This window comes from Salvelinus sp. IW2-2015, linkage group LG1 (genome assembly GCF_002910315.2).
Source record: "Salvelinus sp. IW2-2015 linkage group LG1, ASM291031v2, whole genome shotgun sequence".
Classification (NCBI taxonomy): domain Eukaryota; kingdom Metazoa; phylum Chordata; class Actinopteri; order Salmoniformes; family Salmonidae; genus Salvelinus; species Salvelinus sp. IW2-2015.
This window is the reverse complement of record NC_036838.1, coordinates 27,743,009-27,815,097: the sequence shown is the minus strand read 5'-3', so window position 1 is coordinate 27,815,097 and position 72,089 is coordinate 27,743,009. Positions and strand designations below refer to the sequence as shown.

General features: G+C 40.9%; 2 protein-coding genes and 1 pseudogene across 2 annotated transcripts in view; all 3 read right to left on the bottom strand.

Moving 5' to 3' along the window:
• Nucleotides 1-3,033, bottom strand: part of LOC111963368 (sodium- and chloride-dependent GABA transporter 2-like) — a 4,763-nt gene extending 1,730 nt beyond the window's left edge. The window contains exons 1-3 of the mRNA XM_070446825.1: nt 2,962-3,033; nt 2,679-2,816; nt 2,234-2,336 (exon numbers count right to left, since the gene is read on the bottom strand). Of these exons, the coding sequence (XP_070302926.1) occupies nt 2,234-2,336; nt 2,679-2,816; nt 2,962-3,033 (313 nt within the window). The remainder of the gene's footprint in view (nt 1-2,233; nt 2,337-2,678; nt 2,817-2,961) is intronic.
• A 14,687-nt stretch (nt 3,034-17,720) lies between these two features.
• LOC111963940 (sodium- and chloride-dependent GABA transporter 2-like) lies at nt 17,721-52,367 on the bottom strand (annotated as a pseudogene).
• A 7,084-nt stretch (nt 52,368-59,451) lies between these two features.
• Nucleotides 59,452-70,267, bottom strand: LOC111967578 (synaptoporin). Its single transcript, XM_023992744.1, has 5 exons — nt 70,091-70,267; nt 68,064-68,188; nt 63,802-64,000; nt 62,963-63,154; nt 59,452-60,595 (listed from the first exon to the last, which is right to left on the bottom strand). Exons 1-5 carry the CDS (start codon nt 70,112-70,114, stop codon nt 60,215-60,217), a joined length of 921 nt encoding a protein of 306 aa, XP_023848512.1. The 5' UTR covers nt 70,115-70,267; the 3' UTR covers nt 59,452-60,214.
• Between the last annotated feature and the right edge of the window lie 1,822 nt (nt 70,268-72,089).

Genomic DNA, 72,089 nt, shown 5'->3' with positions numbered 1-72,089 from the left:
TAATCCAGTGTTCATGTCTGTACGCTACCCGTCTTTCTTGTTTTGTTCTATGTTGATTTAGTTATTAAATTCACTCCCTGAACTTGCTTCCAGACTCCCAGCGTACATGTTACAACCAGAACCTGTGATGTGAATAATCAAGGACTCAGGACTATAAGGTTCTACCTGCAAAATGTATAGTTTTGAGATAATGAGTATTTTTAAGTACCAGATCTCAGAACTGTTTTGTGATGTCCTCCTATTTTCAAGTATATCACCTTACTTACATACAATTATTTGTTATTGACAACCCAGCATTGTGTGATTGGATTGCATGTAGAACCTTATAGCACCAAGAACAAAGGTGTTTGCGTAAATATAACTTTTTTTCATTTTTTTCATTGTAAATTTACTTTTTCAAAAACCTGACTTCTCACACGTAAAGGACCACCTAAAGAGCAACTCTATGTAAAATTCTCATTTTTGACCAACATGTCAGAACCTTATAATCCCAAAGTAACGAGATGTCGTTTCACATCAATGTCCAAAGTGGCAATGTGTGCCAGAGGAACAACTTGGATAATGCCATAAACACCTTGAACAGAAACATCCTGAGGGAAGCTGACCTGCAATTAGGGTTTCTGTGATTGATTATCTGTGATTGATAGAATGGGGCCAAGCAGGGTCTTTTACAGCTCCTTGTTATCAGGGATCGTTGGGACGTTCCTACTCCATTGAAGTTGACATTTAAAATGGTTAAGGTTAGGGTTTAAGGTAGGGACATCCCAAGGATTCCTGGTAGCACTAATTTTACTATTATGTTTTCATAACACCTACAATGATAGTGGTAACACTTAATAATAACTTACATGAAAATGCTTTCATGAATGTTTGTAATATAATACAAGGTTTAGATATTAGAGAGAAGGCGCCGACCGAGATGGCCGCCTCGCTTCGCGTTCCTTGGAAAATATGCAGTATTTTGTTTTTTTATGTGTTATTTCTTACATCGGTACCCCAGGTAATCTTAGGTTTCATTACATACAGTCGGGAGGAACTACTGAATATACGATTAACGTCAACTCACCATCGTTATAACCAGGAATATGACTTTCCCGAAACGGATCCAGTGTTTTGCCTTCCACCCAATACAATGGATCTGATCCCAGCCGGGGACCCTATGCGACGCCGTAAAAGGGGCAAACGTAGCGGTCTCTTGGTCAGGCTTCGGAGCGGGCACATCGCGCTCCACTCCCTAGCATACTACTCGCCAATGTCCAGTCTCTTGACAAAGGTTGATGAAATCCGAGCACGGGTAGCATTCCAGAGAGACATCAGGGATTGCAACGTGCTCTGCTTCACGGAAACATGGCTAACTCAAGAGACGCTAACGGAGTCGGTGCAGCCAGCGGTTTCTTCATGCATCGCGCCGACAGAAACAAACATCTTTCTGGTAAGAAGAGGGGCGGGGGTTAGCCTTATGATTAACGAGACGTGTGTGATCATCATAACAACACACAGGAACTCAAGTCATTCTGTTCACCTGATCTAGAACTCCTCACAATCAAATGTCGACCGCATTATCTACCAAGGGAATTCTCTTGATCAAATCACAGCCGTATATATTCCCCCAAGCAGACACATCGTGGCCCTGAACGAACTTTATCTGACTCTTTGTAAACTGGAAACCACACACCCTGAGGCTGCATTCATCGTAGCTGGGATTTTAACAAGGCTAATCTAAAAACAAAACTCCCTAAATTCTATCAGCATATCGATTGTGCTACCAGGGCTGGAAAAACCTAGATCATTGTTATACTAATTTCCGCGACGCATATAAGGCCCTCCCCGCCCCCCTTTCGGAAAAGCTGACCACCGACTCCATTTTGTTGATTCCAGCCTACAAACAAGAACTAAAACAACAAGCTCCCGCGCTCAGGTCTGTTCAACGCTGGTCCGACCAATCTGATTCCACGCTTCAAGACTGATTTGATTTGATAGCTGGATAAACTAACTTACCTAGCAAAACTATAACATGGTAGCTGACATGGGCTAATTGGGTGACTGTCAGTGACTGACATAACAAGAGGAAAACTGCGGATGCACTACCACGTTCAAAATGTCACATTGTGTATTCTACTATCTTAACTAACAGTAAGTTGAGACCCGACTGACATCGAACAAAAGTGTTGCGCGGCCCTAAGCGGCTGCTTATACCTAGAAACGGCACTGGGAGTAGGCCGGGCTAACTCACCATAAACCCAGCTGATACACACTGACTGTAGTATAGCGAAGAGAAGCAGAGTCATCCCACTGCAGGCATAGTAATCAAACAGCTGGAAGATATACAGGCCTCCCTGCAAATAGAGGAGGGGTAGAAAGAGAAAGAAAGTATAAGGTCTTACTGAGCACAACAATAAGACTATAATCTACCTCCAGAGTCTACAAAACACTCAGACAATGATCGTAGGTGTGTCCAGCAGCCCAATCGCTTACGGAATAAGTGGAATCAACCAACAATTCTGCGGAACGAGGAGGTATGTTGAAACACAGGGATATGTTGAAACAGATCACTTGGGAGGTAGATTATTGATCATATATCTCGTTACTGTCATGATTGATCTAATAACGATGGCCTTGAAATTATATATTTTATACCCTATATCCTTATAGAATGGTGACTTCAAATGACCTCTCACCTCTGTGACCATGACCAGGCCGATGAAGAAGCTACCCGCACTGATGATGATGAGGAGGATTTTACGCCGATGGCCAACCAGGAAGAAGGGGGGATTCATGTCTGAGATGGCTGTCACCAAAGCCTCCAGAGCTACAAACTGAAGGAGAGATGATGGGGAAGTTCAGTGGAAACTCTGTTCTTTGAAATACTAGCTACTCCTTCACAGTTTCACATCCATTAGTTTAGTGATGGTTGTAGCATCTATTGTAGGTTATTGTACCTTCAGGGCCACTCTAACACACCTCACTGTCTAACCCCAGTAGGATTATCATGATGAAGAAGAAGATGGCCCAAAGCTGGGGTAATGGCATCATGGCTACGGCACGAGGGTATGCGATGAATGCCAGGCCAGGACCTGTATGCAGCAACACAGGTAAACTCATTACTGAAATCTCAAGGGCAGAGGGAATAGTTAGATCCTTGAAATGCTAAGACACCTGTCTTGTAACAAAGCAGAACTTACAAGGGTTTGTTAATTTGTTTGTTTGTGCATTTGTTAATTTCATATCTCACTGCTGCAACACTTGACACCTGATTTGGCCACGGTTGAGATGTCTGTCCCTTATTCATAAGCCATGAAGCCCAGAACAGAGAAGATTGCAAAACCGGCCACAAAGCTGGTTCCACTGTTCAAAAGGCACAGGTACACACAGTCCCTAAAAAGAGATTCACTTCCCTGTTAGTCACAACACGAAGGCATCCAAATGACCTACAATATGGAGATCATCAAACTTTCCAGATACCCTACCATTTCTGCAACCAAACCTCCAAAGAATTATGTGCACAGGGGACGTTTTTGCAGGCAAGAGAAAACATTCTGCCAACACATTTTACCTAGCAAGGCACATTTACTGTTTGTGTACATAATTCTTCCACTCACTTGTAACAGTTGTTGTCACACCTGTGAGACACACCAGAGAGAGACGCAATAGCCTTCATAGTTTCACAATTCTGATACACTAGTCTCATCCCAGGGTGTTAGAGGCGAATTCAAATGGTACCTATTTTGACCTTGTATAGTGGCAAGAAAAAGTAAGTGAACCCTTTGGAATTACCTGGATTTCTGCATAAATTGATCATAAAATTTGATCTGATCTAAGTCACAACAATAGACAAACATAGTGTGCTTAAACTAATGACACTCAAATTATTGTATTTTTCTTGTCTATATTGAAAACATAATTTAAACATTCACAGTGTAGGTTGTAAAAAGCATAGGAGGAGGAAGAGATTTTACATACAAACATGGAGATAAAAAAGGCTTCTTCTGAGAAATATATGTGAGATATTGTCACGCCCTGACCATAGAGAGCTGTTTATTCTCTATGTTGGTTGGGGCGTGATAGTGACTAGGGTGGGTCATCTAGGTGATTAATGGTTTATGTTGGCCTGGTATGCTTCCCAATCAGAGACAGCTGTTTATCGTTGTCTCTGATTGGGGATCATATTTAGGCAGCCATTTCCCTTTTGTGTTTTGTGGGATCTTGTCTACAGATAGTTGCCTGTGTGCACACCAGTAGCTTCACGTTTCGTTCGTTCAGTATTTTGCTGTTTTTGTTCGGTATTAATTTAAATAAAACGGAATGTACACCTACCACGCTGCACCTTTGTCCAATCCTTACGACGATCTTGACACATATATTATATCCAATCACATTCTCAACCTAAAACATAAAAAAACATTTAACTGTGTTTCTTTTTGATGTGGATTAGACTCCTTTCAAATTCAACAGCCCTGATTAATAGGTTATGGTGCCATTCCAACAAGACAGACATTTGTGAATGTTGGAAGACAGGACAATTGTCCTGAATGCACGTGTCATGTCACAGGAAAGACTGTCACTTACTCTATCATGTAATAGCTCATGATTTGGTGTGAGCCTGTGTAATACTGTTGATGTTTAATCCAAGCTTCATCCAATAACTTGAATGAAATGTCTTGATACTTTAATCCCTTTTCATTTTTGTTAAATCAGGTCAGAAACAGACCAGTCATCCAACAAGCAATCTAAAATGTATCCTGATATTGTTTCAAACTGGTGAAGCAGAGATTAAAATCATGGTTGATTGACTTTTACAAATACAATAGCGCAATATAATTTACAGAAGGAAAAGCCTGCATGTACTGTGCATATACTGTACATATTATGGCTAATTGTCTGGCCCTATATGTCACCCTCAACCAGCACATTCTTGACAAAGGCTCCAGACAGAAACCTTGAGTTTATGTGCGGAATACCAATTTAAATCATATTAACATTTCTTTGGATTACAATGCTACTTTCTCAAATTTGGATTTTGCAGCTAGGAGTTTTCTTGAGTACATACAACGAACAGACAAAGTTTAGTGTACAGTCCCCCCTTTAATGTTTAATACATTTGCAAAAATGTCTAAATACCTGTTTGCTTCGTCATTATGGGGTATTGTGTGTAGATTGATGAAGATTTTTTAACATTTAATACATTTTAGAATTAAGCTGTAATGTAACAAAATGTGGAAAATGGGAAGGCATCTGAATACTTTCCTAATGCAGTGTGCATACGCATGCTTCGCGTTATAAATCAGACCCCTCCTGAAACTATGTGTGCGTGAGCGAGTATTAAAACTCAGCCAGAAAAGAAAAACATCATTCACCTTTAATTTTCATAATAACGCCCTCATTTGCTGTACACTTTGGAAGTATTGGAATTATGCCAAGGCACCCACTGGGCACAAACTGCTTAAATCAGCTTGAATAATTAAAAAAAGAATAATGGGCAAAATATTGTACAATCCAGGTGTGCAAAGCTCTTAGAGTTACCCAGAAAGACTCACAGCTGTAATCGCTGCCAAAGGTGATTCTAACATGTATTGACTCTAACATGGGTGTGACTACTCATGTAAATGAGATATTTGTGTATTTCATTTTCAATATATTTTCAAACATTTCCCAATATTTTTTATCACTTTCTCATAATGTGGTTTTGTGTGTAGATGGGTGAGATTATTATTTACTCCATCTTGAATTCAGGCTGTAATACAACAAAATGTGGAATAAGTCAAGGGGTATGAATACCTTCTGAAGGCACTGTATTTGGCCTTGCGTTTTTTGTCCTGCTGAAAGGTGGATTTGTCTCCCAGTGTCTGATGGAAAGCAGACTGAACCAGGTTTTCCTCTAGGACTTTGTCTGTGCTTAGCTCTTTTCCATTTATTTTCATCCTAAAAAAACTCCTTAATCCTTGTTGATGACAAGCATACACATAACACGATGCAGCCACCACCAAGCTTGAAAATATGAAGAGTGGTACTCAGTTATGCGTTGCATTGGATTTGCACCAAACATATCGCTTTGTATTCACGACATATAGTTAATTTCTTTGCCACATTTTTTGCAGTTTATTTTAGTGCCTTATTGTTTTGGAATATTTTTGTTCAGTACAGACTGTGTTATTTTCACTCTGTAATTTGGTTAGGATTGTGGAGTAACTACAATGTTGTTGATTTTATTTAACTTAACTAGGCAATATTGTTGATCTTCCTCAGTTTTCTCCTATCTATGGAAATAAAAGCGAAGTCATAACACCATAGTTGTATTATATATTCACTACAAGTCATATTTTACCTGTTGTAACTCGTGTATTATTTTTTACTGCAGAACCCATAAGTACTCTGGTGGAGGTAATGTATAATATCTTCAACCAGAAATAAGGGTTGTTATACTCAGGCACTAAGCTCTCAGCTCTCTTCCCTTCTGGCCTGAAATGACAAATAAAAAAAGGGTCCAAATGTCATATTTTATCATTTAACATATGAATGCAGAAGGCAGTATTACAAAGTACAACTTGTCACTCATCACAGTCACACTGAGAGATCTCATAGTACCACATGCTGTAGGCATGTTGTACGACCCGATAACTGGCACACTTTTAATAGGCACTCTGTCTTACCTTACTCACAACGACAAACTTGTCAAGCTTCCTCATATTTGAATTGCAAGGAGCACAGAATATATATTTTAATTCATTTATTTTACCTTTGTTTAACCTTTCACGGCTACTAACCCCGGATCCGGGAGCACCCCCCACCCCCCACACACTGATTAGCATAGATAGCATAGCTTCACAAGTAGATAGTAGCATCTAAATATCATTAAATCACAAGTCAAGACACCAGATGAAAGATACAGATCTTGTAATAAAGCCACCATTTCAGATTTTTAAAATGTTTTACAGGGAGACAAAATATGTAATCTATTAGCTAAACACGTTAGCAAAATACACCACTATTCTAACTCCATCAGTTTCTTACTCCTTCAGGTGCTATCACCAATTCGGCTCAACTAAGATATTGATAGCCAATAACCTATAAAAAAAACCATCAGATGACAGTCTGATAACATATTCATGGTATAGGATAGTTTTTGTTAGAAAAAGTGCATATTTCAGGTAGAAATCACAGTTTACAATTGCACCGACCATCACAAATCCACTAGAATTACTAATAGAGCAACGTGTATGACCAATTTACTCATCATAAAACATTTCATAAAAATAGACAAAGCATAGCAATGGAAAGACCCAGTTCTTGTGATTTCAGACCATATTTCAGATTTTCTAAGCGTTTTTCAGCGAAAACACAATAAATCGATAAGTTAGCATACTACATGTTCCAACGTTACCAGAGCATCGATTCCAGCCAAAGAGCGCTATAACGTAATCACGCCAAAAGATATTAATTTTTTCACTAACCTTCTCAGAATTCTTCCGATGACACTCCTGTAACATCATTTTACAACATACATATACAGTTTGTTCGAAAGGTGCATATTTAGCCATACAAACCGTGGTTACACAATAAAAATACTAGGAAATCAAGCCTCAATATGTCTGACGTCATCTATCAGAGTGATCTAGTTTAATTGAAAGCTAATCATATACTTGACTAAAAAATACAGGGTAGACAGGAATCGAAAGACAAATTAGTTCTTAATGCAACCGCTGATTTACATTTTTAAAATTATCCTTACTTTTCAATACAGGGTTCGCCAGGTGAAGCTATACCAAACAAAATGGCGAAATGTGCGTTTAAAATTTTCGACAGAAACACGGTTTATCATATTAAATATTGCTTACTTTGAGCTGATCTTCCATCATATTCTTGGGCAATGTATCCTTTCTATGTTATAAACGTCTTTTGGTCGATAGATGTCCTCTGTCCTTCGAAATGTCCACCACCAACGACGACCTCCCAAAATGTGTCCAAATTTCAGAGTGCACGACAAATAAATTCCTCAGAATCGCACTAAACGGATATAAATTGCTATAAAACGGTTCAAATTCACTACATTATGATGTTTTTAACAACTATAACGACTGAAAACATGACCGGAGAAATATTGCTGGTTAGAAAACGACTTGGAACGAGACAGGTCCGATGGCCTTCACGCTTGAGGCGCACGTTGAGAAAGGGCGGTCTCTGTACATTTTGGTCATTTATAATGGCTGTGAACGTCCCATCGATTTCATTGAAAACGTGATGACGTACAGACACCCAGAGGAAGACGTAGGCAGTGTCGGTTTCTTCATAGCATTCACTGTGGCCTTATAAACAGACCCCAGATCAGAGGTAAAAATTTCTGAAATCTGAACCCTGTCATGAAAAGTGCTGTAGAAATTGTTCTGTACCACTCAGAGACAAAATTTCAACTCCTATAGAAACTATGACTGTTTTCTATCAAATAATAACAATAATATGCATATTGTACGATCAAGAATTTAGCACGAGGCAGTTTAATTTGGAGACACAAATATGCTAATGCGGAACAGCACCCCCTATAGTTGCAAGAAGTTAACCTTTACTTATACCCATCCCGGATCCGGGAGCATCCTCATCAAAAAAGCTGACTAGCATAGCCTAGCCTAACGGGACAGGGATATCATATAATATAATTTCATGAAATCACAAGTCCAATACAGCAAATGAAAGAAACACATCTTGTGAATCCAGCCATCATTTCCGATTTTTTATGTTTTACAGCGAAAACACAATATGTATTTATATTAGCTAACCACAATAGCCAAACACACAACGGCATATTTTCACCATGTTTCCACCGCATAGGTAGCCTTCACAAAACCCACAAATAGAGATAAATGAAGATCACTAACCTAGAACAACTTCATCAGATGACAGTCTTATAACATCATGTTATACAATACATTTATGTTTTGTTCGAAAATGTGCATATTATAGCTACAAATCCTGGTTTTACATTGTAGCCACCATCACAAATAGCACCAAAGCAGCCAGAATAATTACAGAGAGCAACGTCAAATACATAACTACTCATCATAAAACTTTATGAAAAATACATGGTGTATAGCAAATGAAAGATAAACATCTTGTGAATCCACAATATTTCCGATTTTTTAAGTGTTTTACAGCGAAAACACAATATAGAATTATATTAGCTCATCACAATAGCCAAACACACAAAGCTATTTTCCACCGCCAGCATAGATTTCACAAAAACAGAAATATAGATACAATTAATCACTAACCTTTGGACAACTTCATCAGATGACAGTCTTATAACATCATGTTATACAATACATTTATGTTTTGTTCGAAAATGTGCATATTTAGAGCTGCAAATCGTGGTTATACATTGTGAATACGTAGCAACGATTCACCAGAATGTCCAGAGATATTTTGGACACTCACCTAATCTGACCAAAGAACTCATCATAAACTTTACATAAAAATACTTGTTGTATGGCAAATGAAAGATACACTGGTTCTAAATGCAACCGCTGTGTTAGATTTTTTAAAATAACTTCACCACAACATACAGCATGCGTTATTGTGAGACAGCGCTCACCAACACGGCGGAGAATAGGACTCAACATATTACACAGAAATACYAAATAACATCATAAATGTTGTCTTACTTTTGCTGTTCTTCCATCAGAATGTTGTGCAAGGAGTCCTTGGTCCAGAATAAATCGTTGTTTGGTTTTAGAATGTCCTTTTCTTCTGTCGAATTAGCAACTTTGGCTAGCCATGTGGCGCGAACATGCCCATCTTCTCTTGGCGCAAAGAACGGAAAATTCCAAAAGTCCCAATAAACGTTGAATAAACTGATCAAACTCGGTTGACAAATCRTACTTTATGATGTTTTTCTCATATGTATCAAATAAAATCAGAGCCGGAGATATTCGCCGTGTATACCGAACGCTCTTCAGAAGACAATGTCGAGGTRCCCCGCGCGCCSTCGAKAACAAACAAAAMYSCMGACCTMRCACTCCAAAAGCTCTTATTCGGCCTCAGATCAAGCTAGACACCCCATTCAACCTTCCACTGCCTGTTGACATCTAGTGGAAGGCGTATGAAGTGCATACATATCGATAAATAAAAGCCAGTTGAATAGGCAGGCCCTGAAACAGAGCCTCGTTTTCAGATTTTTCACTTCCTGTATGGAAGTTTGCTGCCAAATGAGTTCTGTTTTACTCACAGATATAATTCAAACAGTTTTAGAAACTTCAGAGTGTTTTCTATCCAATAGTAATAATAATATGCATATTGTATGATCTAGAACCGAGTACGAGGCCGTTTAATTTGGGCATGATTTTTTCCAATGTGAAAACAGCGCCCCCCTATTAGGCCAGTTGAGAACAAGTTCTCATTTACAACTGCAACCTGGCCAAGATAAAGCAAAGCCGTGCGACAAAGAACAACACAGAGTTACACATAAACAAACATACAGTCAATAACACAATAGAAAAATCTACGTACAGTGTGTGCAAATGTAGAAGAGTAGGGAGGTAGGCAATAAATAGGCCACAGAGGCGAAAATAATTACAATTTATCATTAATACTGGAGTGATAGATGTGCAGATGATGTGCAAGTAGAGATACTGGGTGCAAAATAGCCAGAGGGTAAGTAATAATATGAGGATGAGGTAGTCGGTTGTGCTATTTACAGAATGGCTGTGTACAGGTACAGTGATCGGTAAGCTGCTCTGACAGCTGATGCTTAAAGTTAGAGAGGGAGATATAAGACTCTAGCTTCAGAGATTTTTGCAATTCGTTCCAGTCAGTGGCAGCAGAGAACTGGAAGGAAAGGCAGCCAAAGGAAGTTTTGGCTTTGGAGTTGACCAGTGCAATTTACCTGCTGGAGCGCGTGCTACGGGTGGATGTAGGCTATGGTGACCAGTGAGCTGAGATAAGGTGGGGCTTTACCTAGCAAAGACTTATAGATGACCTGGAGCCAGTGGGTTTGGCGACTGAGGGACAGCCTGCTGCTCGCAATGGTGAGTAGTACTATCTTTGGGTCTTCGATGATAAAACGGATGGCACTGTGATAGACTACATCCAGTTCGCTGAGTAAAGTTTCGCTATTTTGTAAATTACATTGCCGAAGTCAAGGATCGGTAGGATATTCAGTTTTACAAGGGTATGTTTGGTGGCATGAGTGAAGGAGGCTTTGTTGTGAAATAGGAAGCCGATTCTAGATTTAACTTTGGATTGGAGATGCTTAATGTGACTCTGGAAGGAGAGTTTACAGTCTAACCAGACACCTAGGTATTTGTAGTTGTCCACATATTCTAAGACGGAACCGCCCAGAGTAGTGATGCTAGTCGTGCGGGAGGGTGCGGGCAGTAATCTGTTGAAGAGCATGCACTTAGTTTTACTAGCATTTAAAAGTGGTTGGAGGCCACGGAAAGAGTGTTATGAAGTTGAAGCTCGTTTGGAGGTTTGTTATCACAGTGTCCATAGAAGGGCCAGATGTATACAGAATGGTGTCGTCTGCGTAGAGGTGGAACAGAGAATCACCAGCAGCAAGAGCGACATCATTGATATACAGAGAAAAGAGTCGGCCCGAGAATTGAACCCTGTGGCACCCCAATAGAGACTGCCAGAGGTCCGGACAACAGGCCCCCCCGATTTGACACACTGAACTCTGTCTGAGAAGTAGTTGGTGAACCAGGCGAGGCAGTCATTTGAGAAGCCAAGGCTATTGAGTCTGCCGATAAGAATATGGTGATTGACAAAGTCGAAAGCCTTGGCCATGTCGATGCACAGTACTGTCTTTTATCGATGGGGGTTATGATATCGTTTGGGACCCTTGAGCGTGACTGAGGTGCACCCATGACCAGCTCGGAAACCAGATTGCAAAATGGAGAAGTTACGGTGAGATTCGAAATGGTGATATGTTTATTATTAACTTGGCTTTCGAAGATTTTAGAAAGGCAGGGCAGGATGGATATAGGTCTGTAACAGTTTGGGTCTAGAGTGTCTCCCCCTTTGAAGAGGGGGATGACCGAGGCAGCTTTCCAGTCTTTGGCGATCTCAGATGATACGAAAGAGAGGTTGAATAGACTAGTAATAGGGGTTGCAACAATTTCGGCAGATCATTTTATAGAAGGGTCCCGATTGTCTAGCCCAGCTGATTTGTAGGGATCCAGATTTTGCAGTTCAGCTGTTTGGATTCTGGGTGAAGGAGAAGSGGGGGGGGGGGGGGGAGTTGCTGCAGGGGGTGCTGAGATGTTTTTGAATTAGTGCTACAGGAAGCTGTTTTTTCTGTTTGAAAAAGCTTTTTTCTTTTGAAAAATAGCTTTCCTAACTGACTGAGTATATTGGTTCCTGACTTCCCTGAAAAGTTGCATAGGGGGCTATTTGATGCTAATGCAGGACGCCACATGATGTTTTTGTGCTGGTCAAGGGCAGTCAAGTCTGGGGTGAACCAAGGGCTATATCTGTTCTAAGTTCTACATTTTTTGAATGGGGCGTGCTTTTTTAAGATGGAGAGGAAAGCACTTTTGAAGAGCTACCAGTCATCCTCTACTGACGGGATGATGTCAATACCCTTCCAGGATACACAGGCCAGGTTGATTAGAAAGGCCTGCTCACTGAAGTGTTTTAGCCTTTCAGTGATACCCATCCCGGATCCGGGAGCATCCTCATCAAAAAAGCTGACTAGCATAGCCTAGCCTAACGGGACAGGGATATCATATAATATAATTTTCATGAAATCACAAGTCCAATACAGCAAATGAAAGATAAACACCTTGTGAATCCAGCCATCATTTCCGATTTTTAAAATGTTTCACAGCGAAAACACAATATGTATTTCTATTAGCTAACCACAATAGCCAAAGACTCAACCGCATATTTTCACCATGTTTCTACCGCATAGGTAGCTATCACAAAACCGACCAAATAGAGATATAATTAGTCACTAACCAAGAAACAACTTCATTAGATGACAGTCTTATAACATGTTATACAATACATTAATGTTTTGTTCGAAAGATGTGCATATTTGAGGTATAAATCATAGTTTTACATTGCAGCTACTGTTAGGGTTCGTTCCTTACATCCTTCTTTGTCAATCATTGGTTCATTGGTGAAATTAGCATTATGACAATATCTTTAATTAAATAATTCAAAAACCTTTATTAATGCAATTGCAGACAGAAGTTGACAAACAGGAACATAGCACGCATGTTTCTGAGTAAGTTCTGCCCCCACCAAAAGGTCTCCAGTGGTTTTATTAATTAAACCCTAAGTTGCGCCCTGGTGACGTCACTACCTATATCATCATCCTCTACTCCTGGGACCAAAACCATGCCTACAAAGCTGTATAAACAGGGCCCTTATTGTTAGCTAAACACTTAGCAGTAAATGTCCCCTTCCCCCAAAGTTGACCCATTGTGGAATGTTTACCTAGTCTTATCTCCTTCACTCCCCTGCAGAGTTCTGTCTAAGGGCCTCTTTATAATGAGGCAGAGAGAGAGAGAGAGAGAACTAAAATACAAATGTAGAACAATACTAAACTTCTACAATGAATATATATATTGTTAATCAGTAGTCTAAAACCCTATAAATGTAAGGAGGGAGGGGTCTTTTAACCCCTCCCCTTCTATTAATATAACATAAGCATAATCAATTATTCTAATACACCAAACATTTGTACAGCCCCAATCATGACCCCTAGGTAAATCCTAACACTACCTTCACAAATAGCACCGAAGCAGCCAGAATAATTACAGAGAGCAACGTGAAATACATAAATACTCATCATAAAACATTTATGAAAAATACATGGTGTACAGCAAATGAAAGATAAACATTTTGTGAATCCAGCCAATATTTCAGATTTTTTAAGTGTTTTACAGCGAAAACACAATATAGAATTATATTAGCTTACCACAATAGCCAAACACACAACCGCATTTATTCACCACAAAAGGTAGCTATCGCAAAAACCAGCAAAAGATATAAAATTAATCACTAACCTTGACCAACTTCATCAGATGACAGTCTTATAACATCAGGTTATACAATACACTTATGTTTTGTTCGAAAATGTGCATATTTAGAGCTGCAAACCGTGGTTATACATTGTGAATATGTAGCATCAATTCACCAGAATGTCCGGAGCTATTTTGGACACTCACCTAATCTGACCAAAGAACTCATAAACTTTACATAAAAATACTTGTTGTATGGCAAATGAAAGATACACTGGTTCTTAATGCAACCGCCGTGTTAGATTTAAAAAAATAACTTTACCATAACAAACAGCTTGCGTTATTGCGAGACAGCGCTCGCCAAAACGGCAGAGAATAGGTATCAACATTTTACACAGAAATACGAAATAACATCATAAATTGTTCTTACTTTTGCTGAGCTTCCATCAGAATCTTGTACAAGGAGTCCTTGGTCCAGAATAAATTGTTGTTTGGTTTTAGAATGTCCTTTTCTTCTGTCGAATTCGCGCCAACAATGCTAGCCAAGGTTGATAACATTCGCACCCTCTCTTGACGCAAAGAATGGAAAACTCCAAAAGTCCCAATAAACGTTGAATAAACTGATAAAACTCGGTTGAAAAAAACTACTTTACGATGTTATTATCACATGTATCAAATAAAATCAGAGCCGGAGATATTCGCCGTGTAAACCGAAAGCTTTTCAGAAGCTAATGTCGAGCTCCGCCTCGCGCTTTGGTAGACAAAGGAAATTCCAAAAGCTCTTGTTCGACCTCAGATCAAGCTAGATACCCCATTCCACCTTCCACTGCCTGTTGACATCTAGTGGAAGGCGTATGAAGTGCATGTATATCAATAAATATAATCCAATTGAATAGGCAGGCCCTGAAACAGAGCCCCATTTTCAGAATTTTCACTTCCTATCTGGAAGTTTGCTGCCAAATTAGTTCTGTTTTACCCACAGATATAATTCAAACAGTTTTAGAAACTTGAGAGTTTTCTATCCAATAGTAATAATAATATGCATATTGTATGATCTAGAATAGAGTACGAGGCCGTTTAAATTGGGCACGATTTTTTCCAAAGTGAAAATAGCGCCCCCCTATTGACAAGAAGCTTTAGGGAACATTTGACAGTGATGGGGTGGTCGTTTGACCGCGGACCCATTACGCACGTAGGCATTGAGGCAGTGATAGTTGAGATCCTGGTTAAAGAGAGCAGAGGTGTATTTAGAGGGCAAGTTGGTCAGAATGATATCTAAGAGGGTGCCCATGGTTACAGATTTAGGGTTGTACCTGGTAGGTTCCTTGATCATTTGTGTGAGATTGAGGGCATCTAGTTAAGATTGTAGGATGGCCGGGGTGTTAATTACAATTGACCATATGCGATCAATTCACATATGGTCTCCCCAGCACAGCTGGGGGCTGAAGGGGGTCTATAGCAAGCGGCAACGGTGAGTGACTTGTTTCTGGAAAGGTGGATTTTTAAAGTAGAAGCTCTGCAAGCTATCTCTGCAGTAGATTTCAACTCCGCCCCCTTTGGCAGTTCTATCTTGTCGCAAAATGTTATAGTTAGGGATGGAAATGTCAGGATTTTTGGTGGCCTTCCTAAGCCAGGATTCAGACACGGCTAGGACATCCGGGTTGGCGGAGTGTGCTAAAGCATTGAATTAAACAAACTTAGGGAGAAGGCTTCTAATGTTAACATGCATGAAACCAATGCTTTTACGGGTACAGAAGTCAACAAATGACAGCAGCTGGGGAATGGGAGTGATGCTGGGAGTTGCAAGGCCTGGGTTAACCTCTACATAACCAGAGGAACAGAGGAGGAGTAGGATAAGAGTGCGGCTAAAGGCTGAAAGAACTGGTCATCTATTGCGTTCGGAACAGAGAGTAAATGGAGCAGGTTTCTGGGTGCGGAAGAATAGATTCAAGGCATAATGTACAGACAAGGGAATGGTAGGATGTGAGTACATTGGAGGTAAGCCTAGGCATTGAGTGACGATGAGAGAGGTTTTGTCTCTAGAGGCACCATTTAAGCCAGGTGAGGTCACTGCATGTGTGGGCGTTGGAACATGAGGGCTAGCTAAGGCATATTGAGCAGGGCTGGAGGCTCTACAGTGAAATAAGACAAAATTTAATCACAAAAACAGCAATTGACAAGGCATATTGATGTTAGGGAGAGGCATGTGTAGTCAAGTGATCATAGGGTCCAGCGAGTAGCTAGGTAAGCTGGTGGCACGGCGATTCAGACAGCAAGCAGGCCGGTGCTAGCTGCAGGCTAGCAGATGGCCCTCAAGGGGACATCGCAACGAGAGAGCCTATTTAAACCCCCTCGAACGGTTACATCGGCAGATAAGTCGTGATGGATCGGCGGGGCTCCGTTGTCGGCAGCAAAGGGTTCAGGCCAATTGGCAAAAGAGGTATTAAAGCCCAGGAATTATCTGATGGATATCAGTTTTGTTCTGTTCTTCTTTATTTACTGTAATGCAATAACATAACAGGGCAACAAGGGACCCTTTCAAAGGCTTGTTATGTTAACTTCGGCATTATACCTTGTCAGTCTCTCCCTGGATTGGCTACTCTTTGAAATTTCAAATCAGTATTAAAAAAGGTAGGAAACAATGGGCCAGTTTCCCAGACACAGATTACGCCTAACCCAGGACGTAATTCATTAATTATAATTCAACTTCTTCATCCAGAAAACCTGAATGACCCAGGACTCAATCTGCATTGCATAAATTCATCATTGCAGAGTGATTGAGATTTAAAGGCAATGTTCCTGCTTTAGTGGAGACTGCATTCACTGTAAACGCTGTATATGTCGGTCCAATCGGAAATTACCTTGAGATTTATCGCAGAATCTGTAACGCTTCAGATTTACAGATTGAATAGAGCTCCTAGTCTTTAAACTCAGTGGAGTTTAGAACCAGAGTCTAACATATGTTAGAACTAGTATTACAACTTGCTGAAGCACTAAGGATGATAGCCTGACATGTGGAGTGACACAACCAATCATTGGACCTCAATGTCAAATACTAGTGGAATACGTCATATGCAGCTGGGGAATTGTGTAAAATTATCACGAGAACAACAATAATATATCAAAATCTTGAAACACTATTATCACCCTAACCTGCTACATTGAGGGTCATAATGGTATCTATGAATGATAAAACACAAACTGTCATCAGGGATAGTGGAGCTGGAGCTGCCACTGCCTTTGCTCAGCAATCATCAGAGCCATTTGTACACTGTAATACAGACCATAAAAAGTCATTAAAGGATGAATATAGATATTGTACAAACTGTCTAAAGCTACGAGTATTCATTTTTTATATCAGGCTAAATTCACCTCAGACACAATTGCGGGTGGGGTGTGCTCTGTGTCGGTTTAGCCTGAACTAATGATAACTGTTGTTAACTACTGGTCTTATCTGTAACTCATAGAAGGGCATGGTTCCTGTATTAGTCTTCAGCTCGGCTATAGAACACTGTCTGTACCCTCTGGGGAAAACGTATTTACAGTCAGTGGAATGACGATGTCTCTGTTCAATTACCTCAGAGTAGGAGTGCTTATCTAGGTTCAGTTAGCCTTTTCTATGATCCTAGATCAGCACTTCTACTCTAGGACGCTTTATGAATACGGGCCCAGGTCTTAGATTAATGTCCGAATATCGGAAGAGATTTCTGCATCGAATTACACTTTTTATTTATAGTACTCCAAAGAATGGGTGGGAAAATGAGATAAGGTTTGATGATTTTATTGATATTGGCATCAAATCCTATCAGTGTTTTACAGTGTTTCTACTATATATGCATCTACACAATCCCTTCTCGTTAACCATCGATATATTTTCACAAATGTCATACTTCAAAGTCTTAAGAAATTACAGTAGAAAAACTATATAAGATTATTAAACCCACCTAAATCAAAGATAAAATGTATCTTTAAAAAAACTGTTTGTTCACTTGTATATACAGACTCACTTAACCAACCGGGACTAATAGCAGGAATGTCATGTTTTTGTTTCCACCATGTTGTGTGACAGGTGTTTGATCCATGCATCCATTACTCTGCCATGACCACAGTCCTGGTTAATTAAACTGCAAAGGTCCATATTTTGTGCCGGACCTTACTCAATATGTTTTCTCCTCATTCTGACATGAGTCAGCAAGATTGACCTGTAATTCTATTAATTCTAGGTAGGGTTTTCTGGGCCAAACAGAATGACCGCATCACTTTTTTCACACCAAGACTTCCCAGAACCAGTGCTTCTACGTCTCATCAGCACTACATACAGGAAATAGTATGTGTTTTGGAAACACTTGCCCACATCGCCCTCCCAAGAAAAAGGCATGGGGTGGATTATGTTCTGTACTGTACTTTTCTAAGCCACTCAGACCAAGTGAAGGGTCACATAAGTCTCTGTTACACAACAGGAAGTATTTGTATTGTTTATGTCAGGACCTTGAGTGACTGGCTGGACCTGCTTATCTCAAGTCCTATAGGGATGGTGGCTGAGAGAGGGGGCCAGTGTCTCTACAGGGGGCCAGTGTCTCTGTCTAGGAGGTTGTGGCCCCAGGCTGGTATCTCCATGTCCCCCAGGGGTCTGTCCTGCTCTGACTGCTTGGCCAGGAGGGATTTCTTCTGGGCCTTGGTCATGGGGAGATCCTTTGACGGTGTGGTGAGGATGAACAGTCTCTGAGGAATCAATAAAGAGGACAGAGGAGCATTTCAAAGATAGACCACCAAAGAAATGAGACATACAATAACTGGTGATGTTTGCAGAACGTCTTCTTTTCTTAGTTGGTAGAAGAAACAACATCATCAGTGTGTATTGGGGAGTAAATGGGGTTTGGGTTATGGTTCTGATCATTCGATAAATAGATACATAGCTATCGATAACAACACAAGTGGTACCTGCCACCTTTTAAAAGATCTGAAGTTTGTAATTGATAGTGTGAAATTAACCATAACCTCTCATGACCATTGCTCCATCTTTGGAGGATGTACTCAAAGACTTAGCCTCTATCGTCGACCTACGTACCTAGCTATAACTAGGCTACCTATGATATGTTGCTTGATTTTTTGTTGCTTTTGGACCACTTTGAGATGCTTTTCTGTTTTGAAACTCCAGTGCTTGACTTGGGCTGAGACAGTTGCCGGTAATCATGTTTGGTACCGGTACTGTTTACATTTAGGTGCATGAGCTTCACAATACTTTTGAGCTAATATTGTAAAAGAGGAACAGGAGCTCAAGCTGTTAAACATTTTAGGTGCCGGTACTCAGCTCCAGAGAGCTCCTGCCCAAGTCAAGCAATGTGAAACTCTACAGAAACATAAAAAATGATGTCCCTATTTACCTGTCGCAGTGTACCAGGAGTGACGCTCACGATGTACACCATCCATAGAGGAACCATGAGGGTGGAGGAGAGAGTGAACCACCAGCCAACGGCAGAACCCCACCAAGGATACTGAAAGGTGTTGTTGAACTTCAGCGGAGTAAACTTTATCAAGGAGAAGACAAATGTAACCTAGAACAAAAGATATGGATGGAGATTGTATAATAAACACACATTTTCCGATAGCTTTGTACTAATTATAACATATTAGGGTAACAGTGACGGTTGAGACAGAGATGAACAAGATACAGTTAATTAAGAACAAGGTTATTGTTTCTCCAGTACATTTAGGTCAGGCTTCTGGTGAAGCATTTATAATGGTCTAATATAAAGCATGAGCTGGCACACACCTAATATGTTCCTTCTGTTGATGATGCTTATCATGCATTATAGTTGAAACAAAAGATGACATGTAACAAACATTTTATGAAATTGGAAACAATTAAATATACAGCACCAGTCAACATTTTCTACACACCTAATCATTCAAGGTCTTTTCTTTCTTTTTGCCGTTGTCTACATTGTAGAATAACAGTGAAGACATAAAAAACTATGAAATAACACATGAATTCAAGTAGTAACCAAAAAAGTGTTAAACAAATCTAAATATATATTTTTGGGATTCTTCAAAGTAGCCATTTGCCTTGATGACAGCTTTGCACACTCTTGGCATTCTCTCAACCAGCTTCTTGAGGTACAGTAGTCACCTGGAATGCATTTAAATTAAAAGGTGTGCCTTGTTAAAAGTTAATATGTGTAATTAATGCGTTTGAGCCAATCAGTTGTGTTGTGACAAGGTAGGGGGAGTTATACAGAACATAGCCCTATTTTGTGTTCCAAGATGGCATAGTAGTCAGACGTCCTTTGTCCTCGTCTTATCGTGTCCTGTGTATATATATATATTTACATATTTTCTTCGCATATCTTTTTATATATTTTTTTCTTCTAAAAACTCAACTTCAAAACACTCTCCTGCAACCCGCCTCATCAATAAAATAAAAAAAGTATTATTCACCTCAAATCTGAAATCCACAACAGAAGCTAGCCAGAAGTTAGCCAGAAGTATTCAGCTAACCACGGTTGGCGGTCATCAGCTATCCTTTAGGTCGAAAAGCTATCGCCAGTTTTGTACAACGCGACTCAGACCAGAGCATACGTACCTATTTTCTCTACATATACCCGGATTTCTACCGCAAGCTCTGGACATTTACACCTGGATCTTGCAGCTAGCTAGCTGCTATCCAAGTGACTATTGGCTAACGTCGGTCCCAGAGCAAACATCAATTATTCCGGAGCTAGCCAGCTGAAGAGTTCCATCAGCCACTCCTGGGCTATAATCACCTATTTTACTGCCGATGCGGAGCCCCCACCGGGCCTTCACGACTGGACTACCGACGTTATCTGCCCGAGGGAGTTATCCAACTGGCCCCTCCGTCGCGACGTAACCTGAATGCCCATCTGCGGCCTGCTAATCGTTAGCTGCTGTCGGCTGCTATCTGAATAGGTCTATCGGACAATTTTCTTTGGCCACTATAACTATAACTATTTTGCCAATTGGATTGGTCCCCTCTACCACATGGAACCCCACTAATCTACCGACGGAAACGCACAAGGTGGCTAAAAACAGACCTCCATCCTCTGCCAGCTTGCTACCCATGGCCTGGCTAGCTGTCTGAATCGCCGTGACCCCAACCAACCTCACTACTCACTGGACCCTTATGATCACTCGGCTACGAATGCCTCTCCTTGATGTCAATATGCCTTGTCCATTGCTGTTCTGGTTAGTGTTTATTGGCTCATTTCACTGTAGAGCCTCTAGCCCTGCTCACTGTACCTTATCCAAACTTTCAGTTCCACCACCCACACATGCGAAGACATCACCTGGTTTCAATGATGTTTCTAGAGATAATATCTCTCTCATCATCACTCAATGCCTAGGTTTACCTCCACTGTATTCACATCCTACCATACCTTTGTCTGTACATTATACCTTGAAGCTATTTTATCGCCCCCAGAAACCTGCTCCTTTTACTCTCTGTTCCAGACGTCCTAGACGACCAATTATCATAGCTTTTAGCCGTATCCTTATCTGACTCCTCCTCTGTTCCTCTGGTGTTGTAGAGGTGAATCCAGGCCCTGCAGTGCCTAGCTCCACTCCTATTCCCCAGGCGCTCTCTTTTGATGACTTCTGTAACCGTAATAGCCTTGGTTTCATGCATGTTAACATTAGAAGCCTCCTCCCTAAGTTTGTTTTATTCACTGCCAACCCAGATGTCCTAGCCGTGTCTGAATCCTGGCTTAGGAAGACCACCAAAAACTCTGAAATCTCCATCCCTAACTACAACACTTTCAGACAAGATAGAACGGCCAAAGGGGGCGGTATTGCAATCTACTGCAGAGATAGCCTGCAGAGTTCTGTCCTACTATCCAGGTCTGTACCCAAACAATTTGAACTTCTTTAAAAAAAAATCCACCTCTCTAAAAACAGTCTCCCACCATTGCCGCCTGCTATAGACCACCCTCTGCCCCCAGCTGTGCTCTGGACACCATATGTGAACTGATTGCCCCCCATCTATCTTCAGAGCTCGTGCTGCTAGGTGACCTAAACTGGGACATCTCTGGGATAGGTGGCAGTATTTTCACGTCCGGATGAAAAGCGTGTCCAAAGTAAACTGCCTGCTACTCAGGCCCAGAACCTAAGATATGCATATAATTAGTAGATTTGGATAGAAAACACTCTGAAGTTTATAAAACTGTTTGAATCATGTCTGTGAGTATAACAGAACTTATTTGGCAGGCGAAACCCCAAGGACAAACCATTCAGACTTTTTCTTTGAGGTCACTCAATGGTTTTCATTGGGAATCCAGATTTCTGCCTCATTGCCTGCATCCGTAATGGGTCAGCGGTCAAACAACCTCCACTCATCACTGTCAAACGCTCCCTGAAACATTTCAGCGAGCAGGACTTTCTAATCGACCTGGCCCAGGTATCCTGGAAGGATATTGACCTCATCCCATCAGTAGAGGATGCCTGGTAATTTAAGAAAATGCCTTCCTCACCATCTTAAATAAGCATGCCCCATTCAAGAAATGTATAACCAGGAACAGATATAGCCCTTGGTTCTCTCCAGACCTGACTGCCATTAACTTCTTATGGCTGGGGGCAGAATTGAGTAGCTTGGATGAATAAGGTGCCCAGAGTAAACTGCCTGCTACTCATGCCCAGTTGCTAATATATGCATAGTATTAGTATATTTGGATAAGAAACACTCGGAAGTTTCTAAAACTGTATGAATGATGTCTGTGAGTATAACATAACTCATATGGCAGGCAAAAACCTGAGAAAAAACCAACCAGGAAGTGGAAATCTGAGTTTTGTAGGTTTACAACTCATTGCCTATCGAAGATACAGTGGGATATTGGTCATATTGCACTTCCTAAGGCTTCCACTAGATGTCAACAGTCTTTAGAACCTTGTTTGATGCTTCTACTGTGAAGGAGGGGGGAATGAGGGCTGAATGAGTCAGGGGTCTGGCAGAGGGCCACGAGCGCACTCATGTGAGAGTTAGTTCTGTTCCATTGCATTTCTGAAGACAAAGGAATTTTCCGGTTGGAACATTATTGAAGATTTATGTTAAAAACATCTTAAAGATTGATTCTCTACTTCGTTTGACATGTTTCTACGAACTGTAATATGACTTTTCGTCTGAACTTTTGCATGTACTTGCCCGCGCGTCGTGAGTTTGGATTGTGTACTGAACGCGCGAACAAAAAGGAGGTATTTGGACATAAATTATGGACTTTATGGAACAATCAAACATTTATTGTGGAACTGGGATTCCTGGGAGTGCATTCTGATGAAGATCATCAAAGGTAAGTGAATATTTATAATGCTATTCTGACATCTGTTGACTCCACAACATGGCGGATATCTTTATGGTTGTTTTGGGCTCTGAGCGCTGTACTCAGATTATAGCATGGTGTGCTTTTTCCATAAAGTTAAAAAAAAATCTGACATAGCGGTTGCATTAAGGAGAAGTTGATCTAAAGTTCCATGCATAACACTTGTATTTTCATCAACATTTATGATGAGTATTGATGTGGCTCTCTGCAAAATCACCAGATGTTATGAAGCAAAACATTACTGAACGTAACGCGCCAATGTAAACTGAGATTTTTGGATATAAATATGAACTTTATCGAACAAAACATACATGTATTGTGTAACATGAAGTCCTATGAGTGTCATCTGATGAAGATCATCAAAGGTTAGTGATTAATTTTATCTCTATTTCTGCTTTTTGTTACTCCTCTCTTTGGCTGGAAAATGGCTGTGTTTTTCTGTGAATAGGTGCTGACCTAACATAATGATATGTTGTGCTTTCGTCGTAAAGCCTTTTTGAAATCGGACACTGTGGTGGGATTAACAACAAGTTTATCTTTAAAATGGTGTAAAATACATGTATGTCTGAGGAATTTTAATTATGAGATTTCTGTTGTTTTGAATTTGGCGCCCTGCACTTTCACTGGCTGTTGTCATATCGATCCCGTTAACGAGATCGCAGCCATAAGAAGTTTAACCAACACAAAAACATCCTTTGACGTTCTGCATTAGCATCGAACAGCCCCCGTGATATGTAACTTTACAGGGAAGTTAGAAACCAATATACACAGGCAGTTAGAGATGCCAAGGCTAGCTTTTTCAAACAGAAATTTGCTTCCTGCAACACAAACTCAAAAAAGTTCTGGGACACTGTAAAGTCCATGGAGAATAAGAGCACCTCCTCCCAGCTGCCCACTGCACTGAGGATAGGAAACTCTGTCACCACAGATAAATCTACTATAATTGAGAATTTCAATAAGCACTTTTCTACGGCTGGCCATGCTTTCCACCTGGCTACCCCTACCCCGGTCAACAGCACTGCACCCCCCACAGCAACTCGCCCAAGCCTTCCCCATTTCTCCTTCTCCCAAATCCTGTCAGCTGATGTTCTGAAAGAGCTGCAAAATCTGGACCCCTACAAATCAGCTGGGCTAGACAATCTGGACCCTTTCTTTCTAAAATTATCTGCCAAAATTGTTGCAACCCCTATTACTAACCTGTTCAACCTCTCTTTCGTGTCGTCTAAGATTCCTAAAGGGACACTCTTGACCCAAACTGCTACAGACCTACAGTATATCTATCTTAGCCTTTCTAAGGTCAGATTACCGACCATTTTGAATCCCACCGCACCTTCTCCGCTATGCAATCTGGTTTCAGAGCTGGTCATGGGTGCACCTCAGCCACGCTCAAGGTCCTAAACGATATCTTAACCGCCATCGATAAGAAACAATACTGTGCAGCCGTATTCATTGACCTGGCCAAGGCTTTCGACTCTGTCAATCACCACATCCTCATCGGCAGACTCGATAGCCTTGGTTTCTCAAATGATTGCCTTGCCTGGTTCACCCGATAGAGTTCAGTGTGTCAAATCGGAGGGCCTGTTGTCCGGGCCTCTGGCAGTCTCTATGGGGGTGCCACAGGGTTAAATTCTTGGGCCGACTCTCTTCTCTGTATACATCAATGATGTCGCTCTTGCTGCTGGTGAGTCTCTGATCCACCTCTACGCAGACGACACCATTCTGTATACTTCTGGCCCTTCTTTGAACACTGTGTTAACAACCCTCCAGACGAGCTTCAATGCCATACAACTCTCCTTCCGTGGCCTCCAACTGCTCTTAAATACAAGTGAAACTAAATGCATGCTCTTCAACCGATCGCTGCATGCACCTGCCCGCCCGTCCAGCATCACTACTCTGGACGGTTCTGACGGTTCCAGACTCACATCAAACATCTCCAATCCAAAAGTTAAATCTAGAATTGGCTTCCTATTTCGCAACCAAGCATCCTTCACTCATGCTGCCAAATATACCCTCGTAAAACTGACAATCCAATCCTCGAATTGGGCGATGTAATTTACAAAATAGCCTCCAATACCCTACTCAATAAATTGGATGCAGTCTATCACAGTGCCATCCGTTTTGTCACCACAGCCCCATATACTACCCACCACTGCAACCTGTACGCTCTCGTTGGCTGGCCCTCGCTTCATACTCGTCGCCAAACCCACTGGCTCCAGGTCATCTACAAGACCCTGCTAGGTAAAGTCCCCCCTTATCTCAGCTCGCTGGTCACCATAGCAGCACCCACCTGTAGCACACGCTCCAGCAGGTATATCTCTCAGGTCACCCCTAAGCCAATTCCTCCTTTGGCCGCCTCTCCTTCCAGTTCTCTGCTGCCAATGACTGGAACGAACTACAAAAATCTCTGAAACTGGAAACACTTATCTCCCTCACTAGCTTTAAGCACCAGCTGTCAGAGCAGCTCACAGATTACTGCACCTGTACATAGCCAATCTATAATTTAGCCCAAACAACTACCTCTTCCCCTACTGTATTTATTTATTTATTTTTCTCCTTTGCACCCCGATATTTCTATTTCTACTTTGCACATTCTTCCACTGCAAATCTACCATTCCAGTGTTTTACTTGCTATATTGTATTTAATTCGCCATCTTGGCCTTTTTTGCCTTTACCTCCCTTATCTCACCTCATTTGCTCACATTGTATATATACTTATTTTTCTACTGTATTATTGACTGTATGTTTGTTTTACTCCATGTGTAACTCTGTGTTGTTGTATGTGTCGAACCGCTTTGCTTTAACTTGGCCAGGTCGCAATTGTAAATGAGAACTTATTCTCAACTTGCCTACCTGGTTAAATAAAGGTGAAATAAAATAAATAAAACAATTTGGTAAAGACCAGGTCCATACGATAGCAAGAACAGCTCAAATAAGCAAAGAGAAATGACAGTCGATCATTACTTTAACTTCATAAGGGTAGGGGGCAGCATTCGGAATTTTGGATGAAATGCATGCCCAAATTAAACTTCTGCTTCTCGGGCCCAGAAGATATGTTATGCATATAGCTGGTAGATTTGGATAGAAAACACTCTAAAGTTTCCAAAATAGTGTCTGTGAGTATAACATAACTGATTTGGCAGGCGAAAACCTGAGAAAAATCCATTCAGGAAGTCTTTTTTTGGGGGGTTTTGTAGTTTTCTATTCAATGCCATTACAGTATCCATTGACTTAGGACTCCGATTGCAGTTCCCATGCCTTCCACTAGATGTCAACAGTCTTTAGAAATAGTTTCAGGCTTGTATTCTGAAAAATGAGGGAATAAGAGCATTCGGAATGATTGGACCCTAAAGTGTCGCAGGGCTTTTTCATGCGCGCGACAGAGAGATAGCAATTCTTGTTTACCTTTTAAATTGACGACGTTATTGTCCGGTTGAAATATTATAGATTATTTAGGCTAAAAACAACCTGAGGATTGAATATAAACAATGTTTGACATGTTTCTATAAACTTTACGGATACAATTTGGATTTTTTTGTCTTCCTGTTTTGACTGCGTTTGAGCCTCTGGATTACTGAAGAAAACGCGCAAACAAAACGGAGGTTTTTGTATATAAAGAGACTTTATCGAACAAAAGGAACATTTATTGAGTAAATGAATGTCTGCTGAGTGCAAGCATATGAAGATCATCAAAGGTAAGGGATTAATTTTATCTCTATTTCTGACTCTGTTCTACTTGGCTGGTTACTGTTTGTAATGATTTGTCTAGTGGGCTATGTTCTCAAATAATCGTAAGGTGTGCTTTCGCCGTAAAGCATTTTTTAAATCGGACACCGTGGTTGGATTCACAAGAAGTTAATCTTTAAACCTATGTAAAATATTTTGTTTTCTGAATTTTTATAATGAGTATTTCTGTATTTGAATTTGGCGCCCAGCAGTTTCACTGGCTGTTAGGTGGGACACTAACGTCCCACATACCCAAGAGAGGTTAAGACATGAAGATCAGACAATGCAGAACATTTCAAGAACTTTGATAGTTTCTTCGAGTGCAGTTGCAAAAAAGTGCTATGATGAAACTGGCTCTCATGAGGACCTCCACAGGAAAGGAAGGCCCAGAGTTACCACTGCTGCAGAGGTCAAGTTCATTAGAGTTAACTGCAATAAATGCTTCATAAAAATAAATGCTTCATAGAGTTCAATTAACCTTTTGTCAATATGGGGGCGCTGTTTTCACTTTGTAAAAAATCGTTCCCAAATTAAACTGCCTCGTACTCAATTCTTGCTCGTACAATATGCATATTATTWTTACTATTGGATAGAAAACACTCTCTAGTTTCTAAAACTGTTTGAATTATATCTGTGAGTAAAACAGAACTCATTTTGCAGCAAACTTCCTGTCAGGAAGTGAGAAATCTGAAATCGAGGGCTCTGTTCCAGGGTCAGTTTATTAATTTCCATGGAATCTATGGGTCTACATGCACTGCATACGCCTTCCACTGGATGTCAGTAGGCAGTGAGAGTTGGAATGGGGTGTCTAGCTAGATCTGAGGCCGAACAAGACGTCTTGGAACGGAAGGTCTGGTCTTTTCACCGTTCGTCTTGGCGCGAGACAGACCTCAGGATTGCGTTCTGAAAAGCTGTCGTTATAGGCGTTAGATATATCCGGCTCTGATTTTATTCGATATATGTGTTAACTTGTTATGGCTGCAGGGGGCGTATTGAAAAACTGGAAAATATGTGCAAATTTTCAAACGGCCTCTTAATCAATTTTTGCTCTTACAATATGCATATTATTATTACTATTGGATAGAAAACAGTCTCTAGTTTCTAAAACCGTTTTAATTATTTCTCTAAGTGGAACAGATCTATTTTTACAGCCCATTTCCTATCCGGAAGTGAGATTTCCAAAATCGATGTCGCTCTTCAAGCCCTTGTCTATAAAAGGGCATGTCACTTAGGACTGTAGAAACACGTCATACGCCTTCCTCTGGGTGTCATGCGGAAGTGAGAGCAGAAATGACTTGATTATCTCGTCCAGGGATTGAACACAACCTCTTGGAGTGAGGTGTGCGCACTTTTTTTTTTTTTCTGGGCGCGAAGTAGGACCTGGACTCGGCTCCTGGAAAACACTCTGTAAAGGTGAATATGATCTCTGGCTTCGATTTTATTTGATACATGTCACAATATCATCCTAAAGTATGTTATTTCAATATAGTTTAATTATATTATTGAAATGTATTCTGGACTTTAGACGTGATGCGACGCAAGAATTCTTTCAAGATGGAGAGGTTAGCGTCGCACTGCCAGTGTGCTTGCTAATTCAAGAGGGAAATTGTTCGTTCTGGATCGAAATAAAGACATTTCTGAACAAAMGACCCCTTGGAGAACATTCTGATGGAAGATCAACAAAGATAAGGACCCAATTTGGGATGCTTTTTCATATATCTGTCGAACTGTGCTATGCTACCGTTTGCCTTGAGTCAATGCTGTTGTGATGTTAGCTATTGTAGTAAGCTAATATGACGATATATTGTGTTTTCGCTGTAAAACACTTCAAAAATCGGAAATATTGGCTCTATTCACAAGATCTTTCTCTTTCATTAGCTATCCACCATATATTTCTCTGAAATGTTTTATGATGTGTAATTAGTAGTTGACGTTGGTGTCTATATTTTCTCTGGCTACTCCCGTGCGATTTCTGACTGTAGCTATGATGGTAGCAGTAATGTAAAACTGATTTATAGCTAAAATATGCACATTTTTTGAACAAAACATAGATTTATTGTGTAACATGTTATAGGACTGTCATCTGAGGTAGTTTTTTCTAGGTTATTTAGGTTGGTTCTAGGTTAGTTAGGTTGGCTTGTGCATGCTACTTGCATCCTACTTGTGCTGTGAAAAATGTCTGTCCTCCTTTTTATTTTGGTGGTGAGCTAACATAAATATATGTGGTGTTTTCTCTGTAAAACATTAAAAAAATCGGACATGTTGGCTGGATTGACAAGATGTTATCTTTCAAATGCTGTATTGGACTTGTTAATGTGTGAAAGTTAAATATTTAAAAAAAATAGATTTTGAATTTCGCGCCCTGCACTTGAGCTGGATGTTGTCATAGGTGTACCGGCGTCGGGCTGCAGCCATAACAGGTTAAAAACATCATAAACTAGTTATATTTAAACCGACTTATAGCAGTTTATATCAGTTGATTGCGATTTTCTGGAATTTCTTTGTCTTGCGTTATGGTGCGTTGGACACTGCTGCGCCACATGGCTAGCGTTGGCTGCTAATTCTACAGATGAAGAGGGCATTCTACAACCAAACAACGATTATTCTGGACAAAGGACAACTGTACAAGATTCTGATGGAAGCTCATCAAATAGTAGAACCATTTATGATATTATTTCGTATTTCTGTCGAAAAATGTTTAGACTATATTCCGCCCAGATTTCGGGCGCTGTTTCGCTATAACGTAAGCTGTATGTCGTAATAAGGTTATTTAAAACAAATCTAACACACGGGTTGCATTAAGAACTAGTGTATCTTTCATTTGCTGTCCAACCTGTATTTTTTAGTAAAGTATATGATTAGTTATTTGATTAGATGATGTGAGTGTCAGAAATATATCCGGATTATTTTGGGCAGTTTGGCTAGTATTCACATTGTTCAACCACGAATTGTACCGCTAAATATGCACATTTTCGAACAAACCATATATGTATTGTGTAATATGATGTTATAGGACTGTCATCCGATGAAGTTTGAGAAGGTTAGTGAAAAAAATGTATATCTTTTGCTGGTTTATTCGCTATCGCTAACGTGCATGAATCAATGCTGTTGTGTGGTTGGCTATTGTAGTAAGCTAATATAATGCTATATTGTGTTTTCCCTGTAAAACATTTTAAAAATCGGAAATGATGGCTGGATTCACAAGATGTGTATCTTTCATCTGGTGTCTTGGACTTGTGATTTCATGATATTTAGACGCTAGTATTTACTTGTGGCGCTATGCTAGGCTATGCTAGTCAGCTTTTTTACTGATGAGGGTGCTCCCGGATCCGGGATGGTGACTCGTGAGAAGTTAACAGACACATCTCAACATCAACTGTTCAGAGGAGACTGCGTGAATCAGGCCTTCATGGTCAAATTGCTGCAAGGAAACCAATACTAAAGGACACCAATATTAAGAAGAGACTTGATTGGGCCAAGAAACACGAGTAATGGACATTAGACCAGTGGAAATCTGTCCTTTGGTCTGATGAGTCCAAGTTTGAGATTTTTGTTTCCAACCGCTGTGTCTTTGTGAGATGCAGAGTAGGTGAATGGATGATCTCCGCATGTGTGGTTCCCACCATGAAGCATGGAGAAGGAGGTGTGATGGTGTGGGGGGGGGGCTTGGAAAAGCATTCCTCATGAAGCTGGTTGAGAGAATGCCTAGAGTGTGCAAAGCTGTCATCAAGGCAACGGGTGGTTACTTTGAAGAATCTAAGATCAAAAATATATTTAGATTTGTTTTACACTTTTTTGGTTACTACATGATTCCATGTGTTTTTTCATAGTTGAGATGTCTTCACTATTATTCTACAACGTAGAAAATAGTAAAAATAAAGAAAAACCCTTGAATGAGTAGGTGTGTCAAAACTTTTGTTTGTTACTGTATATGTGAAACTAAATTAAACAGTAATGTATGTTAATGTTAATCCTATGCTAGTGCTAATGATAACAACAGCCTAATATATTCAATATGGTGTAAACTATTATCTTCTAAATATTTCACTCAATTCATTCTAATCAACCTAATAATTATGACACACCCCTCTCTAGTCATTTGTTTGCACTAATTGCACTGTTTTGTCTACATAACCTGGTTCAAGCATTCATGACATTACCCTGAAGAAGGCACAGTGATGCCGATAGGTTGGTGATTTACCCAATAAATTACGGTGAGTTTATACATAGAGTGTGTGACTCTCTTTAAAAAAAATATATAAGCATTTATAATAAACAAAGTTAGGATTAACTACTTTACATAGGTTACACATAGGCATCCATTTGATTTCTATTTCTCTGTATTGCCAACTAAACTTTTGGTTTTCTGTAAATCACTTGTGTTACTGTGACATCAACGTCATGTTTACTATAACTACAATTGGAAAAATAACAAATGAATATGCTGTTGACAGTGGGGTGTCAAGAAATAAAACTTACAGTGCAGATGACTGGAGTGAAATACTTTAAACAGTACTTAATGATGGGTAATGGTCGATAACCGATCATGTCTTCCATATTATCGTACAGACGGTCTGCACCTGTGGAGTAAACATATCAACAGGGACTCAAAATAACAGCAGTCAATAAAAGGGTTTGGTCAGTTGGTCTGTCAAATACCCAGTTGGTCTGTCTGATACCCAGTTGGTCTGTCAAATACCCAGGTAAACATTCTAAAACCACTAAGTGACAGACAGGTTTAAACAATTGCAGATTACAAAACCTGGAAAGCAGCTCTAACCAGGGTTTCCCAAACTCGGTCCTGGGCCCCCAACAGCTGATTCAAATAACCAACTCATCATCAAGCTTTTATTATTTGATTCAGTTGTGTAGTGTTATGGCAAAAAACAAAACATCGGTGAGTATACGTGACAGTACCCCCTCCCAGAACGCGCGGCTTCAGTCGCAGGACGCTGACCAAAGGGACGATCCCATGGACCAGGAGCGGACCGATCGTCTCTGCTGAGACACGGGAACCTGTCGAGCCGGCTGAGTTATGGGAGCCTGCCGAACCTTCCGAATCTTGTGAACCCAGCAGTTCACTGGTCACGATGGCTACACCCACCCGTAGCACGCGCTCCAGCAGGTGTATCTCACTGATCATCCCTAAAGCCAAAACCTCATTTGGACGCCTTTCCTTCCAGTTCTCTGCTGCCTGCGACTGGAACGAATTGCAAAAATCTCTGAAGTTGGAGACTTTTATCTCCCTCAACAACTTTAAAAATCTGCTATCCGAGCAGCTAACCGATCGCTGCAGCTGTACATAGTCCATCTTAAACCCACCACCCAATTACCTACCTCACCCCATACTGCTTTTATTTATTTACTTTTCTGCTCTTTTGCACACCAGTATCTCTTCTTGCACATGATCATCTGATGACCTTTAACACTCCAGTGTTAATCTGCTAAATTGTAATTATTCGATTTATTGCCTACCTCATGCCTTTTGCACACATTGTATATAGATTCTCTTTTTTTTCTACCATGTTATTGACTTGTTTATTGTTTACTCCATGTGTAACTCTGTGTTGTTGTCTGTTCACACTGCTATGCTTTATCTTGGCCAGGTCGCAGTTGCAAATGAGAACTTGTTCTCAACTAGCCTACCTGGTTAAATAAAGGTGAAATAAAAAAATAAAAAAATTGTGTGATTGGATTGCATATAGAACCTTATAGCACCAAGTTAAAAGGTGTTTGCATAGATAGAACTTCCAATTTTTCATTTTGTCATTGTAAATGGACTTTTTCAAAAATCTGACACATCTCACACGTAAAGGACCACCTAAAGAGCAACTCTATGTGAATAACACATTTTTGACCAACATGTCAGAACCTTATAATCCCAAAGTAACGAGGTGTCGTTTCACATCAATGTCCAAAGTGGCAATGTCTGCCAGAGGAACAACTTGGATAATGCCATAAACACCTTGAACAGAAACATCCTGAGGGAAGCTGACCTGCAATTAGGGTTTCTGTGATTGATTATCTGTGATTGATGGAATGGGGGCATGCAGGGTCTTTTACAGCTCCTTGTTATCAGGGATCCTTAGGAAGTTCCTACTCCATTGAAGTTGACATTTAAAATGGTTAAGGTCAGGGTAAGGGTAAGGGAGGGATTAAGGTTAGGGTTTAAGGTATGGACGTCCCAAGGATCCCTGATAGCCCCGACCATATTTTACTATTATCTTTTCATAACACCTACAATGATAGTGGTAACACTTAATAATAACTTACAAGAAAATGCCTTCATAAATGTTTGTAATATAATACAAGGTTTAGATAGCTGGATAGACTAACTTACCCAGCAAACTATAACATGGTAGCTGACATGGGCTAATTGAATGATTGACATTGACTGACATAACAAGAGGAAAACTGCGGATGCACTACCACGTTTCAAAATGTCACATTGTGTATTCTACTATGTTAACTAACAGTAAGTTGAGACCCCGACTGACATCGAACAAAAGTGGTTGCGGGCCCTAAGCGACACTGGGAGTAGGCCGGGCTAACTCACCATAAACCCAGCTGATACACACTGACTGTAGTATAGCGAAGAGAAGCAGAGTCATCCCACTGCAGGCATAGTAATCAAACAGCTGGAAGATATACAGGCCTCCCTGCAAATAGAGGGGTAGAAAGAGAAAGAAAGTATAAGGTCTTACTGAGCACAACAATAAGACTATAATCTARCTCCAGAGTCTACAAAACACTCAGACAATGATCGTAGGTGTGTCCAGCASSSKAATCGCTTACGGAARAAGTGGAATCAACCAACAATTKTGCGGAACGAGGAGGTATGTTGAAACACAGGGATATGTTGAAACAGATCACTTGGGAGGTAGATTATTGATCATATATCTCGTTACTGTCATGATTGATCTAATAACGATGGCCTTGAAATTATATATTGTATATCCTATATCCTTATAGAATGGTGACTTCAAATGACCTCTCACCTCTGTGACCATGACCAGGCCGATGAAGAAGCTACCCGCACTGATGATGATGAGGAGGATTTTACGCCGATGGCCAACCAGGAAGAAGGAGGGATTCATGTCTGAGATAGCTGTCATCAAAGACTCCAGAGCTACAAACTGAAGGAGAGATGATGGGGAAGGTCAGTGGAAACTCTGTTCTTTGAAATACTAGCTACTCCTTCACAGTTTCACATCCATTAGTTTAGTGATGATTGTAGCATCTATCGTAGGTTATGTAATTATCCTTCACTAAGGAAATATTCCGTAGACCTTCAGGACCACTCTAACACACCTCACTGTCTAACCCCAGTAGGATTATCATGATGAAGAATAAGATGGCCCAAAGCTGGGGTAATGGCATCATGGCCACGGCACGAGGGTAGGCGATGAATGCGAGGCCAGGACCTGTATGCAGCAACACAGGTAAACCCATTACTGAACTCTCAGAGGCAGAGGGAATAGTTAGATCCCTGAAATGCTAAGACACCTGTCTTGTAACAAACCAGAACTTACAATGGTATGTTAATTTGTTTGTTTGTGCATTTGTAAATTTGTTTATTCATTCATTCATTCATTCATTCATTCGTATCTCACTTACCTGATTCGGCCACGGTTGAGATGTCTGTCCCTTGTTCATGAGCCATGAAGCCCAGAACAGAGAAGATCGCAAAACCGGCCACAAAGCTGGTTCCACTGTTCAACAGACACAGGTACACACAGTCCCTAAAAAGAGATTCACTTCCCTGTTAGTCACAACACGAAGGCATCCAAATGACCTACAATATGGAGATCATCAAACTTTCCAGATGCCCTACCATTTCTGCAACCCAACCTCCAAAGAATTATGTGCACAGGGGACGTTTTTGCAGGCAAGAAAAAACGTTCTGCCAACACATTTTATCTTGCAAGGCACATTTACTGTTTGTGTACATAATTCTTCCACTCACTTGTAACAGTTGTTGTTATATTTGTTGTAGCTGCCAAGAGCAGTCAGGCAGCCGAGGCAGATAGCATAGGAAAATAAGATTTGTGTTCCAGCATCCATCCACACCTGTGAGACACACCAGAGAGAGACACAATAGTCTTCATAGTTTCACAATTACGATACACTAGTCTCATCCCAGGGTATTAGAGGTTAATTCAAATGGTTACTATTTTGACCTTGTACATTTGCAAGAAAAAGTAAGTGAACCCTTTGGAATTACCTGGATTTCTGCATAAATTGGTCATCATTTTTTATCTGATCTTCATCTAATTCACAACAATAGACAAACATAGTGTGCTTAAATTAATAACACACAAATTATTGTATTTTTCTTGTCTATATTGAAAACATAATTTAAACATTCACAGTGTAGGTTGGAAAAAGTATATGAACCCCTAGGCTAATGACTTCTCCAAAGGTGAATTGGAGTCAGTAGTCAGCTAACCTTGTGTCCAATCAATGAGACTAGATTGGAGATGTTGGTTCAAGCTGCCTTGCCCTATAAAAAACACTCACAAGATGTGAGTTTGCTATTCACAAGAAGCATTGCCTGATGTGAACCATGCCTTGAACAAAAGAGATCTCAGAAGACCTAATATTAAGAATTGTTGACTTGTATAAAGCTGGAAAGGGTTACAAAAGCCTAGATGTGCATTAGTCCACAGTGTCCTAACGTTGCCTGCTTGGGTATAGCAAGCCCCATCCCCCTCTCCCTGCCTCTCCCTGCCCCTTCAACCCATGCTGTGGTCACAGAGAGACGTCGTAAATTCCTGAGAATCTCCTCATGGCCAAACAGTATTAGAGAGAGGGTAAACTTTCAGGACAAAGGGTTTTCTTCCACCTCACAGAACTTGAGGTACGAACGGATTTCATGTTCCGGAAAAAGTATAAAAGATCGGTGAAGAGTCCAGCTATTAACATGTCCGTTTGTCCCAATGTGGGATACTCATGGGAGACTGTGTGGCTACATTACCATACCGCTGTTTGTATAATAACCTCAGATATGAGGTTTACATTTGTTTGTTGTATAAAATGAATGAGTGAGTATGATACTGTTTGTATAATTGTGTAATATGATTTTGGACTGTTTAATGAAGAAAAATACAAATCCCTTTTGATTTGAACTAAATCCAAGGACCGCCCCTGAGCCCAGTTAGGGTCAGACATCCTGGGACAGCCCCTCTCTGCTATCCGAATAAAAGCGCAACTCTGAGAAATTATCAACAGACCATGTTTTTTTCCATAGGAGGAGAACGAAGGTTAATAAGTACCATTGCTGAATCTTTAACCATACCACGTGGTTAAACTCTTAGACGAATAAGAACAAGTCTTTGATATTGACTACTAGTCTGCAGCTAGGAATTCGGTATCATTGAGCGCGAAGAAAGACAACCGCCGAAACATCCATTCTATAACGAATGTCACTCTGAACTATCCACAATAACCAAGATAGAAAGACGGACCAAACTCTCCAACAAAAACGAACTTCTCTCCAACGATCAAGACGACACACCGAGCGTAAATATATATATATTGATTGCAATTGTTCCCGAATGAGTGAGCGTTCATGTGTAAAGGATTAGCATGTCAATTGTTATAATTATGGACTCTGTAGTGACTTCCTAGTCTAACCCAATTTTTCCCTTTGTCTAACAAGCCGCCATGCCGGTTCAGCCCACTAGGGCATATTTCTCCCATTTCATGTAACCATTTTAAGTTTGTTTGTTTGTTTGTGCATTTCTGTGAATTACTTAGTTAGTAATAAATAAATGATTTAAGACAATTGATGTATGGATGACTCATAGTGAAGACTGGGTTCGTGCAGATAACCAACAATTTACGACGTTTGGAATGAGACTAACGTGAGGTAAAAATAAATAAATCATTAATCAGATATGAAAATATCTGAAAGGTTATATTGGGAAATTATAACTTTGTAATCTGACTACTTTCCCTGGTGCCCTCGAATTCATAGTTAATTAGTTACGTTATTAATCAGTTGATCGCGTAATAACTAATTACAGAGAATCTTTGATAAAAACTATAAGTCTTCAATTTAATGATAGCAAAGACACGACAACGGTAAGACATATTGTCTGCAAATGGAGAAAGTTCATTACTGTTGCTACTCTCCCTAGGAGTGGCCATTCTGCAAACATGACTGCAAGAGCACAGCGCAGATTGCTCAATGAGGTTAAGAAGAATCGTAGAGTGTCAGCTAAAGACTCGTCAGAAACCTCTTCTGGCAGCACTACTGGCTCAATATTCTGTGGACAGATGAAACTACAGTTGAGTTGTTTGGAAGGATCACACAACACTACGTGTGGAGAAAAAAAGGCACAGCATACCAACATCAAAACCTCATCCCAACAGTAAAGTATGGTGGAGGGAGCATCATGGTTTGGGGCTGCTTTGCTGCCTCGGGGCCTGGACAGCTTGCTATGATCGACGGAAAAATGAATTCCCAAGTTAATAAAGACATTTTGCAGGAGAATGTAAGGCTATCTGCCCACCAATTGAAACTCAACAGAGGTTGGGTCATGCAACAGGACAATGATCCAAAACAAAGAAGTAAATCAACAACAAAATAGCTTCAACAATAGAAAATACGCCTTCTGGAGTGGCCCAGTCAGAGTCCTGACCTCAACCCGATTGAGATGCTGTGGCATGACCTCAAGAGAGCAGTTCACACCAGACATCCTAAGAATATTGCTGAACTGAAACAGATTTGTAAAGAGGAATGGTCAAAAATTCCTCCTGACCGTTGTGCAGGTCTGATTCTCATCTACGGAAAACTTTGGGTTGAGGTTATTTTTGCCACATGAGGATAAACCAGTTATTAAATCCAAGGGTTCACATACTTTTTCCACCCTGCACTGTGAATGTTTACACAGTTTGTTCAACAAACACATGGAAACGTATAGTTGTTTGTGTGTTATTAGTGTAAGCAGACTGTGGTTGTCTATTGTTGTGACCGAGATGAATTTCAGATCAAATTTCATGACCAATTTATGCAGAAATCCAGGTATTTCCAAAGGGTTCACATGCTTTTTCTTGCCACTATAGCTATAATAAGTCAACAGGAAATGCATTTGCTTTGAAAATCAGAGTATTTTTTAAATCAGGTATTGATGTCGGAACAAATCTGATGCTCTTAAAACCACAAACTGTTCCATCAAGGGAGTTACGTTTATTGTGTCAGTGGTAATGGTTGCTGCCCTCGGTCATGTTGACCAGCGTTCAAACACCGACAGAGACGTTACCATTTATCCCCCACGAATCACTACAGTATGTACTGATAGTTTTTGTTACACCTGAACACAAATTATACAGTGAAGTGTGTTCCTACCTGTGGGTCAGTGAGGCGGGCTGGGTCTGGGTAGAGGTAGAACTTGATACCATCTATTGCCCCCGGCAGTGTGAGTCCACGGACCAGCAACACCACCAGCATCAGATAGGGGAAGGTGGCAGTGAAGTAGACCACCTGAGGGGGGGGGGGGGACCAGACCAGCGTTACATTCACTCAGTCTATGGCTCATCCTAACAACTCTACAGTATTCATGGTGTCATCAGGTTGAATGGCAGAGATCCCACCTRACCTTCCCAGTAGACTTCACTCCTTTCCAGACACAGAAGTAACAGAGAATCCATGACAGTAGAAGACACAGAGCCAGCTCCCAGCGAACACTGCCTAGCTTGTTTGGACTGTCTGTGAGATTCAAAACTCTTCTCCTGAAAATKATATTTTGAGTTACAATCCCACCACTTGCTTTTCACCATTCTCTCWYCGCCTCCTAAGGCAAATAGCCKTYWTTTCCATCTGTAAGGACTTAATAAGGAGTTGATYAATTGGAATGATTTTGTYTACTCACTCCCAGAACTCTCTCACTGGCGACGTTGCGTTTCCTGCTACTGTCCAATTTAGATGTCCCACTACTCTTCTGTCAAACTCCATGCAGGTTGCTGGTTAGGAGGAAATTAGACAATAACAAGCATGTCTCAGAACTCTCTGAATCTTTCCTGGATAAGGAGACATTTACAAAAATAAAACTCACTTGTCAAAAACAGAATATCTCAGTTTGAAGTAGTGTACATAAATGTAAGATACTATCTATCATTTGGGCATGACAAAGTTATGTCAACGTCAACATGTCTACACACTGAAGTTAACCTGGTCCCAGATCTGTTTGTGCTCTTTGCAATGCCAACTCCATTGCTGTCCTTGTCAATCCAAACAGGTTTGTTATGACAATGAGTGACAAGCAGTTGGTATGACAGCACAAGCAGACTGGCACTCAGGCTATACTGAAGTACATACCTGTGTTCCAGTTGTTCTACAACTGGCCCAGGGGAGCTCAGAGCTGAATGAGGAAAGAGGTAGAAGAAGGCCCAGGCTAGAATGATGATGTAATAGATGCCGAATATAGAACCACCACCTGACTACCATAACCAGTCCTGAGGAGGAGGAGGAGGAGATTTTACAGACAAACGTGGAGACTCATTTCAATATCATCACCCTGATTAATGAATGATTGCGCCATTCCAACAAGACAGACATTTGTGAATGTCTGAACACAGGCAAGTGTCCTGAATGCACGTGTCATGTCACTTTAACCTCTAACGAGCCTCTACCCCGGGTCCGGGAGCACCCCACCCCCCACACACTGATTAGCATAGCTAGCATAGCTTCACAAGTAGATAGTAGCATCTAAATATCATTAAATCACAAGTCCAAGACACCAGATGAAAGATACAGATCTTGTGAATAAAGCCACCATTTCAGATTTTTAAAATGTTTTACAGGGAAGACAAAATATGTAAATCTATTGCTAAACACGTTAGCAAAATACACCACTATTCTAACTCCATCAGTTTCTTACTCCTTCAGGTGCTATCACCAATTCGGCTCAACTAAGATATTGATAGCCAATACCTATAAAAAAACCATCAGATGACAGTCTGATAACATATTCATGGTATAGGATAGTTTTTGTTAGAAAAAAGTGCATATTTCAGGTAGAAATCACAGTTTACAATTGCACCGACATCACAATCGACTAGAATTACTAGATAGAGCAACGTGTATGACCAATTTACTCATCATAAAACATTTCATAAAAATAGACAAAGCATAGCAATGGAAAGACCCAGTTCTTGTGATTTCAGACCATATTTCAGATTTTCTAAGCGTTTTTCAGCGAAAACACAATAAATCGATAAGTTAGCATACCACATGTGCAACAGTTACCAGAGCATCGATTCCAGCCAAAGAGCGCTATAACGTAATCACCGCCAAAATATATTAATTTTTTCACTAACCTTCTCAGAATTCTTCCGATGACACTCCTGTAACATCATTTTACAACATACATATACAGTTTGTTCGAAAGGTGCATATTTAGCCATACAAAACCGTGGTTATACAATGGAAATAGTCACAACTCAAGCCTCAAAATGAGGAACGTCAGCTTTCAGAGTGATCTAGTTTAATCGAAAGCTAATCATATACTTGACTAAAAAATACAGGGTTGACAGGAATCGAAAGACAAATTAGTTCTTAATGCAACCGCTGATTTACATTTTTAAAATTATCCTTACTTTTCAATACAGGGTTCGCCAAGTGAAGCTATACCAAACAAAATGGCGAAATATGCGTTAAAATATTTCGACAGAACAACTATTTATCATATTAAATATTGCTTACTTTGAGCTGTTCTTCCATCAGATTCTTGGGCAATGTATCCTTTCTATGTTATAAACGTCTTTTGGTCGATAGATGTCCTCTGTTCCTTCGAAATATCCACTAACGATCGAACGGGACCCAAACGTGTCCAAAGTTTCAGAGTGCACAACAAATAAATTCCTCAAAATCGCACTAAACGGATATAAATTGCTATAAAACGGTTCAAATTAACTACATTATGATGTTTTTAACAACTATAACGACTGAAAACATGACCGGAGAAATATTGCTGGTTAGACAACGATTTGAATGAGGCAAGTCCGATGTCCTTCACGCTTCAGGCGCGCGACGAGAAAGGGCGGTCTTATACATTTTGTGTTTTATAATGGCTGGATTGTGCAATAGACTCCATTCAAAACGTGATGACGTACAGACACCCAGAGGAAGACGTAGGCGTGTCCGGTTTCTTCATAGCATTCACTGTCGCCTTAAAAACAGATCCAGATCAGGGGTAAAAATTTCTGAAATCTGACCCTGTCATGAAAAGTGCTGTAGATATTGTTCTGTACCACTCAGAGACAAAATTCCAACTTCTATAGAAACTAGAAGGTGTTTTCTATCCAATAATAACAATAATATGCATATTGTACGATCAAGAATTTAGCACGAGGCAGTTTAATTTGGAGACKCAAATATGCTAATGCGGAACAGCACCCCCTATAGTTGCAAGAAGTTAAGGACTGTCACTTACTCTATCATGTAATAGCTCATGAATTGGTGTGAGCCTGAGTAAATCTGTTGATGTTTAATCCAAGCTTCATCCAATAACTTGAATGAAATGTCTTGATACTTTAACCCCTTTTCATATTTGAAGTTAAATCAGGCCAGAAACAGACCAGTCATCCAACAATCAATCTAAAATGTATCCTGATATTGTTTCAAACTGGTGAACCAATGTGATTAAAATCATGGTGGATTGACTTTTACAAATACAATAGCGCAATATCATTTACCGAAGGAAAAGCCTGCATGTACTGTGCATATATTGTACCTATTATGGCTAATTGTCTGGCCCTATATGTCACCCTCAACCAGCACATTCTTGACAAAGACTCCAGACAGAAACCTTGAGTTTATGTGCTGAATACCAATTTAAATCATATTGACATTGCTTTGGATTGCAATGCTACTTTCTCAAGTTTTGATATTGCAGCTAGGAGTTTTCCTGAGTACGAATACAAAAAACAGACGAAGTTTGGTCTACAGTCCCTCTGAATGTTATCTTTTCTTTTGGCACAGTATACGTCTATTTCCCCCAATATGGCATTCACATTAGGAAGTAAATGCCATCAATTGTCAGACAAACACTGACAATTTAATTCCTAATATGGTTGCAATACGTACAAGACCCCGTGGCCACATTCATATAGCAAACCAGTAGGATTTGTTTATTTAACTAGGCAAGTCAGTTAAGAAAAAAATCTTAATTACAATGATGACCTAGGAACAGTGGGTTAACTGTCTTGTTCAGGGGCTGAACGACAGATATTTACCTTGTCAGCTCGGGGATTGGATCTAGCAACCTTTCGTTTACTGGCCCAACGCTTTAACCACAAGGTACCTGTTATCCTTAGGATGGCTGATCTAGGGTCATATTAGCCTTTTAGATCATAATGACTAAGCTTATATGGACAGAGGGGACCTGATTCTAGATCAGCAGTCTTACTCAATGATGCTTTATAAATATGAGCCCTGATATTTACCTTCAAACAGGGGGCAGATCTTCCTCCAGCAGGTGATGCTGCCCTGCGTGGTGTACTGGCCCAGGGAGGTCTCCAGGAGAAAGAGTGGAATGCCACAGGTGAACAGAAAGAGCACATAAGGGATGAAGAACACCCCTTACGAACAACACAAGTTAAACCACAATTAAACATATGGCCAAGACCATAACTTAATGTTTCATTTCACGTGATAATTTTTTCACAATACACATTTTTTTACTCAACCACCTGAACCCCCCGCCCCCCCCCCACACACTTCAGGTTTGAGTACATCTCTACGGTCCAGAGAGGAGAACACAAGTATTTTTTATTCATATATATTTTTGGGGTGGAGGGGTGGATCGTCTTTAATATTGCAGATAGATTGTCGCTTCCATCAATGTAATTGTCTGCATCATTTCTAATCCCCCATATATTTTGGGGGTAAATATATTTATATACATACATACACATATCCACATATATATACATAAACATACATACATATACACATACATATACATACATACAAATACACATACATATATAAATATACATATTATTTAGAATATCTTTTTCCTTTATTATTCCCCACAAACCTGATGAGGTTCACCTTGGGGTCATGATAGGGGCTGCACCAAATGATTGATCTATTATAATAATTGATTATGCTTATGTTGTATTAATAGAGGGGGAAGGGCTATAAGACCCTCCCCCACTACATTTATAGGGTCCTGGACCACAGATTAGCAATATACGCATTATAAGGTTTAATATTGTTCCACAGTTCTTATCTAGTCTCTGCCTCTTATAAGAAACTGTCTGAGAGATGTGTGAGTTATTGCAGTCAAAACAGGGTGTCTGTGAGAAAGCGCCTCAAGGCTAAAAGAGATTCATAGACACAGAACCCTGCAGGGGAGTGAAAGAGATAAGAGACAAGTCAGACATACCACTATAAGCCACATGGGAATGGAAAATTACTGCTGAGCCCTTAGAAAACACTGGACTATTGTTTATCCTGCAAGTTTGTATAACTGTACATGCATGGGCTTGGTCTCATGAGTAGAAGGTGTTGACGTAGGCAGTTACATCACTAGGGGTTGACTGCAAACATATTAAAGCAACTTTGACCTTTTTTATTTTGCAGAACTTACTCTGAAACATGCGTGCTATGTTTCCGTTGTCAACTTCTGTCTGCAATTGCATTAAAAAAGGTTTGGTTTGATTGATTTACTTAAAGAAGATATTGTCTGATTGCTGATTTCACCAATAAGCCAATGATTGACAAGGAACAACCTTCCACTTGCCTCTTCCATTTTTGTGGTAATGTTGCAATTACTTGGTTGTAATTTTGGGTAGAGCAGACATTTCCATATGTCTGTGTTAGCTGCATGTGTGACATAACTCCACCAGTCCTATTTATGATATAATTTACAAAGATGATAATTTAAAAAAACTGTATCGAAAAATACAGTTAAAAAAAAAAAGATATTATTATATTTGAGTTGAACCACAGGAACGCAAATATTTGTTTGTGTGGCTGGCGGACTTAGCTAGCACCTGAAGTGTTGTGCGTCCATTTGGCATGTAAGTGTTAGGGATATTATCGTGGGGTATCTGGGACACGTTCAGTAGCCTAACATCATCGAACATTGCAGATAGAAAGGCCATGAATAGAGTCTACGTGATTCCTAATTCTACATGTCAGAGAGGCATGTTTGTTCTTCATAGCATATTTCTATCAGAGCGTAATAAAACGTTGTACAGTAGTGATGTGCATATCAGTATAGAGATTCTGGAAGCACCTAGAAGGTTTTGGTTCCTTTTGTGCACCCAGYCATGCACTGTTGTTTRTATGATTGTMCCCGCCAGATAACATCTAGCCCTAGTGTGTAAATATCCCTATAATATTATAGCAACCACCGATATGTTTATATCAGGCCATGATTACACATKTCTTAATGATTATTCCATTACCGTCTTGTAATTGTGTGATTTCAATATTAMCCTAAGATATGAAAAMAACAACTCTGTACTGTCTCCACCAKAATGAAGTTAAATGAAGTGACTWGCTCTTTTGCATTGATAATGTAAAWGACAAAGGCTCACCTTGCCATAKATTTAATGTGAGRRTAATTGTATGARCATGTAAAGATGTGATGTGAGACTCACCTCCTCCATTTTTGTAGCACAGATATGGGAACCTCCATACATTCCCCAAGCCTACGATCTGTCCGGCCACAGCCAGGAGGAACTCCAGCTTGCTGGACCACTGTCCCCTGGTCTGGGTGCTTGGSACAGGGACAGGCTGGACCAGACCCATCTCCTGCTGGGAAAGCTTATTGAACCTCAAATTGGGATCATTATGCTTCTCCATAACACTGAGAAAGACAAAGTTGGTTTTATGCGGTGAACACCCGTTTATCTAACATAGTCTGTGTGCTATGAAGACAGTATAAGGACACACAGTTAACAGCTACATATGACCTGCTACATGAGAACAGCTACATATGACCAGCTACATATGACCTGCTACATAGGCACACCTACATATGACCAGCTCCATATGACCAGCTACATATGAACAGCTACATATGACCTGCTACATATGACCAGCTACATACAGTGCCTTGCAAAAGTATTCACCCTCCTTGGCGTTTTTACTATTTTCTTGCATTTACAACCTGTGTTTTAAATGGATTTTTATTTGGATTTCATGTAATGGACATACACAAAATAGTCCAAATTGGTGAAGGGAAATTTAAAAAAGAACTTGTTTCAATTATTATTATTATTATTTTAAACTATAAAGTGGTGGGTGCTAATGCGTTCACCCCATTTGCTATGAAGCCCCTGTCAGGATTTGGCCAGGATTGTTCAGGTTTTGGTCACTAGATGCCCCCATTGTGCTTTTTTTTACCCTTTTGTTTTTTCCCTTGTTCCAGTTATTATTTGCACCTGTGCCTCATTTCCTTTGAAAGTATTTAAACCCTTAGTGTTCCTCAGTTCTTTGCTCTGTGTTTGTATGTTAGCACCCAGCCCCAGCCATGCTGTGAACATTTGTTTCTCTTGTTGGATTTTCTTGAGGTACTCTGGTTTTGTTCTTGTTTATTTTTTTTATTATTCTTTTGAGGTTTGTTTTTTTCCGTGCTGTTGTTACCACTTTGTGGATTTTCCTTGTGTCTTAGAGGATATACATTTTTTCTCTTGGAAATTACTTTTGACGTTGTGGATTTTTATTTTTTGCCTGAAGATCTTTTCCTTTTTACTTTATTAAACCACCGTCTCTAGTACTGCTGTGTCTGCCTCATCTTCTGGGTTCTGTCGACTATTAGTGGCTCAGTTTACTAAGTGACTGTTTCTCACACCGGGTCCTGACAGCCCCTTAATAAGATCTGGTGCAACCAATTACCTTCAGAAGTCACATATTAGTTAAATAAAGTCCACTAGTGTGCAATCTAATTGTCACATGATCTGTCACAGGATTTCAGTATATATACACCTGTTCTGAAAGGCCCCAGAGTCTGCAACACCACAAAGCAAGGGGTGCCACCAAGCAAGGGGCACTATGAAGACCAAGGACCTCTCCAAGCAGCTCAGGGACAAAGTTGTGGAGAAGTACAGACCAGGGCTGGGTTATAAAAGAATATTCAAAACTTTGAACATCCCACAGAGCACAATTAAATCCATTATTCAAAAATAGGTGAACATGGCACCACAACAAGTCTGCCAAGCGAGGGCTGCCCACCAAAACTCACGGACCAGGCAAGGAGGGCATTAATCAGAGAGGCAACAAAGAGACCAAAGATAACCCTGAAGGAGCTGCAAAGCTCCACAGCGGAGATAGAATTATCTGTCCATAGGCCCCTTTAAACCGTACACTCCACAGATCTGGGCTTTACGGAAGAGTGGCTAGAAAAAAGCTGTTACTTAAACATGAGACTGAAATGTAGATTTTTGGCCATCAAAGAAAACGCTATGTCTGGCGCAAACCCAACACCTATCATCACCCCGAGAACACCATCCTCACAGTGAAGCATGGTGGTGGCAGCATCATGCTGTGGGGATGTTATTCATCGGCAGGGACTGGTAAAACTGGTCAGAATTGAAGGAATGATGGATGGCACTAAATACAGGGAAATTCTTGAGGGAAACCTGTTTCAGAATTCCAGAGATTTGAGACTGGGACAGCGGTTCAACCTTCCAGCATGACCATTACCCTAAGCATACTGCTAAAGCGGCACTCAAGTGTTTAAAGGGGAAACATTTAAATGTGTTGGAATGGCCTAGTTAAAGCCCAGACCTCAATCCAATTGAGAATATGTGGTATGACTTAAAGATTGCTGAACCCATCCAACTTGAAGGAGCTGGAGAAGCTTTGCCTTGAAGAATGGGCAAAAATACCAGAGGCTAGATGTGCCAAGCTTATAGAGACATACCCCAAGAGACTTGCAGCTGTAATTGCTGCAAGAGGTGGCTCTACAAAGTATTGACTTTGGGGTGGTGAATAGTTATGCACGCTCAAGTTTTCTGTTTTTCTGTCTTATTTCTTGTTTGTTTCACAATAAAAAATATTTAGCTTCTTCAAAGTGGTAGGCATGTTGTGTAAATCAAATGATACAAACCCTCCAAAAATCTATTTTAATTCCAGGTTGTAAGGCAACAAAATAGGAAAAATGCCAAGGGGGGTGAATACTATCGCAAGCCACTGTATGAACAGCTACATATGACATATGACCAGCTACATATGAACGCTACATATGACCAGGTACATAGGCACACCTACATATGACCAGCTACATTTGCACACCTACATATGACCAGCTACATATGACCAGCTACCTATGAACACCTACATATGACCAACTATATATGACCTGCTACATATGACCTGCTACAGATGACCAGCTGCATATGAACAGCTACATATGAACAGCTACATATGACAAGCTACATATGACCAGCTACATATGACCTTCTACATATGAACAGCTACATATGACCTTCTACATATGAACAGCTACATATGACCAGCTACAGTACATATGACCAGCTAAATGTGACCTGTGTGAGAGCAAAATTGCAAGATTATGTTATAATACTGTAATTGCTTGAAATGGTTGTTTTATGCAACAGAATAGAAGGTTGTCATAACTCTACTGTGTCTGTATGAACTGAAAGTGGGCATCTGGGAGATTTAACACTGACAGGAGATTCACAATGTCTTTGGGTGATACCGCATTCCAGAGCATTAGTTAATGTTTCTGTTCTATAAGGGAGAGATGGCTCGGGGCCAGACCCTGGTTTCTACAGAATGAGAACAGTTTTTACAGCAGATACTGTATGCTGTGAATTCTAAGTATCTTTCATACAAATGTTTACCTTGTGACCCATTCCATACATCTGTTGTTTGTAATGTGGACTGAAGGGGGTGTATCTTGGCTATAAAAGACCTTTGCACCTTTATCTCGAGGTTCTCAACGAATCATCTGAGGGTGATTTGTCGTCCAGACATTATTATCGTAGAGCACTCAATCGATTCACTTTATATGTGTGTGTTGTATTGACTTGCCCCTTTTTAAATAAGTGAATAAAGATTTAGTTTAAGTACAACTCTGACTTGTGTGATAATTTTGTCTCTCCTCATTTCATAGAAAATAAATTAACCACCACAACTGTCAAGAAAAATAGAATAGAGGGAAAAAGGGAAGGTCTAGTACAGCAAAACATGAGCCCCTTTCTTCCATGCTTTGGATAGATCTGCATTGCTTGCTGTTTGGGGTTTTAGGCAGGGTTTCTGTATAGCACTTTGTGACATCTGCTGATGTAAAAAGGGCATGATAAATAAAATAGATTTTATAGGTTCATTGTTCATGTCTGAGTCGTCTCTTTCTAATATTTTAGCATACTGTCGTGTTTATTTTTTTCTGTTAAGGTTTGTAGCTTGAATTATGAAAATAATATCTACCTCAACAACCAGGAATTCGGCTTTCAAATCGAAAGAATGCGATAAGAGGACTTCTACGTTTATTAGACATGCCTGTACAGTTACACAGAACAGGAAGACACTGCTGCTCTCACTGGCACTGCTGAGCCTCCAGACTTTGGCCGTCATTCCGTGCCTACAACAAGTGCTACTGACTGCAGATAGAGAGAGAGAGAGAGAGAGACAGCGAGAGACAGCGAGAGAGAAAGAGAAAGAGACAGCGAGAGAGAGAGACACAGCGAGAGACAGCGAGAGAGAAAGAGAAAGAGAGAAAGCTACAGTACCACTGACTGAAGCCTCATGTCTGTCTCTGTCTCTCTATACAACTAGGGAGATGTCTAGGTGTTATCACAGCCCCTGCCTGCCAAGTCTGCTAGATTTCAAATATAAACAGTGATAAACAGTCTAAATAAAAGGTTTCTTGATATAAATGGAGGAGACTAGAAAGCGAGAGAGAGAGAGAGAGTACCTTAAAACTTCTTCAGGGTTGGTCGGTCCCCTGCGGGATGTTGAGCTAACATAGCCTAATGCGATTAGCATGATGCACAATTTTGAACAGAAATGCAATGGTTCATTGGATCAGTCTAAAACGTTGCACATACACTGCTGCCATCTAGTGGCCAAAATCTAAATTGCAGCTGGGCTGGAATAACACATCATCGCCTTTCTCTTGCATTTCAAAGATGATGGTACAAATAAAATACAAAAGAACGGTTGTTTTTTTCTTTGTATTATCTTTTACCAGATCTATTGTGTTATATTCTCCGACATTCCTTTCACATTTCCACAAATTTCAAAGTGTTTCCTTTCAAATGGTACCAAGAATATGCACATCCTTGCTTCAGTTACAGGCAGTTTTGGGATTTCATTTTAGGCGAAAATTGAAAAAAAGGGTCCGTTCCTGAAGAGGTTTTAAGGATGAAGTCTGTTGTAGTAGTCTACTTCTCCATCAAGGAAGACTTGTTCTGGTCCCTTTCATTGGAAGCAAACCTAGACCATGTGTTTCTCCCTGTCAAATGCCCTTCCCAGAACTAACCATGAGTGAACCCATGTGGATAGTTTGGAGTGTGTGTGTGTTCATGTGCCTATGTGTGTGAGGCGGAGCTAGTCAAGGTAACACTGGCTCCTTCATTGAGGGGAAGAGGAGGGGATTTGCTCTGTGAAAGCGACAGCAGCAGGCAGGCTTTTACTTTAACCTTTATTTAACAAGGCAAGTCAGTTAAAAACAAAATCTGATTTACAATGACAGCCTACTGGGGAACAGTTGGTTAACTGCCTTGTTCAGGGGCAGAAGGACAGATTTGTCCCTTTTTAGCTCTGGGATTCGATCCAGCAACCTTTCAGTTACTGGCCCAACGCTCTAACCACGAGGCTACCTGCTACCCCAAAATTGAATGCTGAAGGGGCATAGATTTGTGGAATGTGAACAACTGAAATTCTCTGCATTATGACTTTACAATGGATAGAGGAGAGGAGTGACAGAACTTAAGCACTTAAATAAATAGGAAAGGGGGGCATAATACATCTAATGTATATTACTTGCAAAACTTTTGAAATGTAATGGAGAGTGATAATGTTACATCTAGTTTGACAGATGTATTTTTTTATTACTGTAACGTTCGTCGTCTGAAGATGAGGAATCATCGGACCAAAGCGCAGCGTGGTAAGTGTTCATGTTGCTAAATTTATTAAAACAGACCACTAAAACAAAATAACAAAGAGAATGAAACGAAACGAAACAGTCCTGTCTGGTACAGACACAAAGACAGAAAACAACTACCCACAAAACACAGGTGGGAAAAGGCTACCTAAGTATGGTTCTCAATCAGAGACAATGATAGACAGCTGCCTCTGATTGAGAACCACACACCCGGCCAAACACACAGAAAAGAAAACATAGAACACAAAACATAGAACGCTCCACCAAGTCACGCCCTGACCAACCAAAATAGAGACAAAAAAGGATTTTAAGGTCAGGGCGTGACAGTACCCCCCCCCCCCAAAGGTGCGGACTCCGCCGACCGCAAAATCTAAACCTATAGGGGAGGATCTGGGTGGGCATCTATCCTCGGTGGCGTCTGGTTCGGGACGGTGACCCCGCTCCACCTTAAGCTTGGCCACTTATGTGGCTCCTCTGGAGCGGGAACCTCACCGCCGACCCCGGACTGGGGACCCTCGCACGGGCCCAAGACAGGAGGGCGACTCTGGCAGCTCCGGACAGGAGGGCGACTCTGGCAGCCTAGGAGAGGAGGGCGTCGCTGGAGGGTCGGACTGGAGGAAGACTCTGGGGGAGGAGACGCAGAGAACAGCCTGGTGCGTGGGCTGCCACAGGGCCCACCAGGCTGGGGAGACCTAAAGGAGGCCTGGTGCGTAGAGGAGGCACCGGATAAACCGGGCTGTGGGGGAGCACTGGAGCTCTGGTGCGCAGCCTTGGCACTACTCTCCAGGCTGATTGCCCACTTTAGCCCGGCCCCTCCAGAGTGCAGGCACAGGTCGAACCGGACCGTGGGGGAGCACTGGAGATCTGGTGCTTACCGCTCGCACCTCTCCATTAGGCTCAATGCCCACTTTCGCCCGGGTACTGTCACGCCCTGACCTTAGTTTTCTATATTTTCTGTATTATTTTGGTCAGGTCAGGGTGTGACAAGGGTGGGTATGTGTGTTTTGTCTTGTCTAGGGTTTTTGTTTATCTATGGGGTTTTGGTATGTCTAGGTAATGTAGGTTTATGGTGCCTGAATTGGTTCCCAATCAGAGGCAGGTGTTTATCGTTGTCTCTGATTGGGGATCCTATTTACGTTGCCGTTTTCCATTTAGGTTTGGTGGTAGTTCTGTAACGTTCGTCGTCTGAAGATAAGGAATCATCGGACCAAAGCGCAGCGTGGTAAGTTTGTCATGTTAAATGTATTAAAACAGACCACTAAAACAAAATAACAAAGAGAATGAAACGAAACGAAACAGTCCTGTCTGGTACAGACACAAAGACAGAAAACAACTACCCACAAAACACAGGTGGGAAAAGGCTACCTAAGTATGGTTCTCAATCAGAGACAACGATAGACAGCTGCCTCTGATTGAGAACCACACCCGGCCAAACACACAGGAAAGAAAACATAGAACACAAAACATAGAATGCCCACCCCAACTCACGCCCTGACCAACCAAAATAGAGACATAAAAAGGATCTCTAAGGTCAGGGCGTGACAATTACCTCATACCAAAGTCCACTGATTTCAACAGTTTAAAATATGCTGTACATTATGTAGTATTTCAACATATCAGCATGATCAACAATTATAGTTGGATGGACGGTGCCTAATGACTGTGGATGGAATCTTAAACTTCAGGCAATGAAATAAAATGTAAATAAAAGCATTCTGTCAAGGCCTCTTTAAGGCCCATAGTGTGATTCCATATGTGCTATTTCATAGTTTTGATGTCTTCACTATTATTCTACAATGTCGAAAATAGTAAAAATATAGAAAAACCCTTGAATGAGTACAGTAGGTGTGTCCAAACTATTTTTTACAGCACATAAGTGACCAGCCATTTACTAAGAAATAACATGTTAATGACACAGTAATTATGTTAAAGTAGTGTAAACACATCCAGTGACCTTCAGGTGAGGGTCACTTCAAGAAAATCTGTTGCATTTTACATTACAGTGTAAGTACAGTATAATAATGAGTAATTACAATACTGTTGCACTGTACCTGCAGGAATAATTCCACTGTAATAAGGGCACTGTAATATAAAGTGTTACCTAAACATCTAGCTCAAAGAAAATAATGAAAACTGTAGTGCTCACCATTCTCCATGCTTTGTAGCTGAGCAGTATTCTTCAAGCATTTCCTCTAGATGCCTCTCAACTTCATTCACAACCTATTTTTACGATTTGAATGTTGTGCTATATTTGCCTATGTGGACCTACTGTATGGCAGAGCGCTCTGAAAAGACAACACTGAGAAAGATGCTCCTTTATTCTGAATGTTAAAACCTCTTAAGGATCCGCCCCTTTTTTCAAAATGTTCTTGTTGAATAATAGTGAAGATATCAGAACTATGAAATAACACATATGGAATCACATATGGAATTTTTGATTAGGAACTCTGTTGAAACAGAGATATCTTTAGTTTAAGGAGATTTTCTTAAAGGACGAGTTACCCAGGGTAGGGGTTTCTGTAGAAGCAAAGAAGAGGCCAAGGGATGACATGACATGGTTTCACTGTGTGTGAAGTAGACCTTGTCTTAGTGACAAAGAGGTATCTTCTGTGTGTGGAGGAGAATTCACTGTGTGAGAGTTTTCACTGTGTGAAGTAGACCTTGTGTAACGGATGTGAAATGGCTAGCTAGTTAGCAGGTACGCGCTAGTAGCGTTTCAATCAGTTACGTCACTTGCTCTGAAACCTAGAAGTAGTGTTGCCCCTTGCTCTGTAAGGGCCGCGGCCTTTGTGGAGCGATGGGTAACGATGCTTCGTGGGCGACCGTTGTTGATGTGTGCAGAAGGTCCCTGGTTCGCGCCCGTGTCGGGGCGAGGGGACAGACGTAAAGTTAAAACTGTTACATTGATGCTGTTGACCCGGATCACTGGTTGCTGCGGAAAAGGAGGAGGTTGAAAGGGGGGTGAGTGTAACGGATGTGAAATGGCTAGCTAGTTAGCGGGTACGCGCTAGTAGTGTTTCAATCAGTTACGTCACTTGCTCTGAAACCTAGAAGTAGTGTTGCCCCTTGCTCTGCACGGGCCGCGGCCTTTGTGGAGCGATGGGTAACGATGCTTCGTGGGCGACCGTTGTTGATGTGTGTAGAAGGTCCCTGGTTCGCGCCCGTGTCGGGGCGAGGGGACAGACGTAAAGTTAAAACTGTTACAATTGTCTTAGTGACAAGGAGGGCTCTACTGTGTGTGGAGAATACCCTGTTTTATAACAGAGGTATTCCTGTGTAAATTAGCATTATTTGGCAAAGTACTAAATTAATATTAATTGATATGCCATGGTTTGCAATCGTTAGATGAAAATGCATGAGCTATTTGATTCCAGGAAAGGGTCCTGAGATAGAAGCAAGAAAATATTCCTGCAGTTTATCACAATTTGACCAATGGAGCCATAGGAGAATTGGATATACAGTAATCCCTCGTTTATCGCGGGGGTTACGTTCCGAAAATGACCCGCGATAAGTGAAATCCGCGAAATAGAAAACTTTTTTTTTTTTTACAATTAGCAACTATTACATGTATACAAATACAGTGACTCACGTGTAGGCCGTTTCGTCGACATTATGGGTTTAGGAGATGTTCGAAATTACAAGATAATTTGGCCAACTTAATGTAAATTTGCCAAGCTGTTTTATGTACGTACACATAACTGCACGAGACGACAAAATGATAGCACAATTCGTAGCATGTTTTGATACAAGAAGCGGGAGTGAGTTTTTAGCGAATCAGAATGCAGAGCACAATGCACCAAAAAAAAAAAAAAAATGCATTATGAAAATCCGCGAAATAGCGAATCCGCGATAAGTGAACCGCGAAGTGGCGAGGGATCACTGTACTGTACTTGGGAAGTCCTGGGACCTCATTTATAACTTTTGCATACATTTCACATACAGGTATGTGCACTGCGTGCACTATTTCTAAGAAGACTGTTGGTTAAGGGAAATATATATTTTTTAAGTAGTTGCTTTCTCAGATCTGAATTTTAGAAAAAGTAGCCACTTCTGAGATCTGTATGCAAATTGTTTTAAAAAGTAGTCTTTTGGGGGGATCTGTATTCAAATATATGTATTTTTTGAAAACTTTCCATAAACTATATTTATCACAGGCCTGATCTGGTGGCCGGGCAACCAGCCAACTTCTTCAGAGGGAGATGTACAACTTGTATAAGTCTATGAGAGGTGGCTACAGGCTGCTACAGGTGAACCCAGCCTAAATACTGTTGTGTTAGAAAGGTGTCAGGAATGAGGGATCTTGAAAACAACACATGTTTTTGTAAGTTGGCTTCCACCCACTGCTGGCTAAAGATAGGAACCATCTATGTAGGTTGTGGGAACGATGTCAGGGTTGGGGATCTTAAAAGCCACTGAAGACGTTTAGTCTCTGAAAGTCTTCTAAAGGTCTTTGGCTCCCCCTGCAGGTTCCAGGGTAACACTGCGGATTTGAAATAAGGCCTTTGGGGCTGTCTCAAGACCCTACATGTAAAAAAAAAAAAGATTCATGTAATCAAGATTTAAGCTTTTATTATGGTGTTTGGCGGTGTTTTGTATATATATGCTGTGCTGAGAGATGTATGATGCATTGTGATGATGAGTAAATTAGTAAATTACCGTAAAAACATGGCTTTCCAAGCATGTCCATACTGAAATACACTGTAGCGATAGAAATCCTGGGTGCATCCTAATAATATGTCCTTGCTCCTGAGGTGTACACTCATTCACTACTTCCCATCAATCTAAAAGCATAGGATTGGTGGAGGCATGGGCTAGTTGGTTCCCACCATATTTATTATACCAATCATTGTATTTCAAATCAGTGAAGGGAAGTGAACAAGTGCACACTTTTGGAGGAGGAGAGATTGAAGCAATAAGGCATGAGTACCCGGGGATTATCGTGAGTTCCTGAGTTCGAGTGCCTTATTGGTTTTATGAAATGGTTGCCAGATATTTAAAAAAAGATTAACGACATGTTTATTTTAAAAACGTTATTTTAACGCAGTTAGTTATCTCATCCTTTCACCAGACAATATTGTCTGTGCAAAAGCCAGCCATTAAATTGCTAGTCAAGTGGAGCTGTCAGCCTCAACTGAACACGTTCATTCTCTATTGCACTGTGGAGATCAACAGGAAAACACATTGTTGCTCAGGTTGGAGAGGCAGGCAGCAAGATTCAGACAAACCCCCACAGTTGCAAACTAAATGCTAGGCTAGAATCATGGGGAAATAATGCTTTTTCCAGAGGAGATTATGTTTATGAATTGCCTGGCTGGGCTGTGGGACAGTTAATGCCCGGGTTGTGGTCAATTCCACAATTTCAATTTTTATTCAATTCTCGCTCCTTGTAAATTCCATTTAATACAATTCAAATTCCAGGTCAGTCTTTCAATTTAGAGAATTAAATTCCCCTGAATTCCAGTTTTAGTTCAATTCCAAGAATTCAAATCTCAACAATTGCGCAAATTCAAATTCAATTCTCTCAGGCTTTCAGGCTGATCATGTCACTGTTCAGACAGCCTAGTTATACAGGAAATATAGGAATACAGGTTGGAATGAATAAAAACAAATCTTACATTAAATGTTTGATAATATGTGCATCAATTCCATTAACTGGGAAATGTACAAATATTGAATTCCAATTAAATTCCGAAGATTACATGTTTTTACAATTCAAATACAATTCAAATTTAAAAAGTCCAAACAGTCTAATTTCAATTCCAATTCCATAACTTGAAGATTTTTACAAATCTAATATAATTCAACATACATTTTCCACTTCATTAGGTAAGTAAAGAATTGAATTGGAATTTAAAATAATTTGGAATTTATTGATCCCAACCCTAGTGGATGTACAATGATAATTAAAATGAAACTCTTAACAGGTATTACCCTGGGATTGTCATGAATAACACCCTGCTATCAACCAATCAGCATCCTGTATTCAAACAATCCGTATTTGTTGTTGTTGAAAATAGCCCTGGCCGTGTCCGAATACCCATACTAGCATAATACATACTTAAACTGCATACTATGTAATCATCGTTGCATACTATTTAGCATGTACTTTTTAGTAGAAAGTATGCAATATTCCACGGCTTCAACGCAGTAGTGGCTCCTGGCTGGCTGAGTAGGTGGGGCGGGGCTGAGTGCAGGTGGATTTGTCAAAATTCAACAGACATGCATCACATTAACCAGCCTGATAATTTCCAATTAGATTCATTTCTTTAAACTCTGAATCAAATATGAATGGAATTATAGGCTTACTCAGGCTGGTTATGGCAGACTATAACATTCAACCTATACCGTAGCCCATATAGCCCATCTATCCTATTTAAAAAGGACCGTAGACAGAAACATATAGCCTAATTTGGTTCCATTTCAACATATTTCTTAGTAAAACCCAAGTGATGTAGCATATGTAACAGCCTAGTACACACACCGAACATTTTCTAATGTTCAAATCGAAAGGCTATTGCACAGAGAAACGTGGACAGTCGTGTACATCGCAAATTCAGAACCGCTGGACAGTATCATAATGAACTAATGTACTGATCATTGGGAACTAGGCTTGATCCATAAATAAATATAAATTACAGAAAGCCTAGCCTACAAAACAAACAATCCATATGTTCAAATCAAAAGGCCTGATTAACATGACATCAACAACGCAGCCACATCCAGAGTCCCCGGTGTCGACATATTCAGAACAAATCAAATCAAATTAGTAGGCTATTTTGCTTAACGAAGGCCAAGAGAACAAGTAACACTTTTCAATGAGAAAATATATATTTTTTAAACATTTGTTCTCAAAGATGTAGCCTATGACACGATACTCATGATCATTTTAAGCAGAACAAAAACTACTTAGCCTACATTTGAACACTTCACTATTTGGTGTCTTCCCAAATACGTAGCCTAGTTTTGTCGTTTGGCTACTTGAAGAGAACTTGGGCCTATCACTCTCAGCCCATCTATTCCAATGCATTGTGGAATAGTGTGCATCGAATTCTACTAGATGAAGAGCGAGTATGTGAGTGAGTAACATTCTGGCATTTAAAACATACTTGATTTCTGAAAATTCACATACTCTATTTTTGTATGCTGAGAATGTGTCATGCATGATTGCGTTGTTTCCCGCTATTGGTTGATTTCTTTAGCGCATCCCCATATCTAATGTATCACCTGTTGTCAAAGCCGAAAAGAGTATAGTTGATTTTAGAAACGTTTTGTACTATTAAACTTAATTTTTTCACATACTCAAAACGGACTACTATTTAGGGCACAAGTATGGGTATTCGGACACGACCAGTGTTTGAACCCATCAACCCCCGAACCCCTCCATCTCTCCCAACCCCTTCCACATCTCCCGCCCTCCACACAGCCTTGGCATGTGCATTCTAACCCTTCATTTCCTGGTGATCTTAATTGTTATACTGTGGGACACCTACACTGCAATTTCCATCCTTGTGTCTTTCTGTGGCCTGGACACCTGCTGTTGCCGTTTAGCTAACATCTCTGTGGAGGGTCGGCCTAACACACAAAGTATGCATCTCAAATGGCACCCTATTTCATATACAATAGTGTACTACTTTTGACCAGAGTCCTATGGGCCCTGGTCAAAAGAAGGGCACTACACAGGGAATATGGTTCCATTTGGCATGTGACCAGAGAAACACTGCCTCACTCTCTCCACACTGTATTTAATGGCTGCGCACACACAGAAGAGTCCATGCAACCCACAGAAACTTAATTACAACCCTCGTGCCACGTTATTAAACAGGCTTACCATTGGGTAATGTCTGTACATCCGCTCTCTCCTATTCTGTTCTCTTCTGTTCTGTTCGGCTCTTTTCTTATCTCATCTCTTCTCATGTATTTTACATCCCAGCTGTCATCCTGAGATGTTAGGCCCATTTCAGTGTTTGGCATTTCGTCATGGTATTTGTCTTAGTTGGATTCCTCATTCCATTAGCTTGCTCCTTGGGAGCCTGTAAATTCAATTATGCTGAGAAAAAAAAAATATATATATTGTTTCCCACTTGGTCTCAATTATAGGGACTGAAATGATGGAACACTGTTGCAGAAGGTGTTAGATTTCACCATTAGGACTTTATCTGGATTAAAATGTGTTTTTATTATGTCAACATCTTTAGGGCTCTTCAAAGAACATTTGATTTCTGATATTGCAGAGATCTGATTATGCAGCACTGGCTGCAATGCAGCACTGGCTGCAATGCAGCACTGGCTGCAATGCATTAGCTGCTGTATATGAAAGGCATGTATTTAGAATGCTCATCCAAGATACAGTACTATAACCCTCAGTAAGAGACAGAATTGAAGAAAGAGAAAGAGAATCCATGTTTTGTGATGTGAGCAGGCTTGGATCTCATTAAAATCCTTGCGTTCAAAGGAATAAAATAGAGTCCCTGAGCCAGAGAGAGGGGCCCCATGGGCCCTTGTGTCTGTGCCTGTATGAGCCTTTAATCTGACAGCCTTTCTCCACACTTGTCTAGTCTAGCCACAGAGCTAAACAAGGTACTGTAAGCATGACAATATCTAGGGGACCTGGCAGGTGCAGTTAGCACTCCCCTCAACACAAACTAGACATTCACACCTACTCACACACTTTATTTTTCTCTCTTATCAATGTGCTTTCTGATCTTTTCTCCTTCACCTTCTTCAGTTACTTCTGTATTTAATATCCTCCTTTTCTCTTTCCGTTCCCTGTTCTGTATCAAGTAGCCCACATTGCCATGGAAACGAGGCAGTGCTGAATCTTATTTGTCTTGTTACAGACTCCCTCTGAAGCAGAAAAGGATGACAGCTCTCACCTATTGTACCATACCTGCATTGCCATGGTAACAGCTCTCAGGTAGATCTGATCTGATCACTGTGATAGGACAGCAGAATATCAGAGCACCTTTCACCTGTGTGATAGACCGTGTATTCAGAGCACAGAGTTACAGTCGAGCAGTAAGTGTTCATATATTTGGAAAGTCAGGGCTCAGAGCAGTGGAGGCTGGTCGGAGGAGCTATAGGAGGACGGGATCATTGTAATGGCTGTAATGGAATAAATGGAATGGTATCAAACATGTGGAAACCACATGTTTGTCAGGGCTCAGAGTTCAGCAGTAAGAGTCCATATCTTTAGAATGTCAGACCTTAAATAGGATATTCTGCATAGGTGTGTTCCTAAACTGCCCTTGTAGTTGGTTGTTGTCTAGAGACAGACAGACTGGTTTGACTTTAGTTTCATAAGGCTTAGTACAGTATTCACACAGAGGCAAACCATTTGGAAAATGTCATTTTTTATTTGTGCATCTTCAATGTCAGTATTATTAAGATCCCTGTGAAACATCAACATCACTTGAAAACCATTGGGAAATGACAACAACTATACAAAATGTGTGGAACGACTGTGGAGCATCACTGCATAACACTATCAACACACTGCACAGCCACCCACCACCAATCAAGCACACTGCATCAATTGAAGAATCAGATTGTATAATTAGAGTATATATAATATACAGTTCACAAACGAATGTACCCAACGCAATTTTTAATTCAATAGCACAAACCTACTGAAGCATAAAACAATTTGTAAATAAAAACATGAATCATTGAACCTCTAGTGAAACACAGGTAACCCCTGTGCACCGATGCACCAAGTTCTAAAACAAAACACACCAAGTTCTAGACTAAACACACCAAGAAAACCACTTCCGTAAGACAGCCACCACATATAATGCAAAGTCACTATTCACACAGACAATCTTCTCTCACTCCATTTTGATTTCTGATACATTCTCCAATTCACTCCGATCTCCTCTCAAATAACTCACTTGCTAAATATCCCTTACTTCCCTTTTACTATACCATCTTATTCCCTCTTATATTCCACCCCGTTAGATAATTACAACCTCCTGGCCCTTGCAAATTTCACATCGGAAAATCTACATGACTTATACCTACCTATACCTTATGGTCAGGTATCAATACACAATAGTATTTTCTGATCTAGTCAAGTTTGTGAGGGTAAGTAGATGAGGGCAAAATGTATGCAAAATGTGATCTAAATATCATTAACAAATATGATAGGATTAGGCCCTTTAGGGGTGACATCTCCCTGACTGATGATGACTGGCTGTCCTAGACTAGTCTGCGGCAAGCGTAAGCTGCCCATTGATTGGTTGAAGCTGCCTTGGCTGTAGTGCTGTTGGCCAAAGCTCTCCCGTGATAGGTCAAAACTAGCCTGCCTGTATGGATGTTGATAGAAGCTGTCCCCTGATTGGTCGACACTGTTCTGGCTGCAGAGTCGTTGGCTCATCCCATTGGCCCGTCTCTCAGAGGCACTTCTCATCGGGTACCTCTGGCCAGTCTTGTACCAGCCAGTCTCTTTGAATACAAACCAGATGTTGCCGGCCCAGAGGATAAAGTTTACAAAACCAAAAGCCTGCATAGAGGTATAGAAAGAGGGTATTTAGTTAGGGTCTAAACATAAAAATGACAGATTTAGAATCAGAAAATTTAACAAATGGTTGCTAAGAATTTTCGTTGGTGTGCACACATGATGTAAAACGTCATCAACAACCGTTAAACACCACCTGTCGGAACTGAAGACCTGAAGTCCTGAAAGGGCTGCAGAATCTGGATCCCTACAAATCTGCTGGGCTAGACAACCCTCTCTTCCTAAAATTATCTGCCTCTTTCATATCGTCTGAGATTCCTAAAGATTGGAAAGCTCTTCAAAGGGGGAGACAATCTAGACCCAAACTGTTACAGACCTATATCCATCCTGCCCTGCCTTTCTAAAGTCTTCGAAAGCCAAGTGAACACACAGATCATCGACCATCTCGAATCCCACCGTACCTTCTCCGCTATGGAATCCAGTTTCCGAGCTGGTCACGGGTGCACCTCAGCCACGCTCAAGGTCCTAAACGATATCATAACTACCATCAATAAAAAACAGTACTGTGCAGCCGTCTTCATCGACCTGGCCAAGGCTTTCGACTGTCAATCACCACATTCTTATCGGAAGACTCAACAGCCTTCTCTAATGACTGCCTCACCTGGTTCACTAACTACTTCTCAGATAGAGTTCAGTGTGTCAAATCGGAGTGCCTGTTGTCCGGACCTCTGGCAGTCTCTATGGGGTGCCACAGGGTTCAATTCTCAGTCCGACTCTTTTCTCTGTATATATCAATGATGTCGCTCCTGCTGCGTTGATTCTTTGATCCACCTCTACTCAGACGTCACCATTCTGTATACATCTGGCCCTTCTTTGGAGACTGTGTTAACACATCTCCAAACGAGCTTCAATGCCCTACAACTCTCCTTCCGTGGCCTCCAACTGCTCTTAAATGGTAGTAAAACTAAATGCATGCTCTTCAACCGATCGCTGCCCGCACCCGCCCGCCCGCCTAGCATCACTACTCTGGACGGTTCTGACTTAGAATATGTGGGCAACTATAAATACCTAGGTGTCTGGCTAGACTGTAAACTCTCCTTCCAGACTCACATTAAGCATCTCCAATCCAAAGTTAAATCTAGAATCGGCTTCCTATTTCGCAACAACGCCTCCGTCACTCATGCTGCCAAACATACCCTCGCAAAACTGACTATCCTGCCAATCCTTGACTTCGGCAATGTCATTTACAAAATAGCCTCCAACACTCTACTCAGCAAATTGGATGAAGTCTATCACAGTGCCATCTGTTTTGTCACCAAAGCCCCATATACTACCCACCATTGCGATCTGTATGCTCTTGTTGGCTGGTCCTCGCTACGTATTTGTTGCCAAACCCAATAGCTCCAGGTCATCTATAAGTCTTTGCTAGGTAAAGCTCCGCCTTATCTCAGCTCACTGGTCACTATAGCAACACCCACCCTTAGCACGCGCTGCAACAGGTATATTTCACTGGTCATCCCCAAAGCCAACACCTACTTCGACCGCCTTTCCTTCCAGTTTTTTGCTGCCAATGAGTGTAACGAATTGCAAAAATCACTGAAGACTTATATCTCTGAAGACTTATATCTCCCTCACTAACTTCAAGCATCGGCTGTCAGAGGAGTTTACCGATCGCTGCAGCTGTACACAGCCCATCTGTAAATAGCCCATCCAACCAACTACCTACCTCAACCCCATATTCGTTTTTTGTTATTTTCTGCTCTTTTGCACACCCATATTTATATCAGTATTTATACACATCCTCATCTGCACATCTATCACTCCAGTGTTAATTGCTAAATTGTAATTACTTCGCCACTATGGCCAATTTATTGCCTTACCTCCTTACTTAATTTGCACACACTGTATACAGATTTTCTATTGTGTTATTGACTGTGCGTTTGTTAATCCAATGTGTAACTCTGTGTTGTTGTTTTTGTCGCACTGCTTTGCTTTATCTTGGCCAGGTCGCAGTTGTAAATGAGAACTTGTTCTCAACTGGCCTACCTGGTTAAAAAAAGGCAATGGAGCTAACATTGATCAGCATTCATGTTTCACATAGAGTATAAGGGCTGTGTACCAAATGGACCCTACTCCATATATCCCTCAAAATCAACTCTAGACCTCGAAGCCAGTTCCAGTGCATTGTATCATAGTTCCCCTCTAATCAGGGACTCATTTAGACCTGGGACACCAGGTGGGTGCAATTAATTAACAGGTAGAACAGTTAAACCAGGAGGCTCTGGACCTCATAGGGTAAGAGTTGAATACCCCTACCATATATAGTGCACTAATTTTGACTAGGGCCCATGGTCTAAAGTAGGGCACTATATAGAGAATAGGGTGCCATTATGGACGCATCCAATGACTCACCACAGACGTGTTGAGCTCAGACCAGACTGGGTGGTGGGAAGCTGAACACCGGTTGGCTGGGCGTCTGCAGGCGGAGATGAGCAGGAGGACCTGGGTGGGATCTGTGGCTGACTTCACATCAGACAGAGCTTTGGCCCAGGCACAGGAGCTCACCAACCACATGAAGGCGAAGAGCACAGTCACTACAAAGTCCTGTTTAGGAGGGAGAGATGGAGGAGGTTATTATCAGATGTAATGAGATTGTGAGAGTTGAGGAAGAGGATAGGGTGAAGTTATAAATGAGATTTAAAGGGATATGGGATAAAAAAAAGCAGGAGTAACATGTGGAGTAACATGAGGAGCAACGTCTCCCTGCTTTCTCAAGTTCTGTTTCCTAGTTTCTCCGGTTCTGACCATTCTGCCTGCCCTGACACCGAGCTTGCCTGCTGTTCTGTACCTGCCTGACTCTGAACCGTTTATGAACCTCTGCCTGTCCTGACCCTGCCTGCTGGTCTGTACCTTATTGACTTTGCCCTGGATTACGGTCCTCTGCCTGCCTTTGACATGTCTTTTGCCAGCCCCCTGTTTGGGTCTATAAACATCTGTGACTCTAGCTGCAGGAGTAACAGCAGGAGTAACATCAGGACTAACAGAAAATTACAGCTAACTGCTATTTAAATAATGCAATAATGTACCACACCTTTTATAGGTAATAATCTTTAATCAGATTTCTTTATATGCTAAGCTACAGTCCTGTAAATTATGAAATTTATTGTATCTCAATTAATACACATGCAAATTATACAAATCCCATGGCATGAATGAATCAAAGGCAGCTCTTGGTAAGTAAATCAACTCACCACCAGTGGTCCTCTGTTACCCTCGCGGTACTTGTTCTGGTAGTAGATGTACACCACGGTGGCCAGCAGGGAGTAGAGGAAGGCAACAACTGCCACAGTCACAAAGAACTGAGCTGAGGAGGAGTAGTCTCCTACCATGAAGATGGTCTCCTGTCTGTTCCCATCACACAGTGTGGGCTTGAAATGGACCTGCTGTAACCTATCAGATGACAGGAACAAGGACATGGTCACAGAGACCTTTATTGAGTAATGCAAGGCTCTGATCACAGTGTAGGCAATTTAAACCTTTCAATCATGAATCCATAGCAGTGAAACTGCCACATCCGTTTGTGATATTACAACAACAAAGATGTTACTACATTGGGGGGGGGAAATCCTTCCATTACCAATGGTATCTGACCTGATCTGACAGGCTTTGGGAGGAGGGGAGGGAGGGAGAAGAGAGAGGGGGAGAGAGAAGACTCATCTAAGGAGATTGGGGTATACAGTTGAAGTCGGAAGTTTACATACACTTAGGTTGGAGTCATTAAAACTCGTTTTTCAACCACTCCACAAATTTCTCGTTAACAAAGTCGGTTAGGACAAGTCGGTTAGGACATCTACTTTGTGCATGACACAAGTAATTTTTCCAACAATTGTTTAAAGACAGATGATTTCACTTATAATTCACTGTATCACAATTCCAGTGGGTCAGAAGTTTACATACACTAAGTTGACTGTGCTTTTAAACAGCTTGGAACATTCCAGAAAATGATATCATGGCTTTAGAAGCTTCTGATAGTCTAACTGACATCATTTGAGTCAATTGGAGGTATATCTGTGGATGTATTTCAAGACCTACCTTCAAACTCAGTGTCTCTTTGCTTGACATCATGGGAAAATCAAAAGAAATCAGCCAAGAACTCAGAATTTAAATTGTAGACCTCCACAAGTCTGGTTCATCCTTGGGAGCAAATTCCAAACGCCTGAAGGTACCACGTTCATCTGTACAAACAATAGTACGCAAGTATGAACACCATGGGACCACGCAGCCGTCATACCGCTCAGTAAGGAGACGCGTTCTGTCTCCTAGAGATGAACGTACTTTGGTGTGAAAAGTCAAATCAAAGAACAACAGCAAAGGACCTTGTGAAGATGCTGGAGGAAACAGGTACAAAAGTATCTATATTCACAGTAAAACGAGTCCTATAGCGACATAACCTGAAAGGCCGCTCAGCAAGGAAGAAGCCACTGCTCCAAAACCGCCATAAAAAAGCCAGACTACGGTTTGCAACTGCACATGGGGACAAAGATCGTACTTTTTGGAGAAATGTCCTCTGGTCTGATGAAACAAAAACAGAACTGTTCGGCCATAATGACCATCATTATGTTTGGAGGAAAAAGTGGGAGGCTTGCAAGCTGAAGAACACCCTCTCAACCGTGAAGCACGAGGGTGGCAGCATCATGTTGTGGGGGTGCTTTGCTGCAGGAGGGACTGGTGCACTTCAAAAAATAGATGGCATCTATCTATTATGTGGATATATTGATGCAACATCTCTAGACATCAGTCAGGAAGTTAAAGCTTGGTTGCAAATGAGTCTTTCAAATGAACAATGACCCCAATCATACTTCCAAAGTTGTGGCAAAATGGCTTAAGGACAACAAAGTCAAGGTATTGGAGTGGCCTTCACAAAGCCCTGACCTCAATCCTATAGAAAATCTGTGGGCAGAACTGAAAAAGTGTGTGCGAGCAAGGAGGCCTACACACCTGACTCAGTTACACCAGCTCTGTCAGGAGGAATGGGCCAAAATTCACCCAACTTATTTTGGGAAGCTTGTGGAAGGGTACCCAAAACATTTGACCCAAGTTAAACAATTTAAAGGCAATGCTACCAGATACTAATTAAGTGTATGTAAACTTCTGACCCACTGGGAATGTGATGAAAGAAATAAAAGCTGAAATAAATCATTCTCTCTACTATTATTCTGACATTTCACATTCTTCAAATGAAGTGGTGACCCTAATTGACCTAAGACAGGGCATTTTTACTAGGATTAAATGTCAGGAATTGTGAAAAACTGAGTTTAAATGTATTTGGCTAAGGTGTATGTAAACTTCCGACTTCAACTGTATGTACTCTTCAGAATCACTGCATGATGCTCAGGAGTCTCAATTATAAATCTCTCCACCGATCTCTAAGGGACTAATTTATCAAAGGTGCGTGCACACAAAAAAAGACTAAACCTTGCATTTGCCAGTTTTGACGGGGAAGTGTGCTTATCTCCATGTACTGTACCATGCGTACGCACAACTTCAAGTGGTTGAAGAATTGTATTACATGCTTATATTGCTATTTTGTGGAGAATGGAGGTGTTTGACACACGGGAATTATGATAATAGTTGGATAATATGAACATTAAAGAGTAAGCCTAATGATAAAATCGATGCATTTGCCGTTGGTAAGGAGGTTGCATAACAGAATGTATAGCCTTTGTACACTTTTATTATATAGGTCTAAATCTGACATGTCCCATTCCAACATTTCCCAAATCATACAGCAAATGAGGAAGTTTGTTACCATAAAAGGTGGAGTTTTAGCGCTTGTTCATGAGCACACAAATATACTATGGCTCTGATTTATCAATGAAAACATGCGTATAATGTTGCGAGCTACAGTTTGATAAATCCCAATAATTTGTTACAGAAATCCTAGAATCTCCACATATACCATCATATATTAAGAAATGTATGCACGGTTGATAAATGAGGCCCCAGGAGTTGAAAAGGTTTAGGGTTTTCAAGGGAGCAGGTACTGTAGATAGATACACATGAGATACTGAATGTGGAAACATGAATCATTTCTGGGGATCAGACAAAGACTCTGACACCACAGTCTGTCTGACAGCTCCATATTTCATCAACTCAATGCTGTTCTCTTTCTTCCATCTTTTATAGATGGAAAATAAAACTCAGCCACCACACTATTTTTCAAAACACATTCACAGGCAGACAACACTGTCATTGTCTCATCATAGCTATATTCCCATATGCACCGTAGATTCAATGATAGCTAGACCAGAAGCTCTTGCTTTGAAATATCAAAGCAAACTCTGAACCAACTATATTTGAGGACAGATCAAAACGCATTAAACATTAATGGCAATTTAGCTAGATATCTTGCTGTTTCTAGCTAATTTGCTTTGGGATATAAACATTGGGTCATTATTTTTCCTGAAATGCACAGTTTGTGTAGGCTACAGGTCGCCTACAGTATATCCCAGAACAATTAATCCACACATAAAAGGGTAAAAGTTTGCTTCTAGTAATCTCTCCTCCTTCATGCGTCTTCTTCTTCTTTGGACTTGACATGGTGGTTGGCAACCTATTTTAAGGGGGATTACCACTACCAACTGGACTGGTGTGTTGACCTCAGTTCATCTTTCAAACACCCACGTAGGTATATGCTCCTAAAAACCAATGAGGAGATGGGAGAGGCGGGACTTGCAGCGTGTCAAGCTGTCCCGGATCCCCCGGTACTGATGCTCATTCTGTTCACCAGTTTCGGGAACGGGATTCATTATCATCAACCCCGGACTGTCTTGTCTGATTACACACACCTGGTTCCCATTTCCCCTGATTAGTATGTTATATATGTGCCCTCTGTTCCCTCTGTCTTTGTTGGTTATTGTTCCCATGTTTGTTGGTGGTGTGAGTACCTATGCGTTGGTGGAGCTGTTATGCTGCGTGCTTTATATATTGTGTATTACGGGTATCATCCCGTGTCAGTCAGTGAGGTTTACCCTCGCTCTTTTGTTTGGGTACAGCCCAGTGTTTTTGTATACGTGTTTGTTTTGGGTGTATTAAAAACCCCTATTGTGTATTCCTGCGCCTGTCTCCAAAATCCTTTATACCAGCATGACACAATAGTCGCAAATAGAACCAAGTTCTGGATATGCAGATGCTCGTTGACGCGCTCGAACAGTGTGGGTGCAATGATTGAATAACATGTATGTTATTTTGCAACGCTTGCACACGTGACACGAGCAGTGTGGTCACCATGTTAATCTAGGTAAATATGACTTGTCCTCAACGTGACATACCCATGAGTGCGAAAGTACATGTGACAATGGCATGAGCCTTCTGCTCCAGTTTGCACATGACTGTAGTGTACTTCAATGTCAATTCTGCTGAATTCATGTTTTGGAGAATGTTGACCATGAACCACAATAAAATGGGTAAAAGTATAGTAGTCAGACTATGGAAAAATGTCAGCATGTATTACCTGAAGGGATAGGCAAAGTTTACGGTGATGCTGAGGTTGCTCTGGCTCTTGTCTAGACATTCCACTCTCACCCGCAGGTGACCAGAGTACCCTCCACATGTTGCAAATGCACAGACGGCAAAGATCTGGGAAAAGAAAATACCTCATTAGACTCCTACCCATTGAGCATTCTAGACATAGGCTGTGTCCCAAAATGGCACCCTATTCCCTACACGGTGAACAACGTTTGACCAGAGCTCTGGGCCTGGTAAAAAAGTTGTGCACTACATAGGGAATAGGGTACCAGTTGGAATGCACACATAGTTGCTACTTGTCACACCTCTCCTGTCTGGTCCTGTACAGAGCTGCTAGACTAGCAGCTGGAATTAATGGGCCACAGAGGACCATCAACATCCTGACAAAGGCTGACTCTGTGAAAGTAATTAGGGAACTTTTCATGTGTAACATGGTGTATGGTGTGGATACAGTATATGGTGGAAGGAGTTTTACAGTTGGTTGTCTTTAGCTTTTACCAACTTGGAGCTGTTGATCGATCCTTAAAGAAAAGAGAACCTGCTCTTTCCAGTATCACGTAGGTTTATTAAGCAACAGTCACTCTGCGTTTGTCAGAGCTTCAACTGCTGTTGATGAATGCAAACAGGTGAATGCATGTTGTATCTCCGTATACATCTATTGGGAGTCTATGAGGCATGCACATCTTTCAAAGGGATCATGTGTCTATAATTTCTGTCAGTGGCCCGGGAGACTGATGTCAGCATGTTATACATGTTATATATATTTAATCAGGAACCGTCCGTGGGCATGGCAGGCAGTCAGATACTGTAGGCTACTGGCACTAATCTCTTTCTGTTATCTACCTTTGATGCATGCGAAAGGACTGAAGCATTGGTCAATTCTAATCAAGACCTAGCACTCCCACGCACGCGCATGGACACACACACCAAGTAATTATCCATCATCTTTAGCCTTTACCATAATTTAGAAAGACGCACAACTCATCTCTCTGATGAAATGTTGTTTGTTTGTTGTGTTTCTTTGTGTGGGTTTGTTTATCTTTTTGAAAGAGAGAGATTGACGGTGGCAGAGACAGAGAGAGAGAGAGCAAGACAGAAACAGAGACAGAGAGAGAGAGCGGGACAGAGACATAGACAGAGAGAGTTGCTTAATAAAGGGATAACATACAGCCAGGAGACCCCATCTAATTAAGTATGTGTGGCTATAATTAAAAGTCAGTGATTGGATGGATTTATAGAAGGATTGATCTGTCTGTTGTCTGCAAACCCCTTGGTCATTCACTCATTAATATTCAAATGGATAAGGATGCTTTCTAAATTATTCCGATCATTAATGACACAGAGAGAGAGGTGATAGATGAAAGCTAGCGTCAATTTAATCCTTAGCACTGAAGATATGCGTTGTGGAGTGATTGACATTTAAAGGCAATGTTAGCGGAAACTGCATTTACGGTAAACACTAGATATGTTGGCTCAATCGAAAATTACCTTTTAATTTGAATTGCGCTATAGCGCTGAACTTCAGCGCTGCGTATTTAATCGAGCCCCTAATCTTGGCACCATATCTATCAAGCAGACTGATGATCAAGGTTTGGGATTGATTTCCTTGAAAACAGCATTATGAAAACAACTGAATAATTTAGAAATGGGCTGACTGCAAACAGAGGGTCGCCTACGGTGGGTTAGAGGGTGGGCAGAGCCCCATAGAGTGACTCAACCTGTTGGAATACTGTACATGCCACACACACACACACACACACACCAAAAGACTCCACTGGAAACAACGTTTGATAACATTCCACCCACTAAACATAAATTATATTCCTTACAAACTAAATTGAAAATGAAAAAAAAAAGATTTTAAAAACAGATCTATCACTAGCCTACCATAGAGCACATCCATACTTCATAACTGGATAATTGTAATGCTTTATTATAGTGTTTAGCCAGGAATGTACTTACTAATGAAAATCAATTAGCTACAGTCCAAATATGAAAGAAACAACAACTTACCGGAGCAAATATGACCATACACATTTAAAAAGCAAAGTGAACAAGTTCTACTCCGCAAGATGGTGTTAGCAGCTTTCTCCTCATACTGTTGTACTGTCACTGATGTAGATGGCACAAAGAGAGAAAGCAGAGAGAGAGAGAGAGAGCAGAGTGCAGAGGTTGCCCGGAGGGTGGGGAGACCAGAGACCAGACATCTGAAGTGAGGAGAGGAGAGAGCAAAGCAAGCTATCTGGGGTTGGGGTAGGTGTTGGGGGGGTAGGGGAAAGAAGAGGATGTAGTGTAGAGACTGTCTGTCGTGTAACTTGGTGTTTCTGCTCCTCTCTTAGAGGACAGATAGACAGAACTGTAAAAGTATGAGGATTCACCTAGGAGATTTCCACCCATAGATTCAGTAGAGACAGGGATACAGTGCCTTCAGAAAGTATTCACACCCCTTTACTTTTTCCAAATTTTGTTGTGTTACAGCCTGGATTTAAAATGGATTAGATTGAGATTTTGTGTCACACAATACCCCATAATGTCAAAGTGGAATTATCTTAAAAAAAATATACATTAATTTAAAATGAAAAACTGAAATATCTTGAGTCAATGAGTATTCAACCCCTTTGTTATGGCAAGCCTAAATCAGTTCAGGAGTAGAAATATGCTTAACAAATCACATAAGTTGCACGGACTCACTCTGCGTGCAATAATAGTGATTAACATGTTTCCTCTGCTTGGAGCAACAGCGAAGTGGGCAGGGCAGTACAGATTTCTTCTCTTACATCTGCAAGCAGAGTCTGAACATCAGACAGGATGGCATAGTTTCCCTCGATCCGTGGAATGGCTACTGCTATAGGTTTCAGGAATTTCAGGCTGCTTACCACTCTCTCCCAAAATACATCATCCAGAAGGATCCTCTTGATGGGGCTGTCCATAATGGCAGACTGTGATATGGCCATTTCTTGGAGAGACTCCTTCCCCTCCAGGAGACTGTCAAACATGACAACACCACCCCAACGGCTGTTGCTGGGCAGCTTCAGTGGTGCTCCTATTCTTCTCACTTTGCTTGGTGAGGTAGATTGCTGCTCTAACGTGATGACCCTTCACATACCTAACCATTTCCTTGGCTCTCTTGTAGAGTGTATCTATTGTTTTCAGTGACATGATGTCCTTGAGGAGCATATTCAATGCATGAACAGCACAGCCAATGGGTGTGATGTGAGGGTAGGACTCCTCCACTTTAGACCAAGCAGCCTTCATGTTCGCAGCATTGTCTGTCACCAGTGCAAATACCATCTGTGGTCCAAGGTCATTGATGACTGTCTTCAGATCATCTGCAATGTAGAGACTGCTGTGTCTGTTGTCCCTTGTGTCTGTGCTCTTGTAGAATAATGGTTGAGGGGTGGAAATGATGTAGTGAATTATTTATTGCCCACGAAAATTCCCACGAACAGTGCCTTCTCAATGATTTGCTTGACCTTCACTTGAACTCTGTTGAACTCTGCATCCAGCAAATTAGTAGGTAAAGCATGTCTGGTTGGAGGGGTGTATGCTGGGCGAAGAACATTCAGAAATCTCTTCCAATACACATTGTCTGTGAGCATCAGTGGTGAACCAGTTGCGTACACAGCTCGAGCAAGACATTCATCAGCATTTCTCTGACTACGTTCCTCCATTGAGTCAAAAAAACGTCTGATTCCAGTAGGATCATGAGCAGTTGCTATCGATAAGGTGTCTGATTCATAATTTTCACCTCGAATAGAAGTAGAGGGACTTTTGTAAGGTTGATTGATGTGAGTGCTGAGGGAACTTAATAACTTCTTATGGATAGGGGGCAGCATTTTCACGTTTGGATGAAAAGAATGCCCAGAGTAAACTGCTTCCTACTCAGTCCCAGATGCTAATATATGCATAGTATTAGTAGTATTGGATAGAAAACACTCTGAAGTTTCTAAGACTGTTTGAATGATGTCTGTGAGTATAACAGAACTCATATGGCAGGCAAAAACCTGAGAAA

Excerpts from the sequence above, each read along its gene's own strand:
- LOC111967578 (XM_023992744.1), bottom strand. The coding sequence starts at position 70,114 with ATGTGTATGGTCATATTTGCTCCG. Across the intron at positions 68,189-70,090 it reads GTATGGTCATATTTGCTCCG|ATCTTTGCCGTCTGTGCATT; the intron begins GTAAGTTGTTGT and ends TTCTTTTCCCAG. Across the intron at positions 63,155-63,801 it reads GTAACAGAGGACCACTGGTG|GACTTTGTAGTGACTGTGCT; the intron begins GTGAGTTGATTT and ends CCTCCTAAACAG.